The 71,515-nt window shown below is 41.8% G+C and overlaps 2 protein-coding genes and 2 long non-coding RNA genes across 7 annotated transcripts in view; all 4 read right to left on the reverse strand.

Annotated features, from left to right (window-relative positions):
• Window positions 1-5,579: 5,579 nt before the first annotated feature.
• LOC308197165 lies at window positions 5,580-27,764 on the reverse strand. Of its 3 annotated transcripts, XR_013952644.1 has the most exons (8): window positions 20,353-27,764; window positions 11,717-11,784; window positions 11,040-11,145; window positions 10,352-10,502; window positions 8,390-8,476; window positions 7,877-8,018; window positions 7,065-7,147; window positions 5,580-5,713 (listed from the first exon to the last, which is right to left on the reverse strand). It is a non-coding gene; the product is annotated as an uncharacterized lncRNA (long non-coding RNA). The 3 variants fall into 3 exon arrangements; XR_013952646.1 differs by lacking the exon at window positions 5,580-5,713 and having other exon boundaries at window positions 6,443-7,147; XR_013952645.1 differs by lacking the exons at window positions 5,580-5,713; window positions 11,717-11,784 and having other exon boundaries at window positions 6,443-7,147.
• An 8,602-nt stretch (window positions 27,765-36,366) lies between these two features.
• On the reverse strand, window positions 36,367-41,689 carry HHEX (hematopoietically expressed homeobox). Its single transcript, XM_080597277.1, has 4 exons — window positions 41,192-41,689; window positions 39,453-39,631; window positions 39,250-39,300; window positions 36,367-37,622 (listed from the first exon to the last, which is right to left on the reverse strand). Exons 1-4 carry the CDS (start codon window positions 41,571-41,573, stop codon window positions 37,389-37,391), a joined length of 846 nt encoding a protein of 281 aa, XP_080453403.1. The 5' UTR covers window positions 41,574-41,689; the 3' UTR covers window positions 36,367-37,388.
• A 7,781-nt stretch (window positions 41,690-49,470) lies between these two features.
• On the reverse strand, window positions 49,471-55,239 carry LOC308197190. Its single transcript, XR_013952662.1, has 2 exons — window positions 50,208-55,239; window positions 49,471-49,621 (listed from the first exon to the last, which is right to left on the reverse strand). It is a non-coding gene; the product is annotated as an uncharacterized lncRNA (long non-coding RNA).
• A 3,503-nt stretch (window positions 55,240-58,742) lies between these two features.
• The window catches only part of KIF11 (kinesin family member 11), a 24,564-nt gene continuing 11,791 nt past the window's right edge, over window positions 58,743-71,515 (reverse strand). For both annotated transcript variants that reach the window (XM_080596468.1, XM_080596467.1), the window contains exons 10-22: window positions 71,362-71,450; window positions 70,788-70,875; window positions 69,820-70,008; window positions 68,479-68,686; window positions 68,013-68,185; window positions 67,579-67,701; window positions 66,419-66,577; window positions 65,893-66,032; window positions 65,038-65,317; window positions 63,767-63,989; window positions 63,354-63,508; window positions 62,971-63,087; window positions 58,743-62,331 (exon numbers count right to left, since the gene is read on the reverse strand). In XM_080596468.1, coding sequence (XP_080452594.1) covers window positions 62,206-62,331; window positions 62,971-63,087; window positions 63,354-63,508; window positions 63,767-63,989; window positions 65,038-65,317; window positions 65,893-66,032; window positions 66,419-66,577; window positions 67,579-67,701; window positions 68,013-68,185; window positions 68,479-68,686; window positions 69,820-70,008; window positions 70,788-70,875; window positions 71,362-71,450 — 2,070 coding nt within the window. In that variant the 3' untranslated portion in view covers window positions 58,743-62,205. The remainder of the gene's footprint in view (window positions 62,332-62,970; window positions 63,088-63,353; window positions 63,509-63,766; window positions 63,990-65,037; window positions 65,318-65,892; window positions 66,033-66,418; window positions 66,578-67,578; window positions 67,702-68,012; window positions 68,186-68,478; window positions 68,687-69,819; window positions 70,009-70,787; window positions 70,876-71,361; window positions 71,451-71,515) is intronic.

Consider the following 71,515-nt stretch of genomic DNA (forward strand, 5'->3'; position numbering starts at 1 on the left):
CTCAAAGAATTTATAACCTTCAAGGTAAAAGTCTGTGTAATGGGATTATAACCATAACAACTACACAATAGCAGCATTAAAGGCACTTCAGTTACATTTACTTTCCCAGTGCTTGAATTTATTGCTACACTGTAAAGTCTCTATTCAGAAAAAAAATACATTTAGCTCAATTTATAGAGCTTACTTTGCCTGAGAGGGGTTAGAACTAAAATGATTTGAGATAGAATCAAAGAATTCCATCTTTTTAATGAGTCTGTTAAAGGCAGGAGCACCTAATACAAATATTTAACTCTGTTGTTGAACACTACTGACGAAGTCATCAAGAAGAAATTTATAGGGAGCTCTAAAGTCACTTGACAATGATTTTCTTGGGTTATGACTTCTCAAATTGCTGTTTATTGCCAATAGCACTACATTTCAACATAAATAGGATTCATGGGATTAGTGCACTGTCCTGGTAAAGATGTTTAATCTTCACTTTGAATGAGCTATGGTAATTGAACCCCTTTCTTTTTGTGTAAGAAGTGCCTTTAAACAAGGTTAGCTATTTTTATACACACTAATGAATCACCAGCTCAAAAATCTTTTTGGTCAGATGCCAGGCTTGTCTTGTTACTAGCTGTTCTCAGTAAATATCATGCATGAAGTGAAGGGGGGGAAGTGGTGAAGACAAAAGGATATTGCTACTTAATGTTCTAATAAGAAAGAAGACATTAACCAGTACTGCTTAAAATACTTCAGCATCAATTGGATTAAAATGTGTAAAGAAAAAAAAAATCCCTTGGCCCCTAAGGAACTAGTTCAAATCCGGCCAGTTTAGTGTTTAAACTGCCACTTGCACTTTTTTATTATTAGGTTGATCAACTATTTTTGTGAATGGACTGAAACACAGCAACCTTCGCAGGGAGTTGGAGACAGGATTACCTTTAAGGTCTGGGATGAGTTCAACTCTTCTGAAACTCTTTTCAAGAAGAGTTGAAGAAAGCTTATGCTTCACAATGTGATGTGCTTTGTCAGAGCCCAAAAAATCCCTAATCTTCCAGAAAAATTACTGACCCAGCTTCCCTGCTTGTTACTTCATCATTCCTGCTGGTTCCAAGATGACAAGCATTTTAAAATCACTTTAAATAGTTCAGTACAACATACTGCTTCTTACGATTAGAATCTCTTAAAGCCCCATGCCACAGGTCACAGATGTCAACATCTTTGGAATGGGCTCGGGAGCACTTTTGCTGTGGCTTTCACTTCTCTTTCCTTGGCTCCAGGGGTCATTGCAGCACCGTTTGCAGGCCAATTTCCCGAGAAGATGAGCACACCACACCTCACAGCACAACCTATCCTTTAGGTAAGTATGCCTTTTGGGAGGGGAGGGAGGAGGGAATTAAAGAGGCAAATGATACTGGGTTAACGTTTGCTGGTTTCAGCTACTGAATTCTGGAACCTTATTTTTGTACATTTTAGTTACTTCACAGTCAGAGTACAGTGACATCTTTTTCTCTAAGACATCAGAGGCTACACCTATACACCTGGCTACACCCAGCAGGGCTAGGACCTTTTCTGGAGCTATGTGGGCAAATGGCACAGCACAGCTCCTGTCCACATGGCCAGACAAACCCCTGTTGTGTAACAGGATGGGAACCAGCTGGTGGCCTCTGCTATGCCCTGAGATATGCCCAGGCATTGCAATGCGGATAGCTGGTTGTTACAGGCAAATCACTAGAAGAGGGATGACAGCCAATAAAACAAAGCAGACATAGCTGCAATGTGCCCTCTCCCTGGTTTTGTCCGTACAGATGCAGCTAGACAGATGTCCGTCCCTGGGTGCTGTGGTCTGCTTGGAGACCCAACTGCACCTGAGATGGCAGCATGACCACTGTCCCCCATGAGAACAAAGTTTTCAAAGGAGCTGAAAGCCATAGAAACCTACTGACACGTACCATTTCCCAAAGGGCAATGCAGGGAGGATTTGCTGAGGATGCACCCTCACAACCCTTTGCCCTAACTATCCTACCAGGTCAAGAGCTTTCACAAGGTCCCAGCACAAAGTAATGGGGCTCTCCTCCCTCAAAAACACTGCAGAGTCCAGTCATGCAAAAGTTTTTCCCAATGATATTTAAAATTCCCTCATCGCAGAGAGAGAAGCCTGTGAAGCAGGCAGCGGGAAAGTGGAACAGCAGTGGCAGCACAGCTCCCTGCTCTCCTGCTGGAGAAGCCAGGCCTCCACAGTGGCCACCACTGCGCATCCATCCCCAGGCCTGGGCAGGGGGTGACTCAGGAAAGAGCCTGGGAATTGCGTGGTTCTTCCTGTTGGGTCTCTTCCTAGAAGTTCTCATTTTGTACATGAGGACAAGTTCTTGTTTTCCGTAGTGAGAAAAAAAATGAATTTTTGGTCACTTCTGATTTCTATCATGAGGAACAATGATGTAATGCCTTCTGATTTTTTGTGACTGCCAGTAAGCTGCTGAACAACTTTTGGATGCCTTTAGAAGTGTGCCTTCTCACTTCTAATGTTCTCTAAAGTTAACATGCAAATTCATAAACATTAAGACACCAAATAGATATAAAAGCATTCATTGTTCCTTCCTTCTTTTGGGAAATGATCTCATTTGCTTCTCCCTTATTCAAATTTACAAATTTCAAGACAGTAAAATTCACATTTGTAAGCCAATGGTCTAATTTGGTTCATTCTTTTTAATGTTAATTCTTAAGTTTCTCAGGAAGGCAACATGGAAGCTCTTCATGAAATTCTGAAATGCCTGGTTAACAAAGTAGAAAAGTCATATTTCTGATCTTCACTCCCCCTATGATCTCTTGTGACAACTCCACCTATATTAGGCTGCAGCTACAATCTTCTCTGCCAAAACCATGTAGCAACTTTTCTGAAAACTGGTGAATGAGTGCTAAAATTCATCCAAAGCATTTCACAAATACAGAAATAATCTCTAGAGAAAAATATTCAGATTTCATTAGTAATATATCTGATAGCCAGTACCACTCCTTACCTATTTAAAGTCTTTTTTTTTTGCATAACAATCCTTACAAAAATAACTAGAAGTCTACCTAGTTTTATGACAGCTAAATCAGTGATATGCTAGCAATGATTGATGCAACCATGAAGTCATGACTACGGATTCCAGTTTTTTCAGGATAACTCTTTCCCCCTATATGCCACAGTACATAGAATCTCAATTTGCAAACTCCAAAAACAGAAGTACACATTTTCAAATGCATTAAAGCAACTGTTGTTAAGAAAGAATCTGTTCAACTTTCCACAGGTTAGAAAGAATGGATTTTAGCAACCAGGTTAGGGTATGTACATGGATCAGACCACTTTTAGACAAGACCAGAACTATTCCACTCTGCTAAAGTCCCTTACAGGTAAGGTAGGTGCTTATTTTAGTTAAACAACTTTACTATCATACTTCAGCACAGGTGTGCAAGGGGACACAGCTGGTACCTCATTCCTGGAGGGAGAAAGAGTCCTATAGTGAATATAATGAAGCATAACAAAAAACAATTAGACCTTTCAGGCTGGTACACTTAACATCTTCTTTCTGCTAAGGGCATGGTAAAGCAGACCTGATGAGATATTCCCCATTGAATTTGCTTGTTAATTTAAGAGTCAATCTAGTCAATCACTCATTGACAAGTATCAAGAATTCAGAGATGGAGATAATTATTTATCTCTACCTGCGGCATTTATGCAGTTAACCAAGGCTAACCCATTCACCTAGTCACTCATATTTAAAGTGCTGAGAGGTAAGAGGTCACTAGACACTCCCAATTCCTAGAGGTCTAGACAGGCTGTAAAGAAAGGAGTGTATAGGCTTTTAGAGAGTCAGAAGCATCCTACTTACAAGCTAGAAGTACAGAGACCTACTCCAATGTGAGAACACTCCCTATCTTCCACCCCAAAACCAAACCAACCAACCAGCCTTCTACCTCAATCCCTCAAAACAGCTCTAAAAGATTTTGAAACCATGGTTAAGGTGAAGAACTTGTGTGCTACCAACAGAAACTCTTTTTTAACATAAAAAAAAAATGTTTTCACACATCAGATTTTACACAATCATACAGGGCATAGATATCCTTTTTTATATTAGTCCTTAAGAACAGAACTGGCCAATATAATCAAAATACATAGTTCACCAAGTGAAGACTTAAAGACATGAATTTACTCTGATAAGGATTACTATCAAGTTCTGTAAAACCAAGCAGCTAAATTTGAACTACTTAAAGCTGTTCTATGTTCGATATTGAATCTGGTTTTAGAAATATATCCACTAGTTAATCCAATGCAGATATTCTGACAACTGTGCCTAGATAATACATCTTATCGCACCCAACAACAGCTTGCATGTTTTCAAAAGCCTTGTGTCAATTAAATACAATGTCATAACAACACAGTAACCGGTTACCATACCTGCCTTTGGCAAACATTCTTTTAAGAACTATAAACGTGCCAAGCACTGTAAGCATCTTCTTACTCCAACTTCTTTACTTACTCAGCTGCCAGATTTCGTAGAAATTCCAAAGCAGCCAGAAACAATTGCAGTTCCTAATTTCTGCTTATATAATAAAAAAATACATTTTTAATGTCCAAACATCTTTAAGTTCAAAGTAATTAATCATTGATTCTTAAAACATATTGTAATGAAAACGTCTTCGAGTTCAACTTCAGATGCTCTTCCTTGTTGTACGTGGTCTTTTTGAAGACCACTTAATATAAAAGAACTGAGTATCATGGAAAAAAAATAAAAGTAGAATAGCAAAGTATCTGTATCACCATAATGTATTTACATAGGTATGTAGTTATGATTCAAAAGACAACTTGTGTAATAACAAAGAAAAATGACTGCCTTTCAGTGAGTACAAAGTTACTTAAGAACAAGCTGTCATTTGCTTAAGAATAATTTTAAAAGACTAAAGTTCTGTTAAGCACAATCAATAAGCCAATTTATAAACAAACTGCAATATAAATGATACTTAGTGAAGTTTTCACTTTTTTAAACTGGCATATGACAGCTGCTCAGGCAGCTGTGATGAATTTTCTCCTGTGAATCCAATTACTTGCAAAGCTTTCTTTTACAGAGTGTTTTGTTGACTACTATGCTGCAAATAGCTTTATTTGTATGGTTTTCATCTCTAACAGCAAGTATGCCAAATACAGGATTGAATGTTTTATTTTGTGTGCTTATTTAGCCCCTTCAAAAATTTGACTCCTGAAATCTTGCAATATATTCAAAGTGCCAAGTGATGAAAAGGGATAATGTGTTCTGAACTTTTTATCCATACTTACTATCTGTAACAGGCACCACAGGACTTGATGTAGCCTTAATGCAATGCATGATGAGGGTTCTTGTAACATCAAGGAATCATCAACACCTGGCCTTACTTACTTTGCTCATTTTCATACATAAAGGGTCTAAAGAGGAAAAATCCTTCCTTAAAACTGGCAAGTGAATTGATTGACCATTCCCTAGCCTAACAAGCATAATCTTCAGATTGTTAACTGGAGTTGATTAGACCTGTGGCTGCCCTTCAGATTGAGTCATAATCCATCTCTCAAATACACCTTGCTGTTGTGCATCTGGTAATAACAGCCCTGTACGTGGTGAAGAATCGGAGTGGGTCACCAGCAACTGAACATGTGAGATGCTAAGCCGATTCACAGGGTCAGGATCTCTAAGTTTGGAGTCAAATCCTTCCTTCCCTGCTCAAATACAGAGCCAGATGTATGATATATAATCACACTACCCAGTAAGTCATACTGCTAAATAAAAGCACAACAATGTTTATTGCACAAAATTTGCTAACCTGTAGGTCTCAAAGGGAAAAACACTATAATAGTATGAATGTCTTAATGAAAATAGTAAACCTTCAGTAACTCCTTGTAAAAGCACCACTGAAGATGGACTATTCCACACATCACTTTCCCCGTTAGCAGGTCAAGAGTGACACACCCAGTGCTGTTGAGGACTGGGACAATTATATGTATCGAGAAACAAACAAGATAGCTTGTTCTCCAGCAGGTTAAAAGAAGATATTGATTTGGAAAACAAAAACAAATCCTGCATTTACTTAAACATGACAGCTTTTTGTTGTTACTCTGAAAGAGGCTGTGTTCACAAATTACTCAAATGATCACCATACCTTCTGAGCATCACAGAACCGTGAACGAACTTACTGCTACCCTCTTGAGTAAGGAAATATCAACTGTTTCACAGGTGGAATATTGAAGCACACACTTATTAAATAGTTTATCCAAAGTTAAAGTAGAAACGAGTGGTAAAGTAGAAAATTGAATACAGATTTCCCAAATCCAAGCTCAGAAGCTTCAACACAGTAACACCCATCCTTTGCAGAAATGAGCGCCTCTGGTTTATTTCTGGTACTTCCAGGTTCTGATGGGGCTGGAAGTATTCCAACAAAAAAAGGAAGCAGAGAAGAGTTAAAAAAATTAAACAAATGCAAGCCTAACCAGACTTCTTTACAGCCTCAACCTTGGTTTAAATTGAGGACAAGTATCTATAATAATTTTTTCAAAGGAAATCAAAATTTGCATAAAAATGTGTGATGTGATCTGAATTTCCTTTAAATTATGCAAGTTAATAACTATACCTAAAAATAGAAAGGAGAAAGCAATTTTAGAAGTCAGACACTTATAGGTTCAATCTTACTGCTAAACATAGTTTTATGAAGAACTTATTGCCCAAGAATTTAGATTGGCTGACCAGGACACAAGTTTCCTGGCCCTTCCCTAAACTGGACCAAGGATCGACAATGGAAGAAAATAAGTTGCTTTTCTTGATAGCATTATTTGTCTTCTGGTTTGACATTCTCTGAACTGACTAACTGCCAGGTCAGACAACCACTGCTCCTAGTGCAAGAAAAGGGGCATGAAACTATGGCAGGGAACAAAGAGTGGGACTGTACTTTTCAGCAACAGATACCTGTCACAGCAAAGATATTCTAATGCCAAACCGCATTAAATGAGGAAAATTTGGACACAGTTTTTTTTTTTTTTTGAGGAAGAAGGATCTCTCTCCTTTGCTTATACTTGCCTGGAGAAGTTTTCCAGACTGGTATCATCACGGCTGTGGGACTAGTATCAACACGGTTGTGTTCTTCTGAGCAGCTAAAATGTCTATGGAATAGAGAAACTCATCTCTGACAGAATCATTAATGCAAATCAGACACAAAAAGAGTGAGATTGTGGTTCCCCTATTAGACTATCTTGTAGACTATCAGCTATGTTCATCCTTCAAAAAAATAAAAAACCAGTAATAACTTGAAGAAAGACTGTGTGCAGTGTTTTGTAACATGGAGCCCTGCATTTCCAATCAGGTACAAGATCCCCTAAAAACAGGTTTACCACCTATTGAAACCACAGCCAAAAGTTTACACACTTTGTATAGAAGCTTGTCTGCATCCTACAGTGTAATTGCTTCACCTTCCTAAGGCAACAATTTGCCAAGGTAGGTGTTGTTTTTCAGTTTAGCACCAGGCTCCCAACAAGATGAAAACAGCTTGTGGTAAATATAATAGCTGGCAGCCTGAACAATAGCTATTAGGACAACAGCCTAAATCCTGTGGTGTCTCTGGAAAATGTGTGAACGGTCTTGCTAGTCTGCTGATAAGAAGTTTAAATTAACATGCATTAGCATCCCTGGGAGTCCTAGAGCAACCCCAAGCCAAGAAACTGTTGAACTGGTGGTTCTTCAGCCTGGTTGATTTTAGCTGGATTTACGCAAAACTTTAAAGGTGACACCATGTTACATGTTTTCCTTAGCTGGGACACAACGTGTGTGTGTGAGGGGTGGGGGTCTGGGAAAGAGAAAAAATGGACAGAAATAATTCTATTTAAAAGTCTCACCTTAATTGGAAAAGTGAATCTTTTAATTCAAATGATAAGAATTTTCATGCTCCCTGGAGTCCATAAGCCACAGACTGTCAAGGGAGGTGGACCCATCAAACATCTCCAGTGGCACATACGGTACCATCACCTACTTGAACATCTAAAATTTTGTGCATATATACTATTAATTGCTGTCGACAAGAACAACATCTATAGTTACAAACAGCAAGAAAATATCAACCCTATCTAGACACTAACTGCTAACACCCCATTTTCACCAACCGCCCTTCCCAAAAAGGCAGTTGAGTACATTTTTAGGGTGGTGTGAGGTTCCACAAAGCAGAACTATGCAAAACTTCCAGTTTTTACAGAGCAAATACGTACATGTGAAATGCTATATGGCTGATTAGTATCTATCAACTTGATTCAGAGCACTGATTTTCTATATTGACTAACAAAAGCCAGTTTCCCACCACCACCACAGTGAAAACAGAATCATTCTTCCTAATGTAACAGCACGCATTTACTTACTGCAAAATACTGTTCTTTTCAAAGTTTGGAGCAGCATGACAGTTTTTGAGGTAGATTCCCAACTTTCACTTTTGGTATATAATCAAACTGAAAGAGAAAGGGAAGAAAATTCAGCTTCTTTAATAAGTTCAGAGATTTCTTGTTTTCCAGCTGACAGCAACAGTTTGTTCACAAACAAGCTCTGAAAAACGTTCAAAAATATAACACAGAGCAGTATGTCCTATACCTTCCAAAATTTTCCTTAGCTCTAATGAGTAACTGGTAGGGCCTATACGACCTCTCCTGTGGAAAATGTGGTGGGAGGCAGGAACTGACAAGCAGGAAGGCACAACAAAATGCCTCTCAGGGTTTCCTTGGCATACCAAGGCAGGCTGGAAAACAGTGGAATAAGAACTGGATTATTTCATCTCTCTGAAGGACTGACAGGAAGGGTTCTGCCAGAAGCTCCAGTCATCCATCCCTACAGGTTTGGCCTCAGGGGCCCCTTCCTTCAGAACGAGGGCTCTGCTCAGGTCACAACACTGACTGGCTGCCCCAGCAGTTGTTTGATGGGATTTGGAGTAATCACTTAATCTTGTTCATTGGCCCATACAGCAGTTAAAATAATGAGGAAAAAAAATACAAGCACTTTCTGGCCATGTTCTATTAGTAACACGTTATTTCACAAGGAGACAACAAGAGAGTAGACATTTTACTGCTGAATAACTTTTTTTTTAATAGTACTAGCAGATTTTAGTAAACAGAGAACGTGTTACATCATGGATTTGAGGGTGGATACTGGCATAAACTTCGTATTCTCAGCTTTGCGTCAGCCACGTGGTTAAAACATGCACCAGAAGCACGTGGGAAGGTGCAGAAACACACCCAAAGCTGCAGCTTCCCTGACTGGCAAGCGGGTCTCGGGCTCTGCAATGGACAGACATTTGTCAGCCACCATGAAACCAGCTTGTCTTGAATAAAAGGGCCAATACAGTTAAGTTAGATACTGCGTGGGGCGTGGAAGAGGGTGGTATTGAAAACCAGAGTCAGAACAGAGGAGAAGTATTACTGCACAGTTTGAATAGGCTTCCTGTGGCTGCCCACGAAGACTAACATCTGGCGATGCAGCCTGTTATACTGAAGAGGGAACTCCTTTATCAGGGTTACAGAAAATAGAAACCACCACAAAGGTAGGAGAGCAGGTTCATAAGCCCTAGCCAACATCTTACAAGAACTGCTGATCTTACTTGTTACAGTCTTGGACACTGTACCTTAAGCTTATTTAACACATTATTGTCTAGATAACTATCTATCATTTCAGATTTGCTCAAACAGCTACCAGCCTAAAGCATAGGGATTCAAATTTTTAGTGTGTTTTTGTAACGCAAGCAGGCATCACAGTAGTTTACACCAAGTGAATCCCAGTTGGGTTTGGTTTTTGTTTTTTTGATTGTACGAGTAATGTTTTGTTTTTCATCATGGTTTACATAGTAAAAACAGGCAAACCATGTCACTTTTTAAAAAGTGATAAATTTAAAAACAAGAAGTGAAACTGTGCAGATACCTGAAACTACACCAATTCTGCTAGCTTTGCTACACTACCAACAGAAATAGTTCTGTCCTGTTTAGATAGACTTTGTTTTGCTACATGACTGCATATGCAGCGAAGTGATATCAAGTCCTGAGGGTCCACTCCTTTGATGAGTTAAGCACACAAAGGCCCACATTTTGATGCAATCTGATATCATATATTTAAGTCCTAGACAAACTGCAACTGTGAGGAAGTGATAAACAGAACTTCCTGCACAAAGCTGCCTGAGATAACACTTTCCATGGACTGGAAAAAAAGAGACATGATTGCTACAGAACTAAAAGGGAACTGTTCTGCTCTTAATAAATAACCCTTTCTTTTTCACGTGGCTATTGCAAAAGTCTAAGCACAAGTGACTAAGATTCAGTAAGCAGTAAAGCGGTGCTACTCACATATTTCTGAAATGATTCTTTGAGGAACTACAGCAAATTCTTTGCTCTTCGGAGATGTATGCTCCTGAAGTCTTTTATGCTGCAACTGAAGAAATGCAACTCATAAACCTTCCAGCTAGCAGTGGTTTTACTTCCATTTTTAGAGGAAATTCTAAAGAAATTTAAACACAAAATATTTAGTCAAATGGAAGAATAAGCAGTAATTGTTTAAAGAATAAGACTACATGGCCTCCAATGAGGGAAAAATCCTATAGAAAACATGACTAGTTCCTTCTCATGGAATTTCCTTTCAATTTTTCATCAACCTCAGCTCAAAATATATTACATTTCTTGGACTTTAAGTTATTTTGAGATTACTTGGTGAATATTTGAGAAGTTAAATTTTCCTCCCTGTAGAACTTGTGGGGAAAGTGAGTTTCAAATGTAAGTACTTTACATGCACCAAAAGCCTTCTTGAATTAGAATTCAGCATATTTTTAAATATTATAACGTTTCTCTATACATAAGCTGACTGACAAAATAAACCATGGAAGTTACAGGTGCACAGCACATGCAATTTTTAAACATCAATAATTCATAAGAGAAAAAAGAGTAGCACTTGCAAAATACACTTGCTCATTGACAAAAAAAAAAAGGCAAATCACTGAAGCCTTGGAGAGATTCCACAGGGACTTCTACAATGGCTCACCTGCTATGTAGACTTTAACCTCATGCAGTGGGGTTCTTGAACTAGCCCTGATTCTGCATCCTTGTTCTGAGAGACCAGAAGGCCTCCAGGCTCATGACATTTCAACCTGATTTGGTATAAAGAAAGAGTCTTTGTGAACTTTTCTCTTGGAACCATGACTCTTCCTCTCACGTTTTGTTCTGTGCATGTCTTGCTGTATTTTCATCTTACATTCTTTTTGAAAAACACAGACAGTATAACCAGTCAGGAGAGAAGCAATTGCAGTACATTAAAAAGCAATCAAATGCTACCGATTGTTGAAGAGTTCTAAAACTTCTGCTTCTGTTGCAAATTTATGAAGTAATAGGGGAAACATAATGACAGATTAAACGAACATAACAGCTCTGTGGTTATATTCTCAAAGATTTGCCCTGCATTGTGTTTCTTAACACATATAGAGCCCTAACATCAACATTTCTTCCGGTCCCTTTGGACCCCACATATTGCAGATCAGACCTAAACATGACTGTGAACCATGCAGTGAGCTTAGGATCAGGGCTGTGTTGAAGACGTCATTAGCATGTCTGTGCTGAGCCCAGGGCAAACCAAGCCAGAGCTACAAAGCACTCTGATTTAGTCTGTGAAATACAAATTTAAAACAAATAAAAAATAATAATAATGAAAAAAAGAAGCCAAACCTCTTTTTAGCAGTCTTTTAATTGGATCCTTTCACAAGCCTGGGTTAGAGCCCAGCCACAGCAGCAATCTGTGTGCAAGGCAGGAAGGAGGAGAATCAGATTTGTCTCTGAAGAAATTGTAAGTGAAAACACAGCCCAGAGATTGCTGATGACTATGCAGTCAGAGTAACTTATTGCAGAAAATACCAGGCCTGAAACTGTGGTCTTTCACATGCACGATAGATTCACCATAGTAGGAGATTATTATTTTTCTGGTTAGTCTCTTTGCACTTGAGCAAAGCACCAAGTGCTATGGATTACTATGGGCTTCTTATGCTTTGAGAGAAAATAACTGCTATGGTGACAGCAAAAGGTAGGGAAAAGAGCTTTAAATGAATGAGAAAATAAATACATTTTGCCAATTTTGTCCTACTTCCATTGTTTCTACAATACCTTGTGAAGTCAGAGATGATCAGCTGTAAAGTAATTCAAAATTGATTGCTTTCCCTTTGACTTAATACATTTGCTAATTTTACTTTGAGCACTTGTACATTCTCACCCCTTAGAGTGATTCTTCCTGCAGATAAACTAATGTAATCAGTTAGATACTGATGAGTTAGCAATTTGTATTTTTCAGCTGTAAGTTACTCAATAACAATTACTTCACAAATGCATGGGCTACCTCTTCATTTGGGAATTATGGTAGAAGATTATTGAAAAAACATTTTTATAATAATCAGAACAAGCTTCAGTCTCATTACAGTAAATATTGCTTTCAAGATAATTTAATACAACATTTGAGTGACTAGTTTATAGTTACTAAGATAGCTCAGTGATAGGCAGCTTAGAAAAAACTAGAATAGGTAGTAGACCAAACTCAAAGTAGCAAATGCTCTCAGTCTCCTCCTCCTCCTTTACCATGAATACAATTTAAATTCTTCACAGTGGCAGTAATCTCATAATGGGCTTGAGCTCTTTATCTTTATGAATGAATTATTGATTTTTCAATTGCAAAAACAAGCCTACAAAGCAGACACTTGTGACTATACAAAGTGCTCATCTGATGTGATTCAGTGGACAGAGAAGCCTTGTGCGTCAGCAACTGATTCTTAAAACAAATAAAATGTCACTTAAATAGTGTAAAAAAAACAAAAAGCTATTTGTTTTTTTTTTTTAACATTGTAAATGGGACACGGTGCCAACTTTGCTCTGCACAACAAGCCTCAAGAAGCTTCTCCTGGGAATGTTTACATTGTGTTTCTATCCAGGCCTCATACTTGCTTTGAGTTGTGACAACAGTTTGACCGTTTTCATGTTAAAAGCTTCCTGCCTTTGTCGTGAAAGGAGCTTTTCATCAATATCTGTAGACAACAGTCAAAACAGGAATTTGTGAATACTGCTGCAAACTTCACGAAGGTCCTACCTGTAAATTCTTGTGCCCCAGTACCACCCCTACATCCCCCCCCATCCACATCCTCAGCATGTTCTGGTACCCTATATCCTACAAAGAGGGAAACAAGAAGGCAATGGGGCCCAAATCCCAGTACTGCTGCCCACCTGGGAAGAGGCAGGAGCCAAGCAAGAGGTACTGCACAAGTCTGAATGTGACAGGCCAAAGAGAGACAAGGAGGAGAGTGCAAAGAGGGACCTGAGGTGGAAGGACAGGTGCAGAAGGGCTCTGCTACGAATTATCTCTGAAACTCCTGTCTCATACCCCTGGCCATTTTGGTCAGCATTCATAGTTAGGAAGGTTTTTGCTTTGGATATAGCCTGACTGAGAACTTTAGAATGAACTGTGAGATCTGTCACACTGATCTTAATTGCACATTTCAGAGCCCTAGAGAATGTGGGAGAAATGCTAATAATACAAAGCCAGCTATGCTATCAGCTACAGAAGGTTTTCATGTATTAAATCTTTTGGAAAATATTATTTGTTTTCTGTTCCAATATGTAGAGTAAGAATTTCTACAAGGGTGCTCAGGTCCTATTATAGTGTGAAAAATAACCGGTACAAAACATTTTAAAAAGAGGTTTTTAACATACATAAATACATCCACATACATGTCTATGTATCTGTATGGGAAATTAATATATATGTGTACGAGTTTCTCCACATCTGAGATTTTTTTTTTAAATATATTTAACATGAACTATTTTCACCACTGACTCCCAAGTCAAATAAATTATTTCTGTCAAAGGAACTTGAAATATGTTATCTTCTACCTATAAAAAATTCTACCTAAAGATGAGACTATGCATAAGACTGAAACAATAACTGATCAAGCAGAAGTCAGAATGTCTTTCCCTGGGAGAATTTGTTGTCTCAAAAATTCAACGCAACAAAAAGAAATCAGAAAGGATGATTCGCATTTTAGATTGTTTTAGTTGAGTAACGAATAGACTGAACTTCCTTTTTTTTTTGGAGCCTAGTCAAATAACGATTATGCAAAGTGTACAATTCTAAACAGCTAATTAAACAGCAACCCCAAATCTTTACAGCTGAATAAGCTGCTTAAAAAAAAAAAAAACGAACAGAAACCCTAACTGTGCCTTATGTATAACTTGTTAAAGAAAGCTATGATCAGCTACTCTAGTGATTCATCTCTCCACCCATTTCACCTGTGCAAATAATTAGCATCTATAGGATTCAGTGTATTTTTATATCAGAGCACTTTCCATCTGAAGCTCCCAGGGGAGATACTCTATTTCCTAAAGCAAACCATCAAGAAAATAAAAGAATAACGCTAACAACTGTGGTACAACCTGGGTCTCCAGTATCTTCAGGATGAGAGCTTAACCTGATTACATCATACCAAAGAAAGACGAAAATCTTACCCTTTTCCAAATGTCATTTTAAAATAACCTTCAAGTTGAGTGTACTTTCTTCTTATCAGATATGTACAGAAACAAGAATAAAAAAAAATACAAAAATAAGTTTGAGAAAGATTCACGTACTTCGATAGCTACAAAGTAAAAGACAGTTTTTTAAACATTGTCCTTGAAGTAAACTAGTCACCTGGAATCATGCAGTTTTAGAAGAGCTACTCAGTGCAGTGGAAAAGCATTCTCCAAGACCAATTCATTTGTCTACAATTCATAAGCAGAGATTTTGATAGCGTTACTACAGACTTGCTCTGGTACAACCGAAGCAGCAGCAGGGGTTATTTTAATGACTATTTGAAATGTTCTGGATCCTCTGGACATTGATCTGTCAGGTGTCATTTATTTAAAGTTCAGCAAAAAGCTACCAAGTGTTGCTACAAGAGGCATCTTCTGGTAGTTTTTACTCCCCCCGACCCCACGTTTCCCCCCCAAAACCTGAACTAAATCAGTTCTCATTCAAGCACCACATTAGCCCAGTCACAGAAGGTTAGTCCCTCAACAATGTAATTGAATGCCTTTAGCTGTTCCTTCTACACACTAATGGATGCACTTAACTATGAAAAAACACCCACCATTACCCAGGAACTGTTTTAGCAGGAGTGGCACCCACGATAGTTTTTTTCATCAGACATGGAACCGTTTCTGGCTCCGATTATTGTAGATAGGCATATTTAGAGTCTAATACTGAACAAAAGGCAGCAGGCACCACACTTACAAACAGGCACCTAAAGGATACATGTTTTCTGACAAAATGCTTTAAGGGAACTATTTGACACATTTGGAAGAAAAAAACCTTAGGGCTTACTCTTACTTCATTTCATTATGTCCATTAACAACTTGTTTGGATTTGGACACTTTCTTATTAAATCAAGAATACCAATTTCATTTTCAGAAGTTTCTTAACATCAGTGCAATTTTTTATTCACATTTGCATGTGTTTAATGGTGCATTACTTTATGATGCATGTTGCCCACTACTGATGGGTTTTATATTTTTAAAAATCAAAATAAGAAATCATAAAGTAGTTCAGTAATAAAAAAGACAGTGTAATGCTTTTCACATTTTATGACAGAAATGTTACTTTGCGTAATGGGAGCTAATATGAGATTTGTACTTTTGCAGCCAGCAATGCTGACTCAAGTACTTAGCATGTATTACCCCTGTTATCTGGGATTGGGGTCCTCAACAGTAGAGAAAACTATGTGAGACATTCTTCAGGCTGTGTTTGACTTACTTTACTATGTCTCCAGGGTGTTAAGTGAAGTCTGTCACTATCCCAGAAAAGTTCTTTAACTCCATGGTTTTCACAAACTTATATATCCCCATTATCTTCCAGTTCACTTGGGAATTACAGACGACCTCAGCTGAGCCACAGCACTTAATGAGTTTATGCAGAGCACAAGGATGAAGTGCCAAGTTTGCTCCTCCCCTGAAAGGCCATGACTCAGGCCTGGATACAAAGATAACCGTGTCAGAGTATAAACTGGGCATATTTCTCTTCTGCTAGCTCAAGCACTTCACCAGAAAAAGATTGACTCTGCAATTTCTGCAAATCATTGTGTCCTGAACATGGTGGGTCACTGATTTTCAGGTAACCCCTAACTTTCATCACAGATAAAAGTTCAGAGTTAAGGCACATGGTTAACTGAAACATTATGAAGTTATGTGCCTCAAAGGGCTCACTGATATTACTTACCACTACCTGGAGGAGCATTGCTGAAACTTAGGTTTCCCAATAACCTTTAGGCAACATAAATACATGCTGTGACTGAAAGGAGCAGCCCTGCTGCTACTCAGAGGCATGCTCTTGCTGCATTGCTCCTCTGAGCACGAGCAGTCATGAAACCACGTGGCCAGTTAGTTCAGGGAACTTCAGCTGAAAATTAACCTCGAAAATACAAATAAAGTGGTTAGTTTTCACTAGCATGAGTTTTCACAAAGTGTATGGGAAGAGTGACTGGGGAGAGAAGGGCCAGAAAAACCCTTTTGGCTGCAACCTGTCTTAAAGTGATGGCAGAACCATCGGAAGGGGTCTGTGAGCTACCACAGGCTGGTAGGAGCATTTGAAAGAATTTTAAACTGGACTCTTTAGAAATAGTGTGTTGGCCATGCGCTTCTGTGCTGCCTCCTGCTGAGGATGGTGAAGAGCTCAGCAAAGCTTACAAACAGCTCCTTGGTAGGTATTATCATTCCTGCTTTACAGGAATGAAGTAACGGTCAGCTTCGGTCGTTTATGTGAATGAAAAAGCATGTTAGTGGAAGATAGAGATAAAATAAACACTGATCCTTGATTCCCACCTCTATGTTAATTAATAAATCAATCGTGACCAATATGCAGAACATTAAGAAATGTCCCCCTGAGTATTTGCTAACAAATTAGGCAAATGAGCAGCTGTGTAGCCACACCAGTGCTCGCACGGCTGCACAGAGAGAACAGCACGCCGTACGGGAGTGGGACCAGCAGGACTGCACATCCTGCTGGGGTGGGTGGCCTGTAAGCCTGGAGAGAACAAGGCAGTAATAGACAAGGGTAGGCAACTCAGGAGAGACACAAGGTAGGAATTAGACATGGACAAAAACTCCAACGGATTTTAACAGCAGGTTTTGAGGGTGAGGGGTGTTCATGACCCTGCACAGGATCTTGCTGGTTATGAGATACAGGAGTATCATGTGGTCCCTAGCAAGTCAAGAAGAGCGTGCATTGCCCCATGTGCCTACTACTAAGTCATGTCACTCCCAGCTGAAGGAGGGGAGAACACCAGCCAACTAAAATGTTATTGGAAGTGGAAGAAATATTTTATTTTACACCGTTTTAAAAACACACATTAAGTTGTTCTCTTGAGCCTTATGGAGAAAGTGATGTTCTACTTCCTTATATTGAGTACTAAAAATCAGAATAACACACAACTTAGCATGGTTTCTAACCTTGCACTTCTGACTTTCTTTTACATCACTTTGGATTGACACAAATGATGACACAAGCTGTGGGCAATGGATATTCAAACCTCATCTGTTTACACTGCAGATGCTAGTTGGCTGTTAAGTATTTTTAACTTGTGGTTTTATAGCCTCCACTACAACAAATGAACAAAAAGCCTCTGTCCTTGAAACTATAAAGACTGAAGGGTTAACATGGCCCTCTGAGGTAGCAAGATCTGATGAGCACACAGCAGATGGGTCTACCAAGTAAGATTTAGTGTGTATTGACTCATTTTCACCTGTCTTATGTATTAACAGTGATTATAAGTTTCTTTGTTTTAAAGAGAAGTCATCTCTACCTAGAGAGTACTAAACTATTTTCACCTCTCCAAGATTTCCAGTTGTAATCCAGTTATTTATAACATACACTTAGTTTTTAAGAGGTCCAACCTCTTCCTTCAGGAAGCTTCAAATGAGCCAGGTTTCATTCCTCCAGACTTTCAGCAATTTCTACTACTCACTTCAAAAAAAAGATCATATATAAGACAGACTTGGGCTGAACTGAGGCAACTAAATCTAAGAGTTGCCATCCAGCTCTTTCCCTTCCCACCGGGGGTGTATCTTGAGTGATTTAATTTCTCTGGCATCTACCACTTGCTATGCGTGAAAGTGCCCAACATGAGCACTAAAGGGCCCATCACCTGCCTAAAGACATCTTAAATATCTGGCCTTGCTAATTATCTAGCCAATGATATACAAAGGCTTTTTTTTCTTTTTCCCCTCCCCAGAAGCAATTCTAACCACTAACAGAGGAGCTGTTTTATTGAGCCAGGAAGTCAAGAGGCTCTCTGTGAGGAGGACACTGCAGGGTAACAGCGGTGGCAGTTGCAGAGGAGGATAGGGATGCTGCCACAGGACAGGACTGCAAGCTCTGACAAAGCCTTGTACCAAGGCCCCTGTGTTTAACTCATGCAGAGGAACTCACGGGGGGCATGTAGCTCTGTAGTCAGTCCTGCTCTGCCTCAGCAGAGCCCCAGGAGAGGCAACTTTGTGTGCAGCAGTGACAAGGATGGGACAAACTTTCTGAAGGAAAACAGTGTCCTGGGCAAACATCAGTTCAGTTCTTCATTGCTTCCTAGACTCCAAGGGAACACCAGTCTAGAGATCCTAATCAAGGAAACATCTGGATATCCAATTTAATACCTTCCCCAACCAACTGCCATGCCAACTGCTTCCTCTCAATTCCTATACCAGGACGTGCTTTAAACTGACCCATGACATTTAGACAAAATAAAGCCATAAAAGGGAGCTGAGCAATGTTAAAACCATTCACCAAGCATGAACTTCTATTGGAAGTGACACATGTTCAGAGGACTTTTCCCAGACAGGAACAGGAGCTGGAAACTGGGGCTCCGACATCTTGTCACAGAGCTTAGCAGCTGCTCTTTCATTAATCTTCCCCCTCCACATATTCCTGACACAGGTATGACTTAACATGCACTAGCAAACATTGGGAGAGAAGTCACAACAGAATATGTATTAATCATGGAACCCTGTAACATGAAAACATGCTGGAAGAGTAATAATTTCAAATGTGATTTTATCCTCTGAATTTTCCTGAGATGCTTGAACTGGAACTTTTACAGACATTTGTTACAGCCTGATTTCAGATGCATTAGCACAAATGCAGAAAAAAAATAATCCTAGAAACAACAGAGGAGCTTCGTACTTCCACAACTGTAACTAAGACTTTAATATAACCCTCTGGAGAGCATCCTGAGGCCAGACTTAAGGAACACTTAAAAGATCCAGCACAACCAGACTGCTTCAGGTAGGAGTGCCTCCTACATACCATAAACAATATATTAAAGGCAACTTCCTTAAATCTTTGCTGGAAAGCCATTTATGTCATAGTTACAGGCATTTCCCCCAGTGTTTTCATCTCTGTTCTTTCAATCTTTGATAGTGTGGGAAGGAAATCAGACAACTTGTGGATATTGCTGCTACCCTTCAGTTCTACTGATAATAGTTGTGGAAACATACACATAAGAACAACTTCCTGAATGAAACAATATTTAGCACGTATAGAAGCTTTTGTTCTTGTTGCTTAGAGGATATATAGTTTTACACAATTATAGTGATTTCTACATGACCACAAGGAGTACCGCTAGGATGTGTGAATACTCTTTGAAAAAAGAAAAGAAAAGCAGCCAAATAAAGTGGGCTTTTTTGTGTTGTCCCCCACCCCACCCCCGAAAAAGAGGACAAACAGATACACACTAGCTCCATTTTTCTTAAGCCAGTTGTATCATAACAGGAAGTGTTACTCATTCTAAATTTGATGTTGAATTATTTTTCAAAAACTCAGACAAGCAGTGGACAGAACATTTCCCCCTTTTTTTATTTCATAATTTTGAATAGATTTTTCAGTAGAAGAAACTAACACGTCCGCCAGCTGAAACAAGTTCAGTTGCAGGAGTGAAAATATAGGGCTTTGATTTTCCTGTCCCAAGAATTACAGAGAATCTACATGACTTGGTTTGACTCAAGCATTAAAAGAAGAGAAATTTCTGAGTCATCAAAATAAGTGTGGGGTTTTTTTGTTGTTTTTGTTTTGAATTAAAGTAAGTTAAGTTTCCCTAAGTGATAGGGCTTTATATTCTTGTAAGCAAACAATAACCCAATAAATAAAAATGAACATATTACAAAGTGTAGTAAATACCAAAAATTCACATAAGCAAGTATCCTCCAGCAGATATCTGCTATGGTAGATAATGAAGAAAAATAGTAAGAACAAAACAACGATGAAAGAACAAGGCTAGTTAAAACATTTTCTTACAACTGTGTATACTTACCTATATCTTTAACCATAAATGTTAAAAGACAACAAGGACCTCAGTACTGCTCATCTCAGGACTTCAGAATGAAGGCAGAGAAGCAAACTGGGTGGGAGGAAGTAAATTAAGTAAGAACAAAGAGAGAACAGGTGTTTCTTATTTTTGTTCATGGTAGGTGAGTAGTAGGCTTGTCATTTCCTGAGACAGAATTCAGACCATGATTTCTAAGAAATCATGGGGTTTGTAACTTTATTAAACTTAGTTTTTCCTTTCTCTATGCTGGAACATGAAGAAATTATTAGATACTCTATTTCATCTGCATTGTATATTTAGCAATTTTGTTTTCTAGGGTACATAGTTGTGACCTTGTACATATTATTGTAAAGTGCTATCATTATACGTCTCTAATTTTAAACCAATACAAACTTGGTATTACTGATGTTTCATAATGGGTTTAAAGACCACAACATCTTCTCCTTCCAAGCCACTGTTTAACATAGTTATTGAACTCATCTGAACAGGATTGAGTCTGACATTGAATGGAAACAAAACATACTCACTGCTTTCCCAGAATTTTAGTAGGTGTTAGTATCTTAAACGTAGTCATTAAATTCACTTTTTTTTTTTTTTTTTTTCTTTGGTAGAACAGCAAAGAATTTCTGCTCTGGCTGGAAAGGTTAAGGGAAGTCTTTAGCATCCTGTATCAAACATGGTAAATTTTTGTACCTGTACAAAGATGGTAATTTCCATTGCTTTGTGCACCTTACATAGCTATTCACCCTAATTCCTGGTCTGAATAAGTACCATCTGATATCAACAAAATGAAATTCAGCAGAAATTACACCTGTAGGTTTCAATCTATAGTCTTTTGAGGTATTCTATGCCATATCATAAGACTGCTAGACCTCACCATGCAACAAAACAAATGTGTTTTATTTCATTTATTTCAGCCTAAGATGGTAAGTACGCAATCGTGTCTATTTCTCAGTCCTTCCAGGTGTCTGTCTGTCTGAACAGTAAGCATCTGCAAGATAACAGCATGTGGGAAACTGTCTCTCAGTGTTTACTAAGTAAAGCAAAGTAAAAATAACTCTTCTTCATTAAGCAGTTGACTTTACAGCATAAACAAATCTGAATGTGTAGTTTTGTTGTTTTTTTTGTTTGTTTTTAATTGAGATCTGTAAAACAGACCGACAGCCACTTTACTGTTTCTGAGTATTCCTGAGATTATAATCTTAATTTAAGTCTTGCAATTTTTCTCTCAAGGAATGTCTCTTTCTTTGATTTTCTGACTAGCAGACTGAGCTGTGCTATAACAGGAACGAGACGTCACTGATGTTCCACACATTTCTAGGAGCAGGCAGTGATGGCTTTGTCCAACACCGGACGAAGAATTTTATTCTGAGGTTTGGTGGATGCCGTTAATCAATTCTAAATACTTCTGAAGATCTCATCCTAGTCAGGGTATTTCATTTGCTGTTTTGCTCTAATAGGTGAGTAAATAGAGACTTGGGTTTTTTTTTTGGTGCTGCTCTTGCCACATCTGAATGGCAGTTGAGTAAATAACACACTGGACAGCCAATATGAATATGTTGGCCTGTCAGCTAAGAAGTATGCCACCAGCAGCAGTATACACCATGGGAGTATGTCCTGTTCCTTTCTACCTCATGAAAAATCATTCTGATGTCAACAGTACATCTGAGATTAGGGAAAAGAGAAGCCTGGAAGATCTGGGCATGGTCTTTGCAGGGCCAGAGTGCAATTGTTCCTTAATAAATAACCAGAAGGATAAATGATGAGAGGAGAAAACAAGTTGTTAAAGAAGAAGATAGTGTGATGCATAAAAGAGTGATAGTTAAGTGGCCATAAGCACGTCTAGGTTGGCAGTAGAAGACTCTTAAGCAAAGCAGAGATACTTCAGTTCAGCCTCAGGGTCATGTGGGAGATTGTAGGGGACAAGGAGTGGAAAAAGTAGCTGTATGACTTTAATGCAGTTACTTTCACTCCCTCCAGTGAGGTACATAAGGAGAAGCCTGTGAGAAAAGAAGACTAAATTTGACGAGTCAAGAGAGTTCTTCCTGTCCTTGGTTTCTGAGTTTCTTTGGATGCCTCCAAGCACATCATTGTCCCGTTGTAGTGTTGGCCAGGGCAACCCTCAGAACTGTATACACGAACAAGAGCACCTTCAGGATGTTAGAGGACTTCAAAACACAATCATCACCATCTCTGCTAACAACGGTGTTAAAACTATGACTCCCCTCTCCAGGAAGGTCAGAAAATGGAGAAAATAACAATTGTTCTTCAGATCACACAGTTTCTTATTTGTATTGTGATTCTTCTAGTCCTTTATCTTTACATTTTGTCATTTTTCTTCAACAGTTTTGCATTACAGGATCTTTGGACTCTCTTTTAAATGAAAGCTCAGGTTATCACACAACAGCAAGAACCGAGTCTGAAAACGAAATCTAAAACAAGATTTTAAATGCAATAAACAACACAACACGAGGAGTTGGTGACACCTCTGCTGTGCCACTCTGGGCAAGTCTGTGCCTCTTTGCTCCCTTTCCACTGAGTAGACAGATGCCAGAGAGGCAGCTCTCTGTGTATCAACCTCACACATGAAAGCTGCTGAGAAGGTGAGATCACAGAGACCTTTGCTTTGGTGTCATCATCCTGGAAAGAAAGAAGTACTGAATCAAAGGCTTCAAGTCTTTCATGTGAATAAAGAGCTGATCCCACAAGCTTGGAGGCCTCTGCTGACTGGCAAAGCCGAGCCCTTGTGAACTGACTTCACACCAGCTCAGCAAAGAAAAGGTGCTGTGCCAGTGGTCTCAGGGGCTGGTGCCACCTCAGCAGGTTCACATGAGGCTGTTATTCACCAGAATAGCAGAACTTCTAATTTCAAACCATCACACAGTTATTTTCAACTTGATAGCAGCCCAGCAAATTAAGGTGTATTAGAGAACTGGTAGCACCACCTGGTAGACCTGGAGCATGGGAACAGCACAGCTACCTAGACTTGTCAAATACACACCATGTGAGTTGGCATGGGTAGGGAAGCTCTTTTTACAGCTTATAGAAGCACAGGCGACTCCTTTCCCAGCTGGAGGATCACTGCAGGGCTGGTCCCCAGAGGATCCTTTTGCCTCCTGCCAGGCCTTGCAGGCAGGAGGGCTTGCTGCCACCTCCACGCTGCTGCCACCGCATCCAGCGAGGGCAGAACCTCTGTGCCCCTGGGGACAGTGCAGAGGGCGGAAGGGTGGGCCCAGGGAAGGAAGGAGTGGGTGGACTGCAAGTAGGCACAGACACGTCTGACTCTCCTTCCACCTTCTAGTGGGGCTTACTGGGGAAATTGTTTTGTTTGCCCACCATTTGCTCTTCCTGAAGCAAAAGGAAAAAATAAAGCTGAAATCGTCACCAGTTGCAGCCAAGGGTTTTCGTGCTTTCAGGGCAGTGATGGCTGGACGCTGTCAGCAAGGAACAGAGACAAGTGGCAACTAAAGTTCTTAAAACAGATTGTGTCCTCAGGTTTGGGACATCTCAGCAAAATATAAATTGTCTGGGCTGGAACTGTTTTTCCTTCTGTTTTATGGGGAAAAGGGATCATTTATACCCGTGAAATAGAAAGCAGTTTTAAATCTAATCAGCTAATTTTCCATGTATTTTCTCTACCAAAAGCTGGTCACCAAAGATAAATTCTCATTTTACTCATGCAGATGCTGGCATTGGCTTCCACAGAGGCAACTACATGAAAAGGAAGAAGAATGGGCAAGATAAGCTGTGCCCTTTCCACATCAGTGGACTGACTGTCCTTGTAATTCTGGAGGGACAAATTTCAGGCTTGACCTGAAAGTCTGCAGATCATTTCATGTAAGTAACTGTAAAATGTGCAACGCTTCCTAAATATACACGTTTTGTATTTCTAATGGACTTGCCACACAGACCATGGGGTCTGTCACATAGCTCATTTGCTAATTTTCCAATATATTTTCAATTGGTCCTCCAAGAAATCCTTCATTTGCCAGTGCAGGTTAGTGACTGAGCATTGGATGTCAGAGTAGCACTTCTTGCTCATACTGCATTTGGCTTTTTATTACTGCTCTACCAATTCTGATAAAACTAGTAAAGCCTTCTGCAAGCAGAGCCTGATGAAGTGAAAGATATCACAGGAGAAATGGAAATCCCCAGGTCTTTTTTTTTTCCTCCTCCAGCTTTCACAGCTCTCCCCACAGTGCTGCAGCTCTTGCAGTAGGTCAGTGATACAAGTCACTTTTAAAAGAAGGGGATGAATCAGGAATTAATATTAAACAGTTTTGCTTCAGTTATAACAAGACTTGATGTAATTTGGACTTTCTAGAGGAGTATAACATGGCTTTTGCACAGTACAGCTTAAGAATCTGCCCTGTTCCAGACAAGTTTTCCGTAAGTAACTCAGAGTATCCAAGTGTAACGTTCTTGCGTTAAAAATGGGGCAATGCCTCTGCAAACACCTGTGTGTTTCGTAGGAGCAGTCACACAACAACAGAAGATAGGGATTCACAAACTCTGTCTGCCCGGAAGCAATGGCACTGCACGTGAGGCGCTCCTGCAGGAGTGGTTGCACGTATGTCACAGTGGAAGCATGCCTCGTCCAAGAGAGGAATTTGTGTTATCAAAGAGGGATTGTAAATCATCTGCAGCATAGGAAGCCCCTGGAAGAGTGGCTGTGTCACCACAGCAATGACTCACGGTATGAGCCAGAGCTGCCTCTTTACACACAGAAGCCTTGTCACAGCAAATGTCTGAAAATCCGAGTGGCTTCGAGTGTGAACACAGAGCACAGGCAGGAAAGGGTTGGTCCCCTGCCTCCTGCCCAGAGACTGGGGGTGAACCAGACACCCTGGAGACACAGAACTCTTGGAGCAGTGGGTTTTGCATTTGGAAAGCTGCTCTTAACTTTTTAAGCCTCCTTAACACACAGAAAAAACAACATTGGGAAGTGTTCTCCATAGCAGAGCTCAGCAATTAAAATTGACAGAGATGCGTGCTAGCTGTATGTAGTTTAATTAGTCTTAATGATGCATGAGATACTTGCACTATACTTTACAACCAAGAAGCAAGACAGGTACATTAATTTTTATATTATGGTAATACAAAGGTATTTAATTTGGTCTTTTTAGTGAAAAACCAGGCACATTTTTTTCATTCTTCTGTTGTCTTCATTATGCATTAAAAGAATTATTAAATGAGTCAGTTAGCACTTTATGTTGTATTCAAAACACGTTTCTCAAAAATCTGTTGTGGCATTGTTTACTTTTGTAATGGGATTTAAGGGGCTGCTGGAGAAATCTGTCATGTTAAATAAAATATAGGGAACAAAACAATCACAAAGTGATCCTACCATCTTAAATCGGCTGCAGTGCCATGTGCACACACTCAGCTTCATTGCCTTAGAGCAGATTCTCCTTCTCTTAACACAAACCCTTAAATGGCAGCTACACCTAGATCAGCCTGGAGCCACTTCATACCTGAGCTTGGGTCTCCTCAGACAAAGCAGGTGGCTTCCATAGTCTCAAACACACCTAGAGATGGGCCTGCAGGTACATCAGCTCTTCCCAGTGGAAAAGGCAAGTAATATGATAGAAGTCTGTAGGACTCTTGATACTCCCAATGCAGATCTTCTGAGCCCACAGTGCTGGCACTGGTATAGGCACATTGTAAGGCTGGGATCAGGGTCCTATGTTGCTAGTTCCCACAACCCCGCCTGGATAACAGCACACACCTGGAGGGGAGTTCAGAGCTAGAGGATCCTCAGGAACCAGCTTATCTGACCAGCAGAAGCCATCTAATTTCATCCATTTCAGCATTTGTCAGTTTCAAAACCTTTTTTTATTTTTTTCCTGCCACCTCTTTGCAAAAATAATTGCCCAAGCAAAAATAAATAAATCCATATGGAGAAGGAACATAAAATAAGGGAAAAAATGGAGGCCCAGTCATAGTTTAACTCCAGCTTCAGCTACCTTGACAGCAATAGTGCAGTGTTTAGATAACTTTTGGCCACCCAGTCAGTTTAAGTTATTTTTGTGCCATCAAAACCTGATTTATAGTCTGGAACTTATCTACTATAATAGAGCCAAATGAACTTTAAAGATCAACCTATTATGAAATGACTAAAAACAAAGGTTTTAAGGAAATGACAACTGACCCCTCTCCATAGCAGCACAGTGCTACAAGAGACAGCTGTAATGGCATAAATGGGTGGTTTATCAGCTTTCTGCCAGGGACTGACAAAATCACGTCAAATGAGGCATTAAAGCCCTGGTTTTGAAAACTGTGATAAATACCAGCTAATCTACTGACATAATATATATTGAGTCAAATATTTAGTTTTGCATTAAATCTAAATCCAACATTAGAGCATTTCCTCTTGATTAAAAAGGATAAAATGTAGATGTTATTTTATGCTCCAGTTCCCACGTCTAATTAATGCTCAGCATTCGGAGCCATTTCTGACATTACAAATGTATTAGCAAACATGCCAAGGAAAGGGGGGAGACACAAGGGAAACAAGTGCAAAATCTATATGCTTAATTCATATTTCTCCATTTGCAGTAGCTAATATGTTATTGCAGAGACTATTTGCAGACACTTGCCCTACCAGTGAACAGCTAACTTCCCTGATTGCTTATATAAACAGTCTTCTAGATCTGGAGACAGACGTTATAGGAGAGCACATAGCTAATTTAATTTTAGTATCATTAGGAATTAAAAGCAGGGCATTAATAGATTCACAGTAAATGTTGGCTAGGCAATATAAGCATTACACAATAGGACTATTAAGAGCTTTAATATTTGAGAGTGATCATATAAAAATGTTTGCAAGAAAGTTTATTGTCTTGGGAATAAGATGTACCTAATTAGAGAAATGATTACTGCTGAGATAAAACACTACATTGGTTTTGAATTGTATATTACTGATCTTAATGGGCATGAGAAAAGCCTGCTTTAAAATTTATTTATATTTATAGGGTATTTTATTATCTACTTAGATCTAGAAATAGAATGAGGCAAATCCTCATGAATCTCTGAAATATATCCATTTGTTCTGCATTATATTCTCAGCATTATACGTAAGCTGATTCTCATAAAGCAGCTATTTGAGAAATGAGTTTTATTATCTGTTATTATGACTGTTAAACTCTTGTTGTAGTTTGAAATATGCTACACCATAATTACTCATCTTGTTGAGAACATTTTAGAAAGCTTATATGAAATTCGTGGCTGTGTGTGACAGTGTGAGCTGAACTGAAAGAAATGAAAAAACAAGCAAACAAACAAAAAAAAACCATAAAATGAGCAATCACCAACCACCTTAATTTCAGGTGATTTACTGATTTGGGAGAAAGTCACTGTAGTCTGACACTCCTAGCTAAGTCTGTCACAAAAATCATAGTATGATAAATACTATAGTACATAAATACATAGTATCAAATCCTGGGGGATTTGGTATATCTCACCATACCAGAGAAATAGATCTTCATACTACAAAATAAACACAAAAGAAATAAATAAAACACAAAATTAAGGAGAGCTGTAAAAATGGACTTCAGAATTGACTAGTTTTTATATTCAAGAAAATTACACCCTGACTCTTTCCCTCCCACCCCCCACCATCCTGTTCTGCAAAGGATTCTCGCAAGTGGGCCCATTGGGGGAAGGTGGTTGCACACACAGGTGATATTCTGATGCAACTCACTCTTTAGGTTAGTAATTGCTTTTATTTTCTTTCCTCAGCATCTTATCTCAAAACCACAAAGACCTTAAGCAGAACCATAGTTCAGAAAAGTTCTGCGAATACCTGGCCCTGGACACTTTCCTGAGCTGGCTATTCCCAGAGGTTCTCTGTGCAAGGCTTTCTATCACACAGCCCTGCTCGTAGAGAGCTCCCAAGCGCTGATTTCCACTGGGATGGGTGTCCTGGCCTGCTTACAAAGCAGATCAACCTGCTGTTGATAGCAGCTATCATCAATAAATGCCTTTGCGTCCGTGTTAAAAATACAGGATTGTTCCTGTAAACAAATCACAACCAAATTTGCCGTCATTCCAGAAAGTACAATGGTAAAGCAAGTTGTTCTGGCTCTCTCTCTTCTGTGAATGGGTTTGTGCTACTTAAACCTGAGAGCTTTTAGTGCCATTTTGGACAGACAGGTTGATCACAATAGCACTGATATAACTGACTTGACTTGCTTGACAATACAAGCGAGTCACAGAGTAGTTCTACACAGCTCTTGCTGTTCCTCTCCAATTCCACAGTCAATACAGAGCACTGGAAGGCTGAGGCATCCCCCTCACCACACCCTAACATGGCAATAGCCAATGTAAAAATAAATTTAAAAAAAATCAACCCAAAACAAACAAACAAACAAACAAAAAAAACAGATCCTTAATACTTTTGTAGTCTGAAAGACCTAAATCAACATTGTGTTACTAATGTTTCACATCATTTTCATGCCATAGTTTTGTGTTACAGTATAAAGTATCTTCTGGCACTTACTCTAACATAAAGAAATACTCCCCATTAATGGCCAAGAACTTGGTGTAGGTCTTGTGATTTACATTGCTGTCTTAACCTCAGAATGCAACACTGGTGGTTTCATTTGCCTTGCACTTTGTATTTCAGTTGGGTACCTTAAAATCTAGGTAACAGACATACAGGTACCTCAGGAGCTACCGAGGTGTGGGAACTTAGAGTTGCTATAGATAACTATTGTAAGATACTAATTTTATTACCTGAGATGTTTGGAGGCACGTGCTCTAAGGTTGGTTTACCAATACCTTTCCTCATCTGTGTTCTTTTGTTTCTTCTTCCTATTTCAACAGTCATGTTTGACTCCAGAGAGATGTAAGTGATACATGGATTGGCACAGAACCAAATAAGATGTCAGTGGGAATATCCATCCCCCAAAGACTTGTCCTACTGAATTTGTTTTAAATTACTTCTTAACTTCTAACATCTACCTCTAATCTTTTGTGGAGGGAAAAAAAAAAAAAGTCATTTCTCCTAGATGTCTCATTCTGGAACTTGATTCATAACCTTTTGTTACATCTTTGTACTGAGAGGAAAGCATGTCTGGCTGCTCTTAAGAGTTCATCAGGTTCTTGTGACTGAAGTCACATTGCTTGCAAGAATGATGAAATTCATCCCAGACTCCTCATTCTGACGGGAAGGTGGCTATCTTTCTATGAACTCATCCAAAAACAAAACAAACAAACAAACAAAACAAAACACAAAGAAGCAGAACTCTTGCCAGTTGGGTTTTGGAAAGGGGATCTCACATTCCTGTATAACCACTGACCAATCATTTACCTTTTCTGTGACAGTCATCCTGCAAACATGAGAACGTGTTAACTTGGAAGAATTTTCTCATGTGAAATGCATAAAATGCCATACATTACAAGCAACACCTATGTCAGGACTGCACACACTGTTGCACACAGAATCTGGATGGTGACACACAAAGCCCTCTATCAGCAGCTTCCAAACTAGCAATGTCAGGCACAAGACGAGGTGTCTTTGTTACTCAGAAATCTCTATATCACTGGTACCTCGTATTGCCATGTTGGCTTCTGTAAAATCTTCACATCACGGGGCTTCTTCCTTCCACAGGGATGACACATGCTGTCTCTACTTACATTTATCCTTATAACAACCTCTGTTTTCTGCCACCCAATGAACTTCTAACATTTATAGTTGGAACGACTTTAATGTCAATAAACTGTTTTTTCTTCCATCTTCCACTCTGTTGATAAGGTTTGGATATTTAGACAAAGCCTTAAAGTATTTAGAAGTTTACAGGTCACTTAAGCAAACATAAAAACTTATTTCATATCCTTATTCATCTTTACATACCTGGTAGATGTTAGTCATTCAAGACATGAGCGAGAGCTTGTTCAGATGCTAAAAATATCACATGTTTACACTTGTAAATCACCATTAGCAAATGATTTTCCTAATGCTTCAGACAATATAGTAGCAAAGTGCAGCTGCTTCAGCCAGAATGGTATTTTAGTGATTTTTAAGAACTTAATGAGATCAGGTAATTGACTAGTGAAGCTAAAAATTTTACCTTCAATTAAACAATCAACAGCTCCGTACATCAACATAATCATCTTCGTCCCTCCACCTCCCCGTTACCAAATCAATATGTGGGTAGCAGTTGTCTAAGAAACCACTTCCTCTGTGCTTCTAAACCAGCATTCAGGACCCATTTTAAAGCATTTATTCAATTAGTCTGGTGTAATTTGCAAATAATGGAAAGTATGTAGTAATGCAGATTCCATAAGCAACTAAGGAAAAATAAGGCCTTAATTCATTTGTTGTTTAACAACATTATTTATCCTACATTCATTCTGGTGCTACCAACAAATAACTTAATACTCTACTTTTTAAAGTATCAGGATCTGTGCTTAAGCTGGCAGCTCTAGATGTATTAATTATATATAGGAAATAAGACTACACAGGTTATATTAATGAATCATGCAATTGATAGTTCAGGAGGTAGTCATGAGGCAAAAGTATTAGATTAAAAAAAAATACACATGGATATAAAATAATTTTGTCAAGAAACCACTTCCAAGGGCTATATTACAACACAGTAATTTCATTCTGGAGTGTTGAGTTTTGAATCAAAACTGCTGCCCCCAACCACAACTGTGAGTGCAAAATATTTATTTCTTGAAGCACAGGGAACTTCTGCAATCTTGCAAAAGATTCTGAAACTGAGCACACTTACACCGCTGCGTGTTACCCTCGGAGGAGTGCTGGTATCGTGTTACCTGCAGGCATGTGTAGCAGAACTTTCTTTAGCAAAAACTTTCGTTTCCATCTGCAAGTAGCATATGTTCTCTTACAGGAAAAAAAAAAAAAAAACAATAGTTAAAAATGGAGAAAAATTGCAGTGCAGCATGGAGATGCTAAAGGTGACTTTCCAATGTGTGTTTTTTAAATTAGGACATAAATATACTCTACTATATGCTAATACTCACCTCCTGAGCTCCCAGCGAGTATGTCCTGACCACCCAGACACTCCTAAAAATTCAGGAGGATGCAGCTGGTGGAGCAAACCAGCACTCAGCATGAACAGAATTCATTACGAGAATAGCACTGGCAGCAAGCAGGTGTCTTTTATTCAGCTATTGCAGCATCAGCACTGTCTTTTCTTACTACAGTATGGGAAACCGAACAACGTGAAGGCTATTTGTATGCAATTTTGACCAAGATTTTCAAAAGTGACTTGATTTGGTTCAACCCTAAACCTCCCAAAAACAGCTGCGTCAAAGGGGCCTGGTTGTCAGGAAGTGCCGCAAGTCTCCAGCCTGCTGAGCAAGACGAGCCCCATAGTGCAGCCTGCCGAGAGCGTGGCTGCCTCTGCTGCCGTCAGGCACTGCCTGCTGCCCCACTGAATTATTTTTGGCTGCTTCACCAAGGGCAGGATGCTCCTAAAGGAGGGTGGGAGTTACAGCACCAAGGAGGCAATGTTGTACTAAGTGCAACATCGGTGAGGGAGACAGCACTGCCTGGGTCAGCCTCCAGGGCCTGAACCAGGGAGCTGGGCTTAGCTCCGTTGGGTGGGCCCCGTCCACTGCTTCCTAGGGTTGTTTCCAAATCTCCCCAGGGTGGAAAACTACAACCTGGTCCCTGCTGCCCACACAGTTTGGCATAATGTTTCCTGACAGTCACCAGGCAAAACGAACCAAGTCAGTGCAGACCTCTTCCTTAAAGTCAATTATATTACACTAACTTGGGCTGTTTTCATTCAGGGTAGGTCTGGAAAGGACTCCCCTGGCAGAAGCAGAGTTTTGGTGACAGACCTGGGAGGGCAAATCCCCAGAGAGTAACCTCTGCTGCTGGCCCAGCCTTTTGCAGAACTGTGCCTTAGGTTTGCTACAGGCCTCAGCTGCTCTCTGATTGACTCCGTGCGCGAGGTTAGGAGGTCTTTTGGCTGCTAGGAGGGTTCCTTCTTACACAGAGAAGGAAGTGGAAGAACTGATGTGTATAAAGCAAAGTTACCTCTTCCCCTTTTAACCTGTGATCTTTATCCTGATATCTGCAGCAAGTCATTGAGATAAACTGCATTGTAGTGGGCAGTCCTGACTCATTTTAAAAGAGTTGTACCCTCATGTGGGTGTACCCCAGGATAAACACTCTCTTTTAGTACGTCTAGACTAGGATATAAGTTGTGTTTTTTAAGATACTAGCTAACGCGGCTCAACCAACACGTTCTGAAACCTTGCATAGATAGGACAAGTCAAATGCTAAAAGGTGTTAAAAAGTGTTTGCTAAGTCATTCTAAAAATACAACTTCTATACCCGTCTAGACAATGCCAGAATACTTTTTAAAATGACACACCGTGCTCATGGGAAGTCTCACTGCAACAGCCAAGGAGAATTGTAACACAGGAAACAATCAATAAGAAGTTTCTCCACGTAGGTCTTCAAAGCACTGACACAAATTGACATGCAGGGAATCCTCTAAGGTCTTGTCTAGACAATAGGAGAAAAAGATCCTGTTTCAGTAGGTTTAGTTCAGTCAGACCCTATATTTTTTCAAAAGCAAAACCTACCAAAAGTCTTCCGAGATCATGTTCTGCTCAGTTTTATTAGGTCTGTAGTCCAGACAGGCAATAACTCAGCCTGCTAAACTCATACTAAAGGTATTGAATAGTCTATGTGTTGTCAGATGGGATTTTTAGTCCTTAAATAAGATAGATTGATTGAATTATTTCTCCTGGAAATGGCCCTTTCCCTACGGCAGATGAGATCCTAGCTCATTTTCCATGCCCATTCTCTCTTGCCCCAATGTATTTGCCTAAGTTGTACCAATGACAGCAAAGCTCAATGTGTCTTTACCATCAGTATTTCCAGTTGGGTGTGAGCACCAGCTCATTTTGTACAGGCCACCAGACAGCAATTGGTTTTGATTCTGACTTCATTTTGCAGCAAACTCAGACAAAGCCCTCAATCTAATCTACTCCTTTAAACAGCTATTTTAAACTGTCTAGCCCACATGCATGCACACGTTCACATTGTAAAAATTGTGATCTTCTACAGCGTCAACAGATAAGCTCTTAGTCATTAATGTACATCCTTACACTGTTTTGCTTCTACCAAGCTGACTGGAGAGTGAACAAATTAGAGTGTTTCCCAGAATTGTACCGGCATCTTTGACATCTTAAACAATACTTTCACAATACTTTCAGGAAAGCTTTTTTTTTTTTTTTTTTTTTTTCTTTAAGAGGCAAGGGAAGAAGTCATTACAACAAGCATGAGCCCAGCCTCTCTGACTTTTTATACGGGAAAAAAGAAAAAAAAAAAGTCAATTAGTTCTGTTTATTATTAAGGCTTTATGGGTGGGTATCAGTCTGGTAGGAAAAAAAAAGGAAAAAAATCTACATTTCAATTAGCCCATTACGGATGATGTCTTTATGACATGGGTGGGTACCTGGTTGTCAGGGAAAAAATTAGGAGTCACCAACTCAAACGAAAGCATCCACTAAATAGTAATTCACTTGTATAACTCCAAGTGACCAAATTAACACAGTCTCAACTTGGCTTGCTTGTTCTTAAGTAGTCATTTACCAATAGCTCTCGAACAATGGAGTTGTAAAATGGAGCCACTTAAGTTATCATGATGAGTTCTTTTCCCAGCTGTGTCAAGTTTTTTTGGCCTTGGGGGTGCACCACCTGAAACATTTCAGAAAAATACATTGATTTTTTTTTTTTTTTAAATAAAGGCCTGAAGTCAACAAAGCCCATGAGTCAGAATAAGGCTGAAGCTCCACATTCAGTAAAGGCTCTTCAGTAAGCACTTGCTGTCACTTTCGGTACTGGACAAAATATTTCTGTCCTTATTAAGCCCAAAGCATCATTAAACGTTAGTTGGAGGCTGATCTGAATAAGATCAGCATGCTCTGACCTGCCCTTGGTTCTTATTTCAGGTTTTCAGCACTGCCTGTCTTGAAACTTTCTCTTGTGCTAAAATGATGTCTTTAAAATCTAATCTTTATACAGATATACTTCTCTACTCCCTCTCTCTCCCCTCTCTCTCTCTATATGTAGCTGAAAGACAGTAATACCACGCACAGATTTTTTGTCCTCTGAGAAGCCACCTGATAGCAGATTTCATGGGGGCCTACTATAATTTATTGGTGTCCACTAAACTGAGTGGTAAACCCTCCATTAATCCTGGATGAACAGAGGCAGGTCCTTTTCTGTGAGAGCAAACAATTAGGCGCCCTAAGTTATTATTTCCTATTATTGTGCAATAAGAGAGGCTCCGGCCATTTCATTAGAAAGGATTAGAGTGTCCGGGACTGCAAACATCGTGCAACCACTTTCCTCCTCCCCCCGCCGCACACCGCGGAAGCACTCGAGGCTCCCCCGGGGACGGCCACCGGGCTGCCCCACGCGTGTCCGGCCGCGGGGTGCACCCAGCCCCGCACATGGGCGGCCTCCGGGCTTTTGGGGCCGGGACTCTCTGGGCCCTGGGTCCCCCCCGGCGCTGCCCCCGGCCCCAGCAGCCCGGGCATCCCCCGCAGCGGGTGGCTGTGCCCGGCCCGGCCACGGTGGCCCCCGCAGGCCCGGGAGCCGCGGTGTTTAAGGAGTCAAAGTACATAGGCAGCTGGGTCGATACCCTATTAGGCTAGAAACAGTTGTGCATATCAAAGGCCGACGAACCTAATGACTAAAAATATAAGTACCTGACCCGGAGGATTAATCACACACTGTCAAGCTGAAATTGGTGCAATTCTTCCAATCATTAACGTTTTGCTTACAAAAATGTGCTTTTCTGTTTGTTTTTCTGCTAAATGATAACCATTTTCAAGTTGAATCTGCTGATAAAAGAGTCGAAAACAAGACGGGAGTTGTGCTGTAAAGGTCAGACGTGCTAGTTCGGCATGAAATAGCCAACAGGCAAACAAATACGAAAAAGCAGGGTGGCACGGAGGGGGCTCGAAGCTTTGGCCGAACGGTGTAAAGTGCCTTGGCTGCTTTTCTCCCGCCGAGGAGGGCGCGACGAGAGCCGGGCAGAGCCGCCCGCCGCCCCACGCGGGTCCCCAGGTGTTTTGCCCACCTGCCGCCGAGCCGTGAGCCCCCCGCGGGGGGCAGCGAGGGCGTTTGCACAGCCTGGGCGGCGGCCCTGTTGTCACCTGCCCCGACACCCTGCAAATCCACATCCCCGGCCCGGCGGCTGCCGACGGAGGCATCCGCGCTGCCCACCCGCGGGGCGCCGCCGCCCGCGCAGCATCCCGGGGCTCCGTTCGGCACCGGGGGGGGGGTCTCCTCCGGGTCCTGGCCCCTTGGCACTGGGGGTGACCGCGGCCTGGCCCCCCACACCCGGCGAGGGTGTCTTTTTAGGTCTTAAAACCCTAAAACTCATCTCGGGCCACTCCGCTTTGCAGGACGCGCGGCCGCTCCCGCGAAGCGAGACCCCGGTTAGACGCAACCCGGGCCGGTCCCGCGCCTCCATCCCCTGCTCCCCGAGACCCTCCCCGGGCACCGAGACCCCCCCGGGGCTGCCCGGCCGGGCCGGGCGGAGCCGTGCGGGGAGCCCGGGGAAGGGCGGGCAGCGACCCCGGACGGACCGAGCCCCCCCCGTGCCCCCTGCTCGCCGTGCTCCTTCCCGCGCCCCCGGGCCGGCGGCATTTCGGAGAAAGGCCGATGAATAACCACTATTGACTCAGGCAGGTCAGCGGCTGCCCCGGCTGGGGTCGATGCCCGGCCCCGAGCAGAGCCCGCTCCTCCTCCAGCCCTTGTCCCCCCCCGGGCTCCCAGCCGGGACCCGCACGCACCCCCCCGGAGGCTTCGCCCGCCCCGCAGCTCGCCCGCCGAGCGGCTGCGAAACAGCAACGAAGCGTTGAGCCCACGAGGGACACGACGGACACGAGGGACCGGCCACCGGAACGGCACTGGGGGGGAAAAACCCAATCACAGCTTCCCCGGGCACTGCTGGGGAGGTTTGGGGTTTCTGCTGCCAGAAACTGGACGGCGCGTGGTGCTGAGTTTAGTTTTATTTCACAGATGAGTCCGTCAAAAATTAAATACCAGTTTTTGCTTTTTTTTTTTTCTTTTAACATTGAACAAATATGTACAAAATATGAACAATGTGAGGTATAAAACCGCAAGACTTTTAAAGCAAACTAGTATGTACAAAAGCAGATATGTATACAATAGGCATTATCTTCCCTCTGCTCTGTGCCCCATTTATCCCCTGCAGCTGATGCCAGGTTCTCTCCTGCAGCAGGGCACTATCACTCCTTGCATTTTCTTCTCAAATATGAAATCTGGAAAAAAACAATGCTAGAGATTTTTCAAGGAGAAAATATACTTTTTTTTTCTTTTTTTTTTTTTTTCTGCAAATGGAACCATCCAGACTGCAGGGCAAAGTCCCCAAAAATTTGAGGAGGCACATTTATCTCATGCAAGAGCAAAAACGGATCTGTCCAAAGACTCCACCTGATAAAGAGAGGGATGTCTCAGAAGAGAGCACCATGGCAGGTAAAAGGGTGTGAGCATAAGGCACTTGTAGGGATGGTTGAATCCCTCTATATTTCAATGAACACATTTCTCTGCTTGCAAAGGGTGTTTAAATTAATCTATTTAAACTACATTTGTTTACACATACAATGGGCTTAGTCCTGCAATCCGTACTCACTTCCACGCTAGCCAGAGATGAGTTCTGCCTGATCCCTAACAGCAGCTGATCCAGACCCCCAGCAAGTAAGGATGGGATGCAGTACTATGTTCCAGTTAGAACATCAATTAATGTACAAATATATCTTACAAATTAAATACAAACCACGGATCTGCTCCTTTAACCAAATTAGAGATCTGCCAAAAATGGACTGTTTGCGGAAAATATGTCTTGCTTTCTCTCCTTATTATAAAACAAGTCTGTCTGTTTCTTTTTCTTCCAGTGGAATGCTGAAATTCTTCTCCTGTAGAAAAATACTCTTTCAAGCCAGCCCCTGGTAAAGTGCAAGCTGAGCTAGGGTCCACTCTCCGCGTGGGGCCGTTAGTGGGAAGGGTTGTAAAAGCCTTTGTCGCCTTCAATGTCCACTTCTTGATCAGAATCGTCGGAGACGTCTGACTCCAGGTCCTCCTGTGAGGCGGGCGAGGGGGTGTACTGCGAGCCGTCCAGGGACACCTCCTTGCCCTTCTGCTCAGGGCTCGGGCAGCTCTCCGGCCTTTGGTCACCGTGACTGTCAGCACCTTCCACTTCTTCCTTCTTGGTGGCTTGGGGGTTCTCCTGCAGGGAAAGAAACCCGCGTGATACAGAAATACGTGCCACAGCGCCAGGAGGCCTGAGGGGCTGCACCGGGAGGGAAAACCACCACGGGTTTCCTCAGACCCTGCAGGGAAGGGCAGGTGTCCTGCTGCCGCCCAGGCCTCCCGCCCACACTCCCACCCTGCGAGCGGCACCGGGCCGGCCCAGGGCTCGGCTGCACGCGGGGCTCGGCTCTGATCCCGCGCCCCGGCAGCCACAGGGGACGCTGCCGCGAATGAGGCTCCTTGGCGATGGTTATCGCAGCCACTTCAAAAGACTGTGGAGCTGCCGGAGCCCAGGAACCTCTGAACTTTTGTCTTTAGTAAAGCAAATGTTTATTATGAGTCTACAAACACGGACACACAGCTTCCTCCTGCCCCGATCTTTCCTTAATTACACCCAACGGCAAAAGGAGGGAGGCCGAGTCCATCAGTGGTCCGAAAGTAAACGGGAAAAAATATACTAATGAAGCTGTAAGGCTAAACCTCGACATTAAAATACACACCACTGAAAACCAAACCAGCCCCCACAAAGCCAGAGCCCTGCTCCCAGGCAGGAGTAGCCCTGTGTCAGCAGCCACCTGGGGAGCCTCGTCCCCTACGGGGCATGAAATGACACTCCTAAGCAAAGAGAAAGCAGGCAGAGACACGCACCCATGATACATTAGTGCAGGCTCAGAGAAATGGATGTGACTGAACAAAAAGGAGGAAATGACTTAAAATGGCTGAGGTCCCAAGCGAGCTCTCCGGACATTGCGGAGGGGTCAGGTCCCGCCAAGGAGCGAAGGGATTTCGTTCAAAATCAACAGAGGTACTGAGGTGAAACCCGGGGAAAGGCCACAGAATAAATATTCTAGAATGTGGCACTGTGATTAGTTTTCTGTTCTTTTGATATTAAAGGCCAATTTTCCAGTGAGACTCGCCAGTCCTGTCACGCTCACTGCATCAGGCCACGATGCGGGGACTTTTCACAGATCTCTGAGCTGAGGGGCCCTGATCCGGGTGAGCCGGGCAGGATCAGGCCCTCTGGGCCGTGAGGACAGATTTATATCCACTTGAGCACAACTTGTGAGGGAAGGGAAACCGCTTTGAGCGCTCATTTCACACACTGTAACTATTCGTAAACGAAAAGTAAAAGCAACTTAATTTTCCATACGCTCCTCAAAACTAACAAGGCGTTTGTACTCGCCTCTCCCAGCGTTTGCAGAATAAATCGCCCTGTGTTTATTAAGAGAAGGTGATTTAAAAGGCCGGTAAATATTCTCCTCCAAAACAACTGCCTAAGTAATTTACTGACAATCACTTATCTTCTCCACGTTAATTGGATAAACAACATATGGGTTTACAAAACAATTAGCGTGGAGTTTTAATAGGCGGTGTGTGAAAGCCGGGCATAATTGATATAGGAACTACATTAGGAGCTTTTAACATTAGTGCTGCCTGAACGAGCCCTCATGGATTCCAGCATGACTATTTGTCTTTTTAATCAAGGTGAAGAGGTTAAACAGCCTTTCAGATGACTTCTGCATACAACCTGGAATAGGCGAGCATGGGCGTAAGATAAGACAATTAAAATACTTATTTCTATAGAAACAGAAACATCCCTGTACCTGCTTTAGACGCCTCCATTTGGCTCTGCGATTCTGAAACCACGTTTTGACCTGAACAACAAAACGAGAGAAAAGGTACAGGGTAGTCGGGGAGCAACGGGAGCCTCACCCGAGTTGTGGAGAGAGAAGCAAGGAGCCGGGGACACCAGGGCAGGGGCAGGGGCAGGAGCAGGGGCAGGGGCTGTTGTGCAGCGCGGCCTCACCTGCCTCTCGCTGAGCTGCAGCATCTTGGCCAGGCGCTTCCTCTCCGGCGGCGAGAGGTATTTCTGCGTCTCGAATTTCTTCTCCAGTTCGATGGTCTGGTCGTTGGAGAAGCGGACCTGTCCCCCTTTCCTCTTGTGCAGCGGCCGCTGGATAAAGGGGCTCCACAGCAGCGGCTTCCCTTCAGAGAGAGGCACACACAGCGCCGCTGTCACCGCCAAGCCCCGCTGCCAGCCATCCTGAGACCAGGCCGGGGGCTCGGTGGGGCCGTGTCTGGCCTTGCCCCGCTCCTGTCCGTGCCCCTGACTCGGCCTCCCCCTAGATTTTGCCTCCTCTGATTTTTCGCCTCCGCCGAACGGAGAGACCAGTTAAAGCCACTCCGCGGGCTTTGGCAACGTTTCCGTCAATGTGTTTCCTGTTGGTCTATCTCGCAAAGAAAAGAGTGAGAAGACGAAGAAAAAAAAAAAAAAAAAAAAAAAGACCTTTGCTTCCTTCTGCTGTCTTACTAAGATGTCCCCAAAAGAGCGCTGGGGTCGGGCGCGGCTGGGGAGGCACCGACAGCAGCCCCAGCGGCTTGGGGCAAGCAGCGCCTGGAGCCCCCCGGGGCTGGGGGCTGGCGGGGTGGCACCGGGACCGGGCCCAGCACCGGGCCCAGGACCGGGCCGGGGCTCTCCAGGGGCCGGCTGGAGCCGCGGGGTGAGGCGACACGGAGGGGGCCCGGCCCTGCCACCGAGCAGCGGCCGCGTCCCGGGCCCAGCGGCTCCGGCCAGTGCCCCTGAGTCACCGTGTTTGTCTTTCTGTCTTGCTGCCTGCAGCCTTTGAAATTCGCTGCATTGTTTTTCAAGATTTTGCTTGCGTCAGGCTTTAGTAATTCTGGTGCAAAACAGACTCAAAAAATAGGAAGCAACTGGTTATTTTAGCTGTCATAAAGTCACATCCCACACAGAGGAAATGAACAATATCAGAAAAACGGATCCCGGCTATCAGAAGTCGAGTGTTTCCTGAATTTGTCTGTATTGAGGATGTCGATAAAGTAATCAGCAACGTGCACGACTCCCGGGGAAGAGCCTGCTTCAGGCGGCCAGGAAAACACTTAACAGCTTCTGAAACCAGATTTACTCCTATCGAGAGCTCAAGGTTTCCTGTATGAACGGAAAGGGTCAGCCTCTTTCACTGCACAGCCGCGGTGAGTCAGGTCCAGTTTTGCAATCCCCCCCGAACAAGTGCGGCGGCCCGGGCCGGGGCGGCGCTGGGCTCGGCCCCCGCAGCGGGGACCTTGCCCCCGGCCCGGGGGCCGCCGGGGCCGCCCCCAGGCGCGGGGGAGCCGCGGGGGCCCGGCGAGCGGAGCCCCGGCCCCGCCGGCTGTTTTTCAAGTCATCCGCAGGAAAGGGCTCAGATCTGCGCTGCGATCTCCCAGCACAATTAAAACTCCCCACCAAAACCACACGCGACATTACTAAGGACACTCGCAGAGTCACTTGGTTGAAGGAAAACAAATCTGAGTCACCGCGGCCGCGCACTGTGGTCTCGCTCCCAGCGCCGGAGCGCGGCGCTTCTTTAATTTACTGTAAATCAGACGGAGACGGAGGGAGGCCGGGGAGGCACGGAGGGAGCGCGGGATGGCGGCGGGGCCAGGAGGGGCCGGGGGCAGCTTCCCGTGCCTTGTCCCGTGTTGGACGGGAAGGGACGGGACGGGACGGGACGGGCTGGGACGGGACGGGGCGGGGGGGCTGTGGCTTACCCAGGGGGTCCTGCCGGATCAGGGCGTGCGTGTAGTCGCCGACGGCGCGGGGGAAGGAGTAGAGGGGCCCGGCGTAGGCGCCGGCGCCGTAGGTGGCGGCGAGGTGGTGGGAGAAGGCCGGGTGGACGGGGGTCGGCTCGTAGACGGGGGTCCGGTACGGGGCCACCAGGCTGGTGAAGGACGAGTTGGGCGACGGCAGCGTCGGCGGCGGCGGGGCGGGCAGGGAGTGGGGGGCCGGGGCGGCGGCGGGGCCGCGGCCCAGGATGTCCTCGATGTAGAAGGGCGTGGGGTGCGCGGGCTGCAGCAGCGGCGTGGGCGCGTACAGCGGGACGCCGACGCCCAGGGCCGCCGTCGGCGCCGCGCCCGGGGGCTGGTACTGCATGGCCCGGCCACCCCGCCGCCCGCGCCCCCCGCGCCGCCCCGGCCGCCCCTGCCCTGAGCCGGCCCCGAGCGCCGCGGCCGGGAGCTGGCACCGCCGCCGCGGCTTTCTCTGGGCTCGGGTTACCCTCCGATAGGTTTCTATTGGCGCGGGGCGGAGCCCGCGTGGTCTCTGTCCCCTTCCTGCCACGGCTCCGTCTAGCCAATGAGCCCGGCCAGGGAAGGGGGAAACCACCCCCCGCCGGCAAACGCTCCCCCCCCCCCCCCCCCCCCCGCCCGCCTCCCCGCAGCAAACGCCCCGCGGCGCCGACCGGCGGGACGGGCCCCGACGGCACCGCGCGGGGGCACCGAGGCCGGGGACACCGGGCGGGCTTCGACGGCACCGGGCCGGGACTCGGCGCTGCCTCCCCGGCCGGATGCGGGGAGACCCCGCGGGGGAGAGCCCGCCGCACCCGGGATGAGGGAGAGGCAGGGAACGGGGGGTGCGCGGCTGCCTTGTCCCCGGTCCCCCCCCACCCCGCCTCGGTCTCCCCTCCGTGCTCGGCGGAACCCGGGGGAGGCCCCGCGCCGTCTCTCCCCGTGGCTGCGGGGACCGGGAACGGGGCAGGGGGGCACGGCCGCCGAGCGGGGGCCACGCGTGGGCGAGGGGCGGCGGCGGGGCCCCGTCCCGTCCCCCGGGATGTCCCCGAGAGCCCGGCGGGGCGCGGAGCGGGGCGGCGCGATTTCCTGCTCGGTGCCTCGCCGGCCGGTACGCAGCGGGGCGGCGCGGGGGCTGCGGACGCCCCTCGACGGGGCGGGCGCGGCGCCGGGCCCCGGCTTTCCGACAGCCCCGAAGGGAAGCAGGCGCCGAGGCCGCGCCGGGCGGCCGCTCGCCCTCCTTCCCTCCAGCAGCGCCACCTGGACACCGGCGATTTTCGTTTCCAAAAACCCGCGGTGCGCTTCCTCCTGCCCCGCCGCCTCCCGGGGGGTGGGAACGGGACGGGACTGGACGTGAGCGCTCACCGCATGCCGGCGGCTCCCGGCCCCTCGCCCGGGGCAGCGACCCCCGCCCGCCCCGGCCCCCCCGGCACTCGGCCCGACGGCGGCGGCGGTGCCGGTGCCTTCCCCGTGGGAGCGCGGGCGGCAGGTGCCCGCCGGGCCGCTGCTCCTCCTCCTCCCCCGGACCCCTCCGGGCTGGTGACAGCGAGCGCAGAAGGCTGTTAAGGAATAGCAGGTGCTGGTTTAACAGTTCGTATTCTTGCCTTATTTTTTTTTTCTTCCCCCCCAAAAAAATGAGGGTCTCCGGTTCAAACCCACGAAGATCTTAATAACTAAGAGGCTCAGAGCAAGACGAAAGGGTGTTGGTGAAATGGAAATATATATATTTTTAATAATATAGGGAGGTTGTTTTTTTTTTTCTTTACATTGTTAACAAATGCCAAAACTCACCTTTAAAGCGTGGTCTTGTGTCTTGTAAATATCAGGTACACGTAAAGTGAGCTGACAGTTTTGATTATTTTTTCTCTCCGTGCTCAGTCTCCCAGGCATTGCTCTTTCCAAGGGGCTTAGCTAATGTTTTCATCTGGAAGTGTTGGATTTGCAGCTTGATTTACTTAATAAATGTACAGTAAACCGATGACCCATTGCCCTCTGGAATAACGACGTGCATGATATGAGGCAGCGGCGTAGAGGGCCTCCACAATATTTTACAAGCTGTCGATTCAAAATCCTGAGAACAAGTTTAAGCAAAAAGTAAAAAAAAAACATGTTTTGCCATATTATTGGGAAACAAATAAATAGAGGAAGAGATTATTCTTTTCTGACTTTTATACAAGCAATAGGCCTTGTTAAAAGGAAGTTTTAATGGCACAGTTATTACATTCCACTACCACTGCATAATCCCTAACAAGAAAAATGAAGCACTTAATTTTGCAGTTCTGCAGCACCGCCCCTTTCAAATTCAATTGTTAGACCTTAGCCTTCCTCCTTCCACGGGTTGGAGACTATTAAATCCGCATTCATGAAATGTCACATTTATTGAACTACATAATTTTTTAATATCACTAGTGCAGGTTTTATAGTTGATTTTATTGTTTTTATGGCCATTCGGGGCTCTAAAACCCGGATTTTTTCAATGTTGTCCTTATAATTTTTTTCACACAGTCAGAACTAATAAAATAGAACAGTTGTGACTTTTTAATGCAAGGGGTCTCGGAGTTTCAATATTTTCACTCTGCTGGATACTAAAACCAATAAAAATACATGAGATTTTAATTATTTTCTGGATTAAATAAAACCTTTTTTCCCTTTCTTTTGGAACACGCATTCTGTTTGTAGTTTCTGTAGTGAGGGAGATAGCGCAGCTCCAGGTAAGAAGCACGGTACCAGGATCTCCGCGGTGATGGGCATTTAGAGCAAGGGCTTGGAGGCACCGCAAGCTCAGCGCAAGTGCTGCGGGATTTCTGGTCCTTCTTCGCCAGGTTCCCTCTGCGAAGCACTCCAATCCATCTGAAAATGCTCGAGAGAGAGAGAGAAAAAAACGCATACCCCCCTTTCCTGATTAAAAAACCTTTCCCCTTAATTTTCTTGGAATGCACTCGAAACACCCCCGAGTTTTGTCGCTAAGCTGGGAGCTGCCGGGGGGCGGCGGGGAGGGATGCGAGCATCCCCGCGCCGGCACGGGCTCAGCCCAAAGGGATCGGCTGCAGAACTCATTATTTGCTGTAATAACTTCGGGGCCCTGTCCTCCCGTTCGCTCTCTGTGAAATCCCCTGCCTTCGAGGAGCCTTGAGCGAAAGGAACCAAGAAAAGAAAGAAAGAAAAAAAAAAGAACAAAAAAAGAAAGAAATGGAAAAAAAAATACAATTAAAAAAAATAATAAAATAAAAAAGAGAGAGAAAAAAGTGGAAAAAAGAGAGGAAAAAAAAAAAAGGAAAAGAAAAGAAAGAAAGAAAGAAAATCAGGGACCCGACCTGCTCCAGGTGGTCCCCGCTGCCCGCCCCGACCCCCCAGCGCCGCCCGGGGCCGCTCCGGCCCGGGGCTCCGGGAGGATCCGAGGTGTCCGGCAGGGGCCGGTAGGGCTCTGGGGGCCGGTAGGGCTCTGGGGGCCGGTAGGGGACCCCCGCCGGCCGCCGCGGAGCCCCCTCGGTGTGGCGGCGCTGGGGGCAGCCCAGGGAGGCGCTCAGGTGCCCACAGCGCCGGGGCGAAGAGGACCAGGTGGTGCTAGAAAGAAAAAGGGAACGGAACGGAACAGGGCAGAAGAGAACAAACAAACAGACAAAACGAAAACCAAGCAAAGAAACAAAAAAACAAACGTCGGAAAAACAGGAAATGGATGCAGGGGCTCCCCAAACCAGCGGCAAATGCGAGGCGTTATTTTCCACCGCATGCCCCCGGTTACCTGCCGCAACGCCCCACAGAGGTTCCTGATTCCCGGGGCGGTCACGCCAGGCTATGAACGACCCCCACGATGTTTAAGGGCAACGAGTCCCGAAGCCCAGAACTCTCTGCTTGCCTCGCAGGTTCTCTTACCACTAGCATATTTTTTGGCATGGTACCTGCCCGGTTTCTGCTCTCAAAAATGGGAGTTTTGCCCATCATAGCACCCTCTGTGCCTCTGCAGACCTCAGGAGAGTTACACCAGAGATTAATTGTTCCTAGCCGAAATAACTGCGTGGGGCTGTTCACAACTAGAGAACGATCCAGCAGAGTCCATCTTTTACCAGCCAGCGCGGGCTACCAGGAGAGTCATCTGCTAATGCTACCTGGTGCTTTCCAAGAGGATCCAGCCCGCAGCCATTCCATCCCTTCCCATTACTGAAAGTATTTCAAGACTCTTCCAAGAGAGGTGAGGCCACAGCCTTGAACATCATCCAAGGAGGAAATAGGAGGGAGTTCACCTCTCTGATTTTCCTAGCGCCGTCGAAGCCAGACTGCTCCAGACAGAGGCACCGCACGTTGCAAGGTGATGTCAGTCAGTGCTGCCGTCTTCCAGATAAGTCATCTGTTAGATATTCACTTCTTACATCCTCCTCCTCCTCACCATCCCGATTTGATTTACTAAATGCACTACAACCATAGCAAAAATTAAGGCAGGTCACTTTCTAAAGAATTCATTAGATGTAGCAGAACAGGACAAATCTTGGTCTGAAAAGGGCTGGACAACACGTGAACTGTTATTATAGGCAGAGCTGGCAGGGGCTTATCATTTTCCATCCTACATCCCTATGTTCATCTGATTATGATTGTGCCAAATCTAAATCATTCAGGTGGAAAAAAATCTGTTCTGGGGGAATCTGTCTCATGCTGAGTACTTTTAAGGTTTCAGCAAAACTGCTTCAGCTGTTTCTGAGCATTAGGTTAGAGGAAAACAGATTATTTTGCCAGCATTTAGGCATCCTCGCCCTGTACTGAAAACCTGTGGTGCTCCACCACTAGGGAAACTTCAGGAGATGAACGTGTCCAGCAGAAAGTCAGCCAGGGGTTGCTTCTTTGGTTCTTCCTTTGCTCTTCCACCTGGGGCTGTGGTCTACACTCAGGCAAAATAAAGATCCCAAACCTCTGTAGAGAGACACAGATGCCTCTGTAAGGTTTTGGGCCTGACTTGGCTCTCCGATGACTCGAAGAGCTCTTGCTTGGCGCTGAGTATTTGTGGGTATGAGACGTGTTGCTAGCAGCAAGTGCCCTTTTCCTATATGCTGCTGTCAACATCTCTGTGGAAAAATAATAATAATAATTAAAACAAAAAGCACAGAAAAGCTTTAATGGTGCTTTAGAGTCTTGTCAAAGATTTCCGAGCCAACATATGCCAGAACCTTCGGGGAGCACATGGGTAAGGTGCCTCCATTTCCTCTAGCCCCCAGTATTGTTATGTTAATACCTCTTCTGGGACACCTCGACTCTGCAAAGTGGGATATGCAACATTTATGGCTCTGTGGTGGAAGGAAGGAACACATGGCCCCATACAATAAACATACCCTAATACCTCTTTCTTTCTGTACTGGGCTGTCCTAGCAATTACAGTGATACCAGCTTCTTGAAACCAGAGTTTAAATCTAATTCAGCTCAATGTGACATAATTCACCAGTTTTCTTCTGAATTGCAAAGCAGCATCCTATGAAACTCTGTTTAAACTTTAATGTTTTTTGGAATGCAATTTCCTAACCCTTCCTTGGCCCAAACAGCTTCTTATCTGACTGTTATGAGAATGTGGTGAACAATGCTATGAAAAACAAAGCAATATATTGTTCCTTACAGGCTCATATTTCCTATATATCTGCCACCACAAAACATGCGCTATTCTGGATCCTGCCTATGAGTGCAACTGAAAGCTCCTTGGTTAATTATATTTATTTGGGGTGATGGCAACAGTAACATGTTAAAACTTCTCTATATTCTTATGTGTTGGCTACACACATCAAGATTACACCCAAAAACACATATAATTCCCAGGGGCTAGATTCTCTCTCACATCTTGCACAATCATTTACGTAAGTGCAAACTGAACATAAAATGCTGCTAACACAGACTACTGGCTACTGTACACCCACTCTGTGTTGATGTAAATGACTCTAACAAGATAGCAGACAATGGAGAATCTGCCTAAACTACAGTGATGACAAAACACCTTTATTTTTTACGGCGTAATCAGAATACAGAATATTGTACATTTCAAACAGGACTTGTGCAGCAAGATTGTACATTGTAAGAGTTCCAGCGGGTCCAAAGTACACACGGCTAAATTTGATGTCAGAAGGAATTAGGTATGAATGGGGAGTGTTACTTAGTTATTTTTGTTAATGTTTTCCAGAGCTTACACATTCACTCTACATTTTTTAGCAAACTTTATCATTTTGGCATCATAAAATCAATCCCTAGGTAGGTTTGTTTTATCTGGAGCAGATACATGCATTCAGTTGTTAATAGTCAGATATAGAAGCTTACAATAACAATCTAGCTAACAATTAATGGCTGTTTAACTGTGGAATTAGAAGGATGGATCTGAAATCTGTCCTCATCTGAAAAATAGATTGCTAGACTCCCAGGTCCAGAAGCTCTTCAAAAGCTTCATTTCCATGGGTAGGAGCCAAAATACTTGGGTAGAGTTGGCGCTAAAAGGCCAGCAGAGGAATTGCCTCAGAGACAAATTCAGAACTTGTGTAATGGTTTTGGAGTCCATTGAAGCTGATGATCTTCAGAGGCAAATCATGTAGCTTTTCATAACAGCATGACAGAATTTGCCTTGACGGTTGCATATGGAAATATCATGTAAAGTACTATATTAAATGGCAGAAATAAAAGGAAGAATCATTATCATGCCAGTATATCCTGCTAGTTCATGCCAGAGGAGGCAGGAGTTACTGCTAGGTCTGACGACAGTATGGGGTTTCCTGCTAGTGGCAAAATCTCAGTGTCACAGAGCACTAATGGCACTTTCAGATGCCCCAGGAATATTGGCACGCACCGAATAAGACTTCTGCTTTGGGACGAGGACTTGGGAGGATGCCCCACCTCCTGGAAGAGCAGCCAACATGGCCTTCACATGGAGCTTGCTCCTCTCAAGTAGAATTGGGAAACACCAACTTCTGAATTGCCCAGCTCTGCCAACAACTCCATCTTGGGCCCAGGCAATGCTATCATGGAGTGGAGAGGAAACCTACATGATATAGGACACAAAGCAGAAAAATCTGATACTTTCCCCAGTCAAAGACAGAGGGTAGTGGCTCCATTCAATGTGTGGAATATAGAAGCGATTGACATCCAATCTGGAAAGTTTTGTTGTTTTCTGTGTTTGGAAAGCATGCATCATTTAATAAAAAAAGCCTCATATCAGTTCTGTATCTGCTGTTGGCTGTCTAAGCAGATGTGAGCTCGAGCTGGCTCAGAGAAAGGTGTAGGTGAGCATCCTGAGTGGGTTTTTGCTGTGTCTGGTTTCATTCACCCTCCGCAGCAGTAATCCCCTGTTAGGCAAGAAACTGTTTGCATCTCTTCAGCATTTGGAATTAAGGGAACACTTTTGCAAAACGGCAACCTTTGCTGCTCTCTGTTAGTTTATTTCATAGCCTTTGTTTGTTTGTTGCTATGTTTGTTTCCCTTCTCTGGAGCCTGGTTGGAAACTTTATCTTGATTGAGCTGTTGTGTTTCTACAGTTTGCTTCTGTGTCAGCAGTGCTGGTCGGGGAAACCTGTTGAAATGCTTGTGCAGCCAAGAGTGGAGCTCTCCTGGCAGACGTGCAGTCAGGCTGATAGCAGGGTGCGTTGTACCAAATACAATTACCGCTGAATGGAAACTGGGACAGCAATATACACTGGGATGGCAATATCTACTCCACAACCTGTACTGATTATAATACTTGTCGTAAAGGCAAAACAAAAACTAAATCACACTTGGCATGAAAATAAGTACACTGATATAAAATCTGTCTGTCAGACCTTATGTATGAAAGATCCCAGTTCTTTTCTAATACTTCAAGAACTGGGTTTAACTAGTTTTTCATAACAGCTGCTCTTTGTCAATCCTTCCATAGTTTGACCATCTCATAATCTTACCTCATCCCAGTATTGGGGCCTGAAACTGTAGGTGCAGACATAGGAGTTTTAGTGTTGCAGAATCTAAACCATAGCCCAGAGGTTTTCTTGAACCCAAACTATAACCTCGGAGCCAAACCTGATGCAGATGCTAATCCAAAATTTGATCTCTGGCCATAGTTTATTGTAAAATGTTTGCTGTAAAAAATACTGCTGCAAAATTACTATAAAACAACACAAATGGGTAGTTAAAGAGTATCCTCAGCAGCCAGCTGATAGCTGCTGAGAAGAGGCAGCAGGACTTAAACCCAGAGCTTAGTGTTACATCCTCATAGATGCTTGCATGCTGTTCAGTTCAGTTGCTGAATTATCAGACTGATTCAGACACATCTAAAGTACATGTTTCTGCAGCCACATTTATTGGATCAAGCACACGCAGGAAATGCCTGGAGAAGGAGCACCGCATCAGGTCCCTGCGTGTTGCTCCTCTTCCCCAGCACGGTTAACAAATCCCCACAGTTCAAAAGTGTGTCCTCTTCCATGGACTCTGAGGAAACAATAGGCAATGTCATTTGCTGGGATCATTCATAAAATGAACAGTGAGAAATGTTAAGCTTATCAGTCACACGCCAATCCATGTGGTTGTTCACATGTCAAGGTACAGCCAAAGATACAATCTGCATGTGAACAAACACAGAATTTTAAAAATCTGTTCAGACTCACTGGATACACAGAGCATCTGGGGAGGAGATGCAGAAGGCAGACTGCTCACCAGGACAGAGGCTTCAGAGACTTGCAGATGGTGGAAAAAACACTAGTAATAGGATCATAATAGACCAAAAAATCCCTTACCTAATATTTTGAACATATACTAGAAATTAACTGGAAAAAAATATATCTTCCCTTTAGAAGATCTCATTTCACACTGTCCTCTGTATAGTTGTGTTTTAAGCTTGTGTAATCTGACTTTGGGAAGTTTAAACAATATCAGTAATTTTCTTAAAAACATACTGCAAATTAAAATTTCAGGATTAATTAAAACAATCTAACCAATTTAAATTGAGAGTAGAGGTAGCTCACATTTATTCACTGAAGATCGTCTGACAACCTGGGAGGAACTGGGAGAACCCTACCTTGCCGTTACTTTTCCTTCCAGAGGATTTGTTCCTGAAGGAAGGAGTCTTCTTCTGCAGTCTCTAATGCACAGAAAATCTGACCATAAATCAAGGCAGATTTAATTGGCCTGTGATTTCAGAATCAAGTCAGAACTGCCTGCATCTGAAGATAATGTGCCTCAACCAAGCTCTTCATTTCTGCAGCTTCCCAAGCTGCTTTTCTATTGTTTTTTTCTCATTCAGATTATGTCACGTTTCATACCAGGACAGATTCCACTGGGAGACATGACCTTGCTCTTTATGTATCCTTCATAGCACCCATTTGACACCTGTAAAATATTAAACTGTAAGAATGTATGTTATAGTCAGTTCGTCAGGATAAGTGTGTGCTACAGATAAACCAGCTTGTTTGGTAGAGAGCACCACGGCCTGTCAAAATCTTGATGTGTATCACTGAAGAACAAATTCCTAAAGAGTCAGGATGCTCTAGATAACCATAAAATCACAGAAACTAGCAGAAAGAAGTCATGTTGGCAAAGTCTGCTGCACCACGTGCACTCTTCAAAACCACGGTGCAGTTACAGTTGTTCTAACTCATCTTTTATGTTCTGCCCATTGCGTTTTCATTCCATTCCTATTTCCTAGTTTTCTTCATACTTAGTTTATTATATGGGCTTTGGAAACAGCAGTCACCCTGTCCACAGGTTTCAGGACATAAATAGGTTCTTAAGAGTATGCATGGATCTATGGATAAAGCCTAAACAGAATTAATCTTTACATATCTGCCTGCACCTTAACTTAGACACAGGGATGTGCTTTCTTCAGAGAATGCCTGAATCAAGGTTGAGGTCCTGCCAGCATTGTCACAGACTGGAGTGCAAATGGGACACGAACAGTGCTGCTCTCTGCTTTTGGGACAGGCAGAGCAACAACCCTGATGGCACCAAGTGGGCCTTTCTGCTGGGCCATGAGTAGGTGGCTCGAGTGGTCCCCGGCACACGAGAGCCCTTCTATAGGGTGGGCAATGGCACTGATGACTGTGCCCACACCATACACCACGGGGTGACAGCACCATAACCTGTGCTCCTGGCAAACGTACCAGAGACCTTGAAAGGCCAGGTCAAACCCAGACATCTGGCAGGGCTGTGGATGATGAAGTACTGTTATTACATTTTATTTCTGCTAAGCTCGTCGTTACTTACATTACCCTCTTGCACCACACTAACCTAGTGCCTCTCATTCCTGCAGGTTTATGCTTAAAACATTATTTAACAGTTATTATGTCATCTTATTCCTGAAGTGTTGATTAGCAAATTCTACATCGTCAGCTCTTTATGCTTTTTCTCATAAGCCAGTTCTTCCAAGCATAGAGCTACAGTTGGCTCTTCTTCTCTGAACTTCCTCCAGCTTGTCTTCCTGGTAACGAGGTGCAGAGAACCATGCTCACCTTTTCCAGATGCTATCTTGCCTCAGTTCCAAGAAGAGAGGCTCACTCTCTTTCCCTGTGGTGTGTCTCTACTGAGAGCCTCAAAACATACTGAATTTTTTTAACCATTGTATCACCTAGCTAACTCAAATGCAAATTCAGAGGCCCTCCTTGCCTGGAGCACTAGTCAGAACCCAGACAGAAAGGGAAGACTGCAGACCTTGCTTTTCTTACAAAAATTGTCATTTTTGAAAGGAGTTCCGATTGTTTTCTGACTCTGCGCTAGTTGGGTAAATTGGTTTATTTATGACAGGGAGAGGACCGATAGGAAGTACTAACTAACCCTGTACTAGTGGTCAGAGTAACAGAAAAACAAAGCCGGTTTCCATTTCTCCACGCTGAGACTGATTTTCCATTGTTGTACCACATTATCTTCCCATTTAAGTCTGCTCATGTAATTCTGTTGTGCATCCTGTAATTCTGTTTTAGCGGGTTTAAAACAAACAAAAGGAAGTACTTTTTCACACAGTGCATAATTAAATTGTGGAACTTGTTGCCATGGGAAGCTCTGGATGCCAAAAGTACAAATGGGTTCAGAAAGGGAGAAGACAAATTAATGGAGGATAGGTACATTGATGAGCATTAAACATAGTGGCTTGCTTACAATGTTTGGCTCAGGAAGCCCTTACGCTGCTGTTTGATGAAAGCAGGAAAGGATTTCTCTAGCTGTGCCTGTTTCTCACATAGTTCCCCTCAGCTGCCTCTTCTAGTCACTGCCAGGAAGAAGATACTGGCCTTAATGATCTGTCTTAATATGGAAGCTCTGATGTTCCTCTCCTAATGCGAGACACAGATGTCAACAGATGCCTGTTAAGTTGAAACAGCTATTTTTAAGCAGAACGTTGACTCTGGCACCTTGGAATTCCTCTTTGGACATTTTTATCAGATCTGATCCAGCTAACATTAATACCTGGAGTTTATGGCAAAATGCATTACTGAAATCAGGTATTTTAAGGTTTCAGGACTGCTAGGTTTGTTGGTGCAGCCAAAGTTTGGTTTTGCAGATAATACTGGTTGGATCAACTTTGTTGGGGACTGATGGCAAGAGGAAAACTGTTATCTGTGCTGTGAGAGTTGTATCTGCTCTTGGAGCTCTCTCCCCTCCCTGGAGCACCACTGAACAAACGTTTCCACCGGCCAACATGGTGCCATCTCTTCTTGTTGACTTTGCTCTGTATTTGCTGATTTATCAGTCTCTCCTCAGACTTCTAAGTTTGTCTTAAACGAAGAGCGAAACGAGCACAGCCAGACACACACACTCAGAAATGAGGAGGCAGCAGGCCAGTGAGGCGGGGACTGGGCCCTGGCCCCACGGCTGCTGCTCTCGCCTGGGTGGAGAGCCTCACCCCACAGGCTGCACCAGTCTCCCCAGTCCAGGAGAGAGAGAAAACTGGCCCTCAGTTCTGACATCATCCTTAGTCACTTTCATATCTTGTTCCGTGTGTTCGGCCACAAAATACGTAGCTTGATTTTATCTGTATTGCTTTTTCATTTAGGTTTCTCTCTGTATCATTCAGAGTGACAGAATTTCCTTTTGGTCACTACTCTGTTTCCCTACGTTTCCTGCATCAGCTCTGACTGTGTGCTAACTGCCTTATTTACTGCAGATAAATTCACTAAGGAAATGTAATGAATAAGAATCAAGTGATTTATTTGTAGTGTGAAGAAAGCCACGTATGTTTATCTCCATTATGTTTGTGACAATGCACGTGGTTAAAGGCCAGAAAACAGTCTGTTGGCTAAGGGGCTACCTCACTGGGAAGTTAATGGAAATGCAAGAAGGTCAAATGCAGTAGCTTAATTTTCTCTTTGCTGACAGAAGCCCTGAAGTAGAAGACATTTTCTTGGATTTTTAAGATTTTTTTTTCAGATCCTTTGGTTGCAAGAGGAAGGCCTGACTGCTTAATCTGACTGAACTAGCTATCTGCTACTCCACCTCCATCATGTAGTACTACAACTTTAGCATCTCCTGTGTTATTAATGCAAATTTGCTAACTGTTGGTATAGCTTCTTGACTCGTATGGTGGTAGACTCTACAGAGTGAAAGCTTACATCCAAGTCAAGCACTGGAAGCAGCTCTGGTTCTCTCTTCATCCCTGAGCACATGCACTACTGGGATGGCGAACAGGAACTCCCAGCAAGAGATGCACCAGTGCACTGCAGCACTGTGCCGCCAGACAGGGAGGGAAGAAGACCATGGTCCAGCAACTCTGGACTGGAAAATGGGGACCAGGACAACTAACCACTGCCACAGCACGCTGCTGGATCTCAGGTCACCTCATCTATCTGTGCCTGTCACCTGCTCCCCAGCCAGTCTTTGGACTAAATTGTTCTAGAGGTATGGTCTATACAGTGTCCTGTTCAGGGAACTCTAGGAGCGCCCATAATTTTCAAAATCATTGTTACACACGCAGTGATCCAAATATTTAAGCTACCAAGCCTCATTTTACTAAGAAGTTAAGATGCCCCCATGAAAAATTATGATCAATCTTTTCTCTCTCAGTAAATTAACATACCAGTCCTCAGTTTTTCCAGTGTCAATTATTCTTCCCTATACAGACTGGGGCACACTACGCATGGTACAGAATATTCCCTACAAATAATAGGTTAAAATAAACAGCCGACCCAAGCCTAAAGGCAAAGAGCTAGTCCTGGACAACGGGCAAGATAATCAAGGAATAACTAACACAGATAATCAGCAAATCAGTCAAATGAATTGATTTGGCTTTGGCTGGCGTCCCTGTTTCTGCCTGAAAGCTTCAGTGAAATCCAAATAAGTGGCAGTTATCTTACTGTCTCTTCCTGTTATCTGACTCTAATGACAGCAGGGGAGAGAGGGGGAAATCATGTCTTTGAACAGGATCATGGCCTTTCATTTAAAGTAAATACTACATCAAAATGGAAACTGCCTGAAGAATGAGTCTGCCTTGGCCTAGTTCTGAGCAGACTAAGTAATGTATTAAATCCAGACAATATCGGATTCTTGCAATGGCTTCTGCACCTTCACTACAAATACACACACAGAAAATCAGAAAGTGCTATTTATAATGACCTGAAGGTGGCTAACAATGCAGTGTGAGGTAGTTGTGAAGAGTCAAAATGCAGCCAAGGCATCTGTATTTTATGTTTCAATAAATGTCTTTAACATTAAAAAGTACAATAGGAAAATTCGAAATGAATGATCCTTATCCCAGATTCATCTACGCACTTGTAGCATCCAAGTTAAAATCACGATCTCCTCGGTTTTCCACGGAGTGGTCGGAGGGAAACAAGCAGGGCACCTAGTGCTGAATCACCCTCTGAGGTTTCCATCTCTCTCCAACTTCAGACATAGCAGAGAATGACTGGGTTCTCATTTAGATACCACAGAGAACATCAGCAGGGTGAATCCAGGCTATGCTTCACTCTGTGAGGAAAACCTGGGGCCAGGAGGTGGCCTGAGCCCAAGATGACAGCCTCCACTTGAGTCTAACGGAGAACCGACTCCTGACCACTGTCAAAATCAACTGCAGCTGCTGAAGAGGTGGTGAGTGCCCAGACCTTAGCTTCCGCTGCTCTGGGTTTGAGATCGGGCTCCTCAGCATCGTGGTTACAAACATAAAATACAAGTAGAAATAATTGCAGTTCTGTGAATATGACACGATCCCAACTGCGGTGGTGTAGGAAGAGATATATGGGCTGTGCGTTGGCAGTGGGTTCTTTTAGCAGGGCAGGTAGGCAGCAGTGGTAGTCAGCCCTCAAAGCACGAATGGACAGCACCCATGTGTTAGCACCCTTTGTGCTGTCACTCAGAGTAGGAACTCACTTCTGACAAGATTTTTGTGGCTGTTAACACAGCAGGAATGCTCTAGAGAAGAGGAATTTGTCTGTAATCCTTGGATCCTGGCAATGCGAGCAAAGAGACCTGAGGTCAGATCTTCAGGACTGTCCACACAAGAACAATAAAGCATCAAAAATAAAGTGGACACGAAGACCTTTTATAGACCTTTTCTTAGAGAACGCAGCACCAGTAACAATGCCATGGAGCAACTAGCCATCAGTTTAAGTTACAAAGAATTTCACTGCTTTTTCCTGAACTTAATATAACTGAAACACCTGATTGGCATCTACCTTGCAGCCCAGCAACAAGCAGCCTGGCTTCTTGTGAAGTGCTGGTCACTTCCTCCATACTCTGCCATCTAGCTAAACCTTCTTGCCACAAATGACAAAACCACGGAAGAACAAATCACAGGTAGCTCTAATAATAATAATAATAAAAAAAAAAGATCCTGCAAACTTTTTCATTAAAACAAACAAACAAAACCAACAATAAACAAAACCCATATCAAATACTCATTCTTACACCGCAGTTTAAAACAGTCTTCATAAGGTCCTCCCTCCTTCCTTTGAGTACTGGTTCTCAAAGAAACAATGACAAGTTACAACTCCGTAGTGTTACGGCAAATTTAAGCTAGAAAACAAAGATTAATACAACAGTAAACATATACTATACATGTTCTGGTAGAATCTCCTTTTTAGTGGATAGTTCCCATGTTGTCATATCTTAGGAAGGTACTGTCATTAGGTTTGAAAATACTATTTTAGGTACTTTTCCAAGGTCTCTAACATTTTGAGTGTTCTTCCATATTTTCAAAAGATTGTACCCAGATGGATAGATGGCATTGAGGGGTGGAGAGATATAGATCATAAAAACAATACTATTTAAAAATATTAAATAATTTCTAAATACTCTCAGTTTTGGAAGGTCCAAATTCACTTCCTTAATAATTATGCTTTTTAATATGGAGAGGAGAGGAGAGGAGAGGAGAGGAGAGGAGAGGAGAGGAGAGGAGAGGAGAGGAGAGGAGAGGAGAGGAGAGGAGAGGAGAGGAGAGGAGAGGAGAGGAGAGGAGAGGAGAGGAGAGGAGAGGAGAGGAGAGGAGAGGAGAGGAGAGGAGAGGAGAGGAGAGGAGAGGAGAGGAGAGGAGAGGAGAGTTTCAACATATTATCTTTCATCATATTATTCTGAAAAAGTTACTGACAAAACTGAGAAGACACTGGACAAAATTTTCACATAATATATTTATACTTAGCATTTTGTTTAATTTTACTTCTAGAACTTTAAAAATGTTTTGACTCTGATTTGTTGGAAAGAAAATAAACTGAAAGTGAGGTTTCAACCTGGACTGTTTTTCACAGCATTAGAAAATAAAAATGGAAATGCTGGAAAATGAAATGCAGTCTAAAAATGTTCAGAGACAATTAAATGTAATGGAAAGAAAGCACCTATCACTTAACTGAATTTTCGCTGCTAAAGCAGTTTTATGTTTGCTATCCACAGGTACTAACATTTATGATAGTAACCTTTATAGAGTCAATTTAATTATCTTTATCTTATTACAAATAATAAATTTAGTTGTCCTACAATGAAAATCAATTGTCAACATAAGCTATGGTTAACATCTAATAAAACAGCCCTCTGTAAATCCATGATTAATAAGATTGGCTTCTGTATTAACTAACAGACATCATAAAATTTCCTTCCTTGCATTAATCTGTATATTCAAGGTTCATCCTGTTGGACTGAGTTTCCTAAAATAAACTGTTACAGCAAATGAGCAAAATTTTGGCGCCTACCATTACTGTTATAACCATTTTAATATATATCTATAGCTGAATGGCTTCAAAATTAATGTCATATTTTAATTAAGTCATAGAAGATGCTGGCTATAATGAACGATAAGCGATTCACTTCTTTGTTTCCTTTAGTCTCTGAACATAACACTAACGTCACTTGTGTTTAGTTTTGAGGGTTAGTGAAAGTTAACTGAAACATGAAAAAACAGTTTCCCCAAACAACCTTTACATAGACAGTAGTTACTTAAATTACTTCAGTGTCAACAAAAAGACTGGTATTTAATCCCTCAGGAATATCTCAATAAGATATTAACAATCTTAACAATTTACTTCCAAAGTGGAAGTGGTGGTCCTCAAATTCATCATGAAGTTATATTCCTGAAGACACGGGACATCTGCTGTGTGAATTTGTGTGCCATATTTTCTAGGCTTAGTAGGTTCTTCTTTCTGTAATAAACATTATGCCTAAGGATACTGTGGCATGATCTAGTGGCCACTACCATCAGCACTAGCTTCAACAGATGTTGGATGAAGTATTTTAACAGCAAAACAATAAAATCATACCTATCCTGAAAGATCTCAAAGTCATTTTACAAAGAAACAGAAGTAGATATGCTTGAAATACCTGTAAAAGAACATGCAGAATTAGGAAAAACTGCTAGGATTGCCTAGCCAAATCCTGAATGTCATGAAATCTTTAGGGGCCGTAGTGCAAAGATTTTTTGTTCTTTAAAGCATCGTTATCAAGTTAGTATGCACCTTGGAAAATAGGAAATCTGATCCTTCACCTTATAACTTTTATAGAAATCAAGTGACTGCAGTCGGATTACCCCCATATAAAACTGGGCATGTGCAGAGGGGAAACCAGTAATCTGAGAAGCAGCAATCATTATTATTACTCAAATGGCTAGGGAGAAGAAAAAGATAAGTATCTTTCCACATATTTAATCTGTTCTTAGCATTTTTAGTATTGTCATAAACACTGAAAGATATTTTCTTTGCTACTATTTTTGTTATTATTCACTTTGAAAATTGCTGTTAATTAGGCTAAAAAAAAAGATTTCTCTTTCAATTAACTTCTGCCAATGAAAATACAATTCTTTATCATATAAAAATATCTTCATGCAGTAGTGCTCTGAACACTGCCAGAATTATAGTTGAAACTTATTAACAATTGTAGATAATCATAGCTAGAAAGATTTGAAAAGTAGTTTATTTCTATGTAAACTGTTTATTTCATTTTTATATTTTGGTCATTTTAAAAAAAGAAAATACACTAGTCAAGTGCAAAGTTTCAGTTATTGTGTCTCTTTCTTTGAATTACAATAGTTAGGTTATGAATAGACCAAGAAAGTCCCCAAAGTGTTTCAAGTGTAACTAATGAAGTTAAAGAAACATTTACACAGGTTTAATATTTTGGATAGAAAAAGAAACAATCCAGTTAATCTCCATTATTATACAAAATCTAATTTTGTGCCACCTGAAAGCTGACAGTTTTTCCATAAAGTATTGGAAATAGTTCTCCCTGATATTGTTTGCAACAGGACAAGCATGCAAAGTATTGAACATGTTTTTCAGTATTCTCATGAAAACGGCAACTTGTTCCTGTGTTTTTCCTGAAAAGAGAATGCTGGACCAAGCATTTTCTTCTTTTTAATCCATCTGAAGGACACTTACATAGTGATAATGTGCTCTCATTTTGGTAGCTGGGCCAAAGAAAACCAAAGAAAATCAAAGATTATTTTAGAAGTCTTCTGAATGTAGTGATCTAAATATTCACTTAGCTGCACTGTGTTCGTACTGACTCATGGACTTTTAACATTTTTAAGATTGAACATAGCAATTCTGCTGTGGATTGAGTTTGGGTTCAACCTACAATAACAGCCTGCTTTGCTAGGTGGTCTATATCTCACCTACAACACTATGTCATATAAAGCCTACTAATGCAAAACCTGGCATGATTTATTTTTATTTAAGTTTATAAAGCAACTGCGTGGGTGGGCAGACAGTTTATAGAGTACAGCCCTCTACCATAAAAGTCATTTCTAACAGAAAAAGACAAAATAGTAGTCAAACGGTTGTAAACACTTGTTTAAAAAGTGTATATTTACCAACTATATATTTTAAAATCTATTTCTTTTTTTCTCCTATTTTTAATGCTCTAGAACATTAGAGCTCATTTTTTCCTATCCAACACTTGATGGAAAAGGAATTTTAATATTTAGTTTTATTTTTCCAGCTTTTTCTAACTTTAATTTTTCTTTTATCACTCCCAGAGAGTTACAGGCTTCCCTCTTGTTTCCTCTACTCATTTAACAGATGATTACTGGGATGACTGATGCTTAACAGAAAAAAGAAAAGTAGAGCCTAATAGCTAAGCACCTTCTCCTCACTGGTCCCACACAAGTGCTTCTGCTACTTGAAATAAAAGCAGCCAAGCACAGTATCCAGGCAGCTTACTCTTTTTTCCCTCACTTCAAATAATTATTGCAGCCCCCAAAAACTCTAACACAAGTGCCTCAGCTCCCCCATTTTCAGGAAGAGGCAGGAAGATTCCTTTCCTCCACTTTCTCTTCACAGCTTTTTTTTTTTTCTTCACTTGGAAAATGTTCTTATTTTTCTTTCCATTTCACTATGTCATGTTATTTGTACTTGCCTTTTTTTTTTTTTGGTAAATCAAGAGCCATCCCACTTGGCTGCTAATCTAGAATCAGAAGAAAAATCATCTGGTCCATTAGAACACAGCTATATTCTTTAGTCCCAGTCACACCACAACTCTCCCTCGTGCTCAGCAGGACTAATTGAGCCAGGATATGATCTTGCTGTTTGTTCTGCGGAAACAGCTTCCTTTTCTTATGAATTATACTTTCTAACGAGATAAATTGATACTATTCTATAAACTAGCCTAGACTACCCTAATTTCCTCTCTTTGGGTTAAACCCTGTGAATCCAGTAACTATGTATAAGAAACAACTCTTCTCTTAAACAAAAACAAATAGGTTTTGCTTGCTACTTCAGGGAATGTGCATGCAACAGAGAACTACAAGAGAAGGTCAGGGAAAGTATTTAGTTACAATAAGCATCTATCAGCCCTGGAGCAAAGCTCAAGACACAGGTTTGATCATCTTTTTCTTAAATGTGGCTCTTCGTTGAACAAGTCCTCGCCCAAGCTTGGATACAGAATTATCCTCACAGAAGCATGAATTTGTTAGTAGTTTTTGAAACCTGTTCTTTTAACAGATGTTTGACAGAAAAATTGGCAAAACACCTGTTCCTAAGTCCTGGTTAGTGACCAGTGCTTGAGCTTTGGACTAACGCTTTAGTGTTAGAGCCATCTAGTGGGAGAAGAAGTGCCGGCAAGGAAGCAGAGGTTCTTCCATCCAAAGCTTCCATCCCATCCTGCTTTCTGGTGTAACCTCTGGGCACCAGGCCCGATGAAGTCTGCCATGCTGGTATTGCAAAGAAAATAAAGATGACTCTGAAAGGTCCTTTGAAGAGAGTGAGCAAGGAGTCCATAAGATTCATACATCAATTAGGAAAGGAGCCTCTGCCTGTACCAGGGCAATGCAAACAGCTAAGGCTGAGGGGACAGTTTCATAGAGGATAAAGCCAAGAAGCACAGATTGTGGCATGATTTTCATGGATGTGACCTGTCTTCGGTAGTAGCTGTTCCATTTTGTTCATACTGATCCTATAAAGACCATAGGGAAAACTAAGTAGCAGAGTGCTAAGCAGCAGAGTAAAAGGTTTTAGTTTAGGCCAAATCAGAGTGGCCATTCGCACAAAGCTATGCAATCAGCTTTTCCGGCAGAATTTTAGTTTTTAAATATTTTATTGAACAGTCTCGGAAGATTGTTCTAAAATCTAGTCAATGGTAATAGACATAGTGCAAAAAGCTGGCTCCTAAGCCCTGGAGAATTCCAGGTCCATGATGATGCTTCTGGTGCCAGAATCACACACTATGTCAAGCCATGCCGATGGAGACATTTCTGCAGCAAAAGCAGGATTTTAAAAGCCTTCCAAGGTTTTGAGGGTTCAAGCTTCATACCACAATGGAATGATCCAGTACAATAGCAGCCAAGACATACAAAAACAAAAAAGCGTATGTGGAAGTGTAGATGTCTCCTTCATTTGAAAGAGAATTAATGTCTTCCCTCTTCCCACATTGCTGCTGAGGAAAAACAGTTAGCTTTGCCCATAAAGGCTAAAGAAAGAATAAATTAGTAAGATCCCAGAGGAAGACAGCTGACTGGTCTCATGCTAGAGTGAGAAGCATAATGCCACACTCCAAATATTGTATTTATCATAAATATATTTATCTTTGTCTGTGAGCAGCTGCCTGAAGGTTGTCCAGAGTATCTAACTTGAAGATCTGCTAATGTTTTAGCTCTATTACCAAGTTTAATTTAAGATGGATTTAAGATGGAAGTCATGCATATACATCTGTGCTCCATGTATAAATTGATTTATTTGAAGTATCCCAAAGACAACTATCTACTTCATAGTAACAGGAATCAGAGTAAGGTAGGCATAGAAACAGAGCACTTATTTACAGTTAATTAAAACACAGTGGCAGCTGCTAATGCTAATAAAGCATTATTCTACATCCCTTTCTGTGGCTTTAAACCTGAGAAGCAGAAAAGGATCTCTTATTTGACAATGTAAAAATCCTCATTCAACATACAGCACCATAATCTGCAGGTTTTGTTTAAAAAAAAGTCTATTAATACTCCGCAAGCTACTGCACATAAAAATGGGACAAAGGTAGGACATGTGTCAGGCCAGTCTTTTGATCCAACTTTGCATCAGTATATTCACTATATACAGAGACCAAGAATAACCAAGAAAAGTTATGGCTCAGTGGACCACTAGACGTTAAGCATTCCAAAACAGGATCTGCAGTAGATATATATATTAGTTCATTGATCTTAAAGGAATCTTAGATTTGGGAAGAAGCTGTTCTGTTATATCCTCGGTTTTGGTCTTCTCCAACGTTGCTGCAGATTTGTTCTCTTTATCCTTTTTGTGACTCCTTTTGTGCTGGGATTTAAAAAAAATGCCCGATCAATTTTCCATGTTAAGAGTATACAAAGAAATTAAAGACTTCTTGCTCATGTACAATGCAGTATCGTGTTCTCAGAAAAAAAGTTGGTAAAATCCCTGAAAAAATTTCCTTATATTGCATTTACTGAAGAGATTCCTTGTAGACATCTGTCAATTCACCAGCAACGTAAAGGATCCATGACAAATAAACAAAAAATTAGCTTATGTATCAGGGGTCTACACTGATACATGGGTTATAAAAAAGCATCAAGAGCAAGGCAGAAAGTCAAAGAAAAATCAAGAATTATGACACATTTGACAGGCCTCTAAGAAAACACTCCACATCTTTTCAACTTTTTCATTAAAGCAAACACATGCATTTGTGTATCACAAATCGTGACATTTTTCCCCACAGAAGATTACTTGCTGAGGAGTTTTTGCTATCTGTCCAGTTTATTAGAAGCTTACTGTTATTTTAGCTCAAGTTTAACAAAGCATATTCTACAAGATTAACAGAAATTGTGAGACTACACTGAATACTATCAGCAGGTGATTTTATACTACACGCCTATTGTGGAATGATAGTTTTCCTTCACTTTTAAATTCACAGATATTCTAAACAACTGTGAAAGTTACCTGGAAAAACGGAATGCCACCATTTGTGTTACAGCTTATGTTTATATCCGCTAAGGATTTGTAGCCAGCAAGGCTTTCACTGGAGTCTTGCATCCCTTCCTCCTCTTCCAATAAGTCCTAAAACAGAAGTTTTCAGAAAAGTGTTTTGAATGTCTGAAGTTCCTAGATGAATGTATAAAATATGATCAGATCTGTAAAAGACATGCCACTTCTTTTTCAAGATAGTGGTTTTCTCAAAAGCTCAGCATGCGACTAACTGCAAGTACCCCGCACAAAGGCTGTAACTGCTCTGGGGTTCCAAAATGAAATGAAAAAAACCTCCTGAATATTTGAAATCTTTCATTGCTTCATTGAAGTGTCTCATTTATCATTCATATACTTACCTGATCTGCATTCTCCTCCATTTCCTTTGTCACACTGTTTAGCACAGCATCAAGATTTGTTTGCTTTTGCCTTAATTGTTCCAGTAGAAGTTCCCTGGGTTCTGTTCGCACCAGTGTGACTGGATACAAGTAGTCTCTTCTCTGTGGAGTTGTCCCTTTAATGAAAAGGGGGTATACTAATGAAAGACACTAGTAAACACTTAAAGCAATAGCTTTAAAAACAGATCCTCAATTTTACATTAACTTAATACAGAAGTCACACTTTCTTCAGTCATCAAATTTTGCATGATTGACTGAAAAATAAGGCATGACTGCCAGCTGTATTATGTCCCCAACAATCATTGTTTATGAACTCTGCAACTCAACACTTGCTTTCTGCAAGTGCATTCTGTCTCCTGCCCTACTTCAAATACCTGTTGGAATATCCACTTTAAGATCCTCTTGCAGGAAACCATTAACCTGGGTCAGACCATGCTGTGCTTCCTCACTAAGTGCCAGCTTCTGCTCCAGAAGTATCTCCTGATCAACTTTTATCTGTTCAAGAAGGCCGTTTAGTACCTTCTCCTCAGCACTCTTTTGTCTATCAATATGGTCAACAATTTCAGCTACTGCTCTATCACAGTTTTCTTTGTTTTTCTGAAGAAAAAAAAAGAAACAAAAACACCAAGTTAACAGGAAAGTTAAGGTTATGGCCTCTTTTCTAAGATGTGGTGCATGATTAATAACATGATCTGAAACGAAACAACTGAGACCTCAAATTGAGAAGTTTCAGTGCCAGTTTTACATTCTCATTTTGAGAACTATCTTCAGAAGAGAGTCAGTTTCTTAGAAAGTATGATCATTTTAGAAAGCTACTCATAAGAATAAAGATGATGCCATTTGGTTCAGAAGAGAATTCTCAGGTGTCTACACAACCCCGCACTGAGTTAGGATTTTCAAGTGAAAGTGAAAAAAAATCCTTCAAAAAATAGAAGTTTTACGCATTTCCAGAGGACAAGGAGGAAGACATGAATTTTTAGTCCTTCCTATTGGAAGGGAACTCCTGAAGCATTCAGATGGCATAACAAATACAGGAGTGTCTTGAGACTGCAAACACATTTAACTCTAAACTTTTATCTATTTCTAAAAGTTAGTAAAATGTTCTAATAAGTAGTGAAACAGGAAAATCCAACAATAGAACAAGGGTGAGAAGTGAAACTTGTGATGAAAATTAAAGATGGTAGGTGAAAAAATTTTGGGGTAAGAGCTAGTATATGCCTAAAAAGGAATGCTTTCTACCATATTAGCCCAGCTGACAGATAAAGTCATTTTTATTCTGCAGAACATAGTCTATGATCTCTGTGTAAGTTTCCCAGGGACACTTCTTATAGATAAGCTTTAGATTTAGTGCTGTGTACTATCAAAAAGATGTAAAAAGCCCAAGGTACAAATGGAAGTTAGCCACACAGGACTGATCAAGATTTTTTTTTGTATTTGAAGAAGTTATTTGCACTTCAAGTTCAAAATCTTACTCAAATTAAGCTTTTAGATTTCACCAAAATGCATTTAAGTTAATTAACATGAGTCTGCTGTTATCAAAACACCACCATTTTATACTGATCATAATTGAGAATGTCCCCCTACAAATTCTACTGTAAAAATTTGTTTCTGAATGTTGCATTAGACTACAAACAGCTATGTGTACCTGTTGTGAACACATAAGTTGTTTTTTCTCATCACTGAAGGACAACAGGTGCTGATCAGTAACGCTGATTATCTGAGTAGTTGCAAGTTCACCCCATTTATCAGTATCCTGAGACACATTTTTGAGACTGCTGAGAAGTTGTTGACAATGGTCTGTGGATTCTTCCAGCATCATCTTGTTTTCAGCATTTATGTTCCTGAGCTCTTGAGAGAAGTTATCCATAGATGCAATAAATTTGCTGTGATTGGAAGTTGTACTGCTGACTAGGTCTGTGGTTTTCCTACAACAACGAATTTTTAACAGTTCAGGAATTTTGAAAGGCAGATTTTAGCAGATTCTACGTATAGAAACAGTTGAGACCAGAAACAGTGAAGTAGTGCAGTTCTATCAAAACAGTTAATTATGATGTTACTGCTCTATTCTGTAAATTTAGAGATGGCAGCACTCAGACTACCAGGTTTGTTCAATCCCCTTAAATCTTTGGCAAGATGTTAGTTATTCATTTTAAAACTGAATAAAGCATGCAACAATATTTATACTTCAAGTTAAGCCTTCTTGGTATGAAGTGTAGCTGTACCAAGGGCCATTTATCACAACACATTGCTCGCCCAAACCAGAGTCTCTTATACACAGTATGCTCAGGAGACAAGTCTGAGAAAAAGCTTTGTAGGTCTACCATTACTCTGGAGAAAGGTGAACTATGATTTATATTCTGTGGCTGAACTCAGCTCTAACAAACATTTTGCCCAGAAAAATTCATGAACATATAAATATGAAGAACATCTAATTTTGCAATTTTCTTCATACATAGTTTCATCTTGTATCACTATACACAGTACATAACATGCTCCTTACAGGTGAATGTTTTCTTGCACAGCTGTGATGGTGGTCTCCATAATTCCATTTTTTGCCAGTACATCACTTAAGTTCTTCTGAGTCTCCTGAGCAAACAGGTCAAGCTGGCTTTGCAGTGAGGACACTAGTTCTGCTGTGCTCTATTAAAAAAACATTATACATCTCACTGGTATTCTGCACTTTCTATTATTAATAAAGGCATTCACACACTCTAAGAAAAAAATATAACAAATACTAGAGCTTTATTATTCTAAAATTAAAGTTACAATTTTTGTGTAGAGTAGACAGACACTGCCTGTGGAGATGTACGTAAAGGTATATAAACCGGATGTGCTCATAGCAAGCGTAAGCTTTTTTGGTAGCTTCATATGTAAGCTTCTTAAAATAGCACAAAAAAGCTGAAAATAATTATGATCACCAAGCTACTGTGCTAGCGTTGCTTCTGAAGCAAATACAATGTTTTATTGCTACAAAGAGTTTAAATCAAAGCAACTATTGGCCTTCAGATTTCTTACTCTAAGAATACCTTCATATGTGCCAATCTTGTTGTTTCCACTTCTTCTTTTAAATTCTCACAATCATTCTGAAGCTGAGCAAGAACACTGGCCATTTCTTCCCGTAACTTTTTCAAAGTGAGAGAAAGATCTTCAAAGAAGGTATCCATTTCCTTTTTATGACTTTCCATCTTTGAAAAAAGAGTTTTATTCAAAGTTAAATACTTGTCATTAGATTAGAAACTGGATACTTTTCCCTGACATAGTATGGGGGGAGGGATGGGAACACCACCTACCCAACACAGAAACAAAGGCATTAATAAACTACAGTGGATAAAAGATAGCAAGTAACCCTTGGAGCCATGTGAAGTTACAGAATGGCACTTAATGTGTTTTTTTCCAAATTCAGCATCAGAGGAAGACAAAAAAGGAAGACAGACAACATAGTTGATTAAGACAAGAATAAAAAGCAAGAGCTGGTAAGCCATGGCCCTAGTTGCTGTTTAAGTTTCAAAACCAGTAAAGAGCCTCTAGATGAGGTGGAGTTGATTTCAAATGACTTGCAACTGACAGAAGAGAAAAGCTAACTCCTTCATAAGGAACAAAGATTTTTTAACAAAAAGGAGAAAACAATGAAAAAGTGAAGATGCAGTTCCATAAAAAAACACAATATAAGGTAGACTAGAAATAAAAATTCAAGTAAAGGACTTTTTTAATATAAAAAATAAGGACAGTGCTGTCTACACTGTTCACCAGACACACTACTACATTTTCTGGGAATCAAAATAACTAGAGAAAAAGTTGGGTATGACAGCAGAAGGAATTTGAAGTGACAGAACTTGTCTCAGTCAGCTCTTTCAGACTTCTATGATACAGAAGAGACTACCATAAGAATATTATCATGTATTTGTTACAGGTAGCATGAAGAATCTATATTGTATCATTCTTTTGTGGCATTTAGGTGAGCAGCTGTGCTAGGTAGCAAATGAATACACCACACACAGAAGTGGAAGAGAAGTCTGAATGAAAGAGCTAGAAGGTAGAACAAAGGACTTAGAAAAGCCATAGGACAAAGTAAAGGAGAAAAAGCCGGAGAGTGAAAACACCTACATACTGCAGAAAAGTCACCAAAGCTTATCTGTAAGTTACAAAAAACAGAATAGCATAAGATAAGAAACAAAACATGTGCTACCTTGTCAGCCACAGCAGAATATTTCTTCACATTAATCTGAAATTGACAACTTAGGCCCAGGACAAATTCTACCATTGGTGTCAAGCTATTTAATGCTCTTCCTAATCCAGATGTATGCTCCTCCTAGGAAGAGCAATAAAAAACACATAAGAAAAACAGAAGTAGGACAGAATATCACAGACCTACATTACTAAGAAGCAATGAATATTCAAGCAAATAGCTGTGGTCCATGTGCTCTGCAATAAATGTTTCCTGGATAGTATATTACAGCTTACGATGGCATGAGAAAAGAAGCGAAAAGGGATATAATCACAGCCAACCGCTGAATCAGACTGGTAGAGAGCATCAGGGAAAAAGAATGTTTACAGCACCTCTTCTGGTTGAGGACAGTTTCATATGCTTGAAATAACAAAAGAGGATGAAAATTTACTCACAATTAATCTCAGGAGCTCAGCTTTACAATTAAGTGACAGATTCTCATGTTGTAATATTTTTTCAGACAGGGAAGAAACTTCGGTAGACACTAGTTCTTTAACAGAGGCAAAAGATGCTGATACAACTGATGCAAGAATATTAGCTGCTGAAGAACTGGTAGACAAGATGTCACCTACAAAAGAAATCAAAAAATGTTACACAACTTAAAGCTTCATTTTAAGAGCAAACTCTATTGCTCATCACCGTATTGCCTCTTATAACACAGGAAGGCAGTATTTTTTCTTAGTTCATAAAACATATCAAGAAGAGAAAGTTGAGATATATGGTTGAATTAAACTACTATTTGTAGTTGATCATCCCAGATGTGTTATTATGGGTGCAACTGCAGTCGTTACATTGTTTAAAATAAAGCCTCATCCATTTACTAAAAGGAACAGTTTTAAGAAAATCTTTGGTACTACTTACCTATAAAATTTGTATAAGACTTCAACATCTGTTGCTGCTTCAAACTGTTCTCACTAATTGAATTTTGTATTTTGTTGAACAAATCAGTCATTTGTCCTGCAAATGTATTTTGGACAATAGCATTGTGCTGATCAACAGCCTTCTTACGGTCCAGTTTTGCATGGAGACCAGATACGTCTTTTGTAGTTTCTTCAACAGTACTAAGCAACTAAAAAAAAGTTAATCAACCTTTAAACCAGAAGTCAAGCATAAGTTATTTAACTAAGAACAAATGTAGTTTAAGTTAAAGGAGAAGCTGTATCCCTAGAAAGACAGGTATTTCCCTTCACACCAAGTTATAACCTTTCTTAATTCAACATTATATCATTTAGTCTTGAAACACAAGAAAAATTTACCCTCTAGAGGTAACTTACTCTAACTTTGAAATTAAAGCATTAAAATAGGACATCCTCTCAGTATTTAAAGAATTAAGATATCATTCAATATACTGAAGTGACCAAAAAATTCCTGACCACTTCAACTTATTCTGAAAGACTTAACAGTAAATACATATTTTTAATGGTACTGGAAGTAAGTGATTTCCAGTATTAGTTCTGTGATAAATAATTTAGAATTTGAAAGTATAGTGAATTCTTGGTTTTGTAGTTAGTATAAATGATTACTATCCCCTTTTCTCTCACACAAACACTCCACAACCCACATGTAAATCTAAGCACCCCAACTTTTCAAGAATCTGAGTAGAAAGAACTTTCATGTTCACTAAAGTTACAGGATTAATCACTTCACACTTGAAATAGCAGGACTCTCTATCAAGTCTGTTTTGAGAATTCAGACCAGTTCCCAAACACTTCAAAAATACACCCTAAAATATAGAGGCGACAGGGAAATAGATTCAGTTACTCACTCAGTGAGTGTAAATTATTGCATACATCCCTGTAAAGCATCTTGTTATTTTTCCACCCCATACATAAATAATTAATTATGTTTTAAGGTCAGGCACAAGCTTCTAATAAAGTAAATTACTTATTCTGCAGAACTCCTCACAACAATAGATACTGCAACATACTGAAACTCATGACAAACTAGACTGAAAGAAAGGTAATTTGAGACTGACTGTTGGCTGCTAAAAACACTGGTTAATAATTTCGCAGAGGAAGCCTTCCAATCTTTAAGTAGCTTTTCACTATAACAATTTATAGTGGGTAAATCCTAGTTTTTCATCTTCAAGTCATTTTGTCACTCTCACATCATGCTTTAGCATGAATGATTTCCTTGAACAGCTCACGAAACTCTTAAACATGGGAAGCTACTCTTGCAATCAGGTGCCAAGAAAGTGACAACCTTGCTAGCTGTGCCATGAAGTTTTTGTTCAGTGTCTTCCAAAACTGAAACCACATATTCTTCTTCAGCCAGATGAACCTTGGTTTCTTGCAGATCTTTTTGTGTTTCTTCAAGTTCCTTCTCCTTGATTTGCAGGTCTGTTTTACACTGTTCAAGTTCATTTTTGTTAACTGTGAACAGTTCAGTGATCTACAGTGGAAGACAAACATAAGCAGAGCAACAATGTGTTTTAACAGCAGTCCCTCATATGTCTCAGATTACGCCACGATACTAGATGCATGTTGTCATCTACAAAAGCCTCAAAGTTCTTAAACCTGACTAGAGACCTGTAGAATCTCTGTATTCACTGAAAATGTCACAAACCAACATCATTTTCACTGTGATAAGCCTTTGCTTCCCTTCTCAAGCTAGAAGACCAGGCACTTGCTACATCACAGTGAAGAAATCCCTCTAAAACATAACCAGATAGAATTGGGAAGGGTCAGTAAAGTTGATCAAAAGATAAGTCTAGTTACACAGACTAGTTACGTGTTTTACAAATTAATATTTGCATTTCTTTAGAAAAGGAAGCTCCCATTTTCTGCATATTCTTTATTCATTAATTGGAGCTCATCACCTTCTCCTCTATCCCATCACTCTTTGCTCCTAAGGCAGGTAACTGTCAACTGAGATACCATTTTACAAGCAAATTGTTGCTGAAAATCCAGCAAATAAAATTAAGTTTTAAACCTTAAAACAGCTTTAAAAATAAATATTGTGTTTTGCAACTTCATATACAGTATTTCAAATTTCTAACTTCTAGGATTAAAAAGCTTCCACTCAACTAATTATAACTGACCTTTAAGAAAAAAACTCTTCAAATTGTTGTTTGCTCAATCTTTTTCCTCCTTTCCCCAAAGATTTCCCCCCCCCCCCCCCCCCCTTTTTTTTCTGGCAGATATAAGCCACAGTTGAGAAATGGCACTTACTCTTTTCACTTCTTCCTCCATGACACTGATTTTGTCAATATACTCTGCAATTTGTTCTTCCTGAACAGTCAGCTTTCCATTAAGGGCTCTATAGTAAAGATTAATAACAATAACAGAGTTGATTCCAAGATTACCTATTGTTCTCATGCTACATGTTTAGCCATTTCAAAAAGTACTGTTCACTTCTGTATCAAAAACAGAATTTTCACTTAATGCAGAAGGGATTTAAGACAATTTTCTATTTGAAACTTTCTGTATAAACAAGCCCTCTTATGAAGTGAAGCAAGCTTTATCAAGTTTGTTCTCCTGTATCAGCTTCTATCTTAAAAAAAGAACGCATGCTGGCTATGCATATGGTAAGTTCCACAAATAAAAAAAAGTGCTCAGTACAAACCTACTTTCTAGGCTTCTGTGTAATAACTAAATTCTAAAGAAGAAATTGACTGGTCAGTTAAGTTCTTCTATCTTCAGCTTTCTAGGACTGAAAATAGATCTGAAAACATTTTCTGTATAAGGATCAGTACCCATATTTGAGATTTGTTGTTAGACATTTTATAGATATCCTGAGACATACTCAAAGTTTTCAAGGGAAATATAGACTCCATTTTTTTCTCGTGCAGCAGCAAGGTCTCGTTTCAGACGCTCAATCTCTTCAGTATATTCCTGCATCAAGAAATAATCATATTTAAACCTGAACATTTATACCTTATTTTCAAAATTTAGCTTAA

Source organism: Anser brachyrhynchus, assembly GCF_964034855.1.
Source record: "Anser brachyrhynchus genome assembly, chromosome: 6".
Classification (NCBI taxonomy): Eukaryota; Metazoa; Chordata; class Aves; order Anseriformes; family Anatidae; genus Anser; species Anser brachyrhynchus.

Excerpts from the sequence above, each read along its gene's own strand:
- HHEX (XM_080597277.1), bottom strand. The coding sequence starts at position 41,573 with ATGCAGTACCAGCCCCCGGGCGCGGCGCCGACGGCGGCCCTGGGCGTC. Across the intron at positions 39,301-39,452 it reads TGCAGCTCAGCGAGAGGCAG|GTCAAAACGTGGTTTCAGAA; the intron begins GTGAGGCCGCGC and ends TTTGTTGTTCAG. Across the intron at positions 37,623-39,249 it reads AATGGAGGCGTCTAAAGCAG|GAGAACCCCCAAGCCACCAA; the intron begins GTACAGGGATGT and ends CTTTCCCTGCAG.